The sequence below is a fragment of the Salvia splendens genome, chromosome 8, assembly GCF_004379255.2.
Source record: "Salvia splendens isolate huo1 chromosome 8, SspV2, whole genome shotgun sequence".
Taxonomy (NCBI): domain Eukaryota; kingdom Viridiplantae; phylum Streptophyta; class Magnoliopsida; order Lamiales; family Lamiaceae; genus Salvia; species Salvia splendens.
Window position 1 is genome coordinate 27887931 of NC_056039.1, and position 70088 is coordinate 27958018.

The window sequence follows — 70088 nt, forward strand, 5'->3', positions numbered from 1 at the left end:
TCGGGCTTATATTTCCTTTTCAGAATCCACTTGCACCCTAAAGCTTACAGCCTTCAGGCAAGTCTACTAACACCCAAGTGTTATTTCTCATGATGGATTCAATTTCACTATTGATAGCTTCTTGCCACCACGCTGCGTCTGGGCCAGACAGAGCTTCCGCCAATGACTTTGGTTCGTCATCCAACATAAAAGTTATGAAGTCGGGACCAAATGTTTTAGCAACTTTAACTCTTTTACCACGTCTTGGTTCAACATCCTCAAGACTTGACCTCGTCCTTTTTGAAGGATTAGAACTAGTGGATTCATCCATCATTCTTTCACTAGAACGATCCTCTTACCTCTTGCAAGGGTAGACATTCTCAAAGAATATAGCATTCCTTGACTCGATCGTTGTTCCTTCAGCCACGCCAGGCACAGCTGATCTATGGACTAGGAAACGATAGGCACTACTATTAAGTGCATGGCCAATAAAGATGCAATCGACTGTTTTAGGGCCTATTGCAACTTGTTTCGGAGGTGGTACTTCTACCTTCGCTAAACACCCCCACACTTTGAGGTATGAATACGAAGGTTTCTTCCCTTTCCACAACTCATAAGGAGTCACATCCCTATTTTTTAGTGGAATTTTGTTTAGGATATGATTCGCTGTTAACACAGCCTCCCCCCACATGTTCTGGGGTAATCCTGAATTAATCAACAAGGCATTCATCATCTCTTTTAGTGTTCGATTTTTGCGTTCAGCAACACCATTTGATTGAGGAGAATATGGAGCTGTGGTTTGGTAAATTATACCACTAGCATGGTATAATTCTGCAAACGACGCTACATACTGACCACCTCTGTCACTTCAAACACACTTAATTCGACAATTAAGTTGATTTTCAGCTTCATTTTTGAAGTATTTAAACGCTTCAATTGCCTCATCTTTACTTCTTAATAAGTAAGGTAACAATACCTTGTGCAATCATCTATAAACGTTATGAAATACTTTTTACCACCTCTTGTTTACACAAATTTAAAATCACATACGTCTGTATGGATCAACTCAAGAAGTTTTGTGCTCCGCTCCACCGAATGGAACGACAGCTTAGCCATTTTGGCTTCAACACACACTTCACATCTTTCTTGTGAGTTAAACTTATCAACTTTTAGTAAATTAAGATTTACTAATCTTTTTATAGCATTTAGATTTACATGTCCCATTCTATTATGCCATATATCAGAGCTCTCAAGCAAATAAGAGGATGCGTTATCTTCCTTATTGCTTATTCATTTTCCAAGGTGAATGACCATAACATTCAGCCCAAAAAGCCCATTCACTAGGTGACCTTCACCTATGAACTTTCCATACTTGGTTAATATAAACTTTTTACACTTAAATTCTAGTGAAAATCCATGATTTACTAGAAGTGAGCCTGACATCAAATTATTTCGGATATTATGGACATGCAGCACATCCTTAAGGGTAAGAACCTTTCCAGATCCTAATTTTAGGAACACATTCCCCACACCAACCACCCCAGAAGAGGCTTGGTTTCTTATGCGTACTTTTCTACCTCCAACAGATTTGTAAGTAGAAAAAACGCTTCTCTCGTAGCACACATGACATGTGGCACCCGTATCAACAAACCATTCATTTGGATTATTACCATGGTCCACGTCGGAGACCATTGTGACCATCTCGTGATCTTTGTTGTTTATAACAACACGTTCAAATAATTTGCACAATATTGTCTCCAACAATAAGTACACAATTATATTAAACCATAAGTGCATTGATATATTCAACAACCCATGCATCCCAATTACTATTACCAAGTCTAAATTGGTCTTGCTTGTCAAATGACAAACGATAAACACAATTCTCAAGAGATAGATCTCAAGGAATTAACTATTTTGTAGCTCATGGACATTGCGACTGTTCGTTTCTTCATACCAGCTTTGGAGCTCATGTTTCCTCCAACTTCGATTGGTATAATCCTGTCTTAAAAGAGTACACTAATTTGTCTTGCGCTTGTTAGAAATAATGGGAAGAAATTCTCAAGCCGTGTACAGGCGGTACTCTAACTATTACAATCGAAAGAAAACTTGCAACAAAAGAGGAATGCAAATTACAACGGAAATAAAGCAAACCAAATATATAAGTCGAGTCGAGGAAAGCCCTCTTTCCGCAAGACAAATTACGCCCCGGCTAGTGCTCACGGAATGGCGTATTGCCCCTAAAGATAAAACGACTTCCTCCTAGCGTGTAGAAGCACCTCAAACCCGCTAGGCACCGGCGAACTTGATGGAGTTCCGAGAATCGAGCTAGACAATGCTCCTAAGATGCACAGTATGATGTAGAGACCTTGAGAGAAAAGAGAGAATGTTTGTTGTTGGTGTATTTCATATCCCTCAAATCCACCTATTTATAGGATAGAGGATGGTACTTGAAAAGCTTGGCATTCAAGATACAACATAAAGAAATTAGAGGTTTACACAAGTTGAAAGACAATAGGTCTAGGCCATGTGAAAAGCCTCCAAAATCCCTCATGTTTTACACGTTTCCAACAGTACGAGAAGTGCTTGAGGGAGAAGGGCAGCGACGAGAGTTTGACGGATGTGCACGATAAAGCGCTTGCATCGCACATTTCATTGTACGACAATTTCAAGCAATACAACTCCTGGCTCATCTTGAAGGACAAGCAGAAGTTCCAAGGAGGGATTCTGCCCATATCGGTTGCGGCGAAGAGGACAAAGAACACCGCCGCCGGTGATTATACGAGCAGCGACAACGGCGCACCTCCGATGGACCTCAACCAGCCGATGTACGAGGATGAGAGTTCCGGCACACCGATGTCCTCCCGGCGTCCCATTGGCAGCAAGGCTGCCAAAAACAAGGGCAGGGCGAAGGCGATATCCTCACAGAACTCGGCCCCGACCCCGGCCCCGACTTCGGCTGCGGGAAATGCCTACACGGAGTTGGTATCGGCCGCCAACCGGAGGACGTTGTTGGACACGCACCACGCCCTCAGGCAGTGCGAGGACTCGGGCGAAGCCGAATACCTCAAGTGGATAATCGATGATCTGCGCCGCAAGTTGAGAATGATGTAGAGTATGCGCTATTTATCTGTAGTGCACTTGTTTTTTATCTCCACTCTTGTAACTTTTTTTTAATGAAGTAAATGTAGGATTTACCTTAATTGTGGTGCTTTATTTATTTATTTTGCTTGATACATTTGCAAACATAAAAATTAAATATAAAATTAAATTGTGGTGCTATAGGGCAGACTATAGCATTCCACTGCATGTGGAAGGGTAGGAGGATAAAATGCTGATATGGCAGAGGATAGGGTGTCCTATGGGGCGCCCTAGCGTGGATACTCTTAATATGGTTACGAGTTCGATGGATAATCTAAATCGTGAACTTTCCGAAACATGTTGTGCAAAATTTGTTAGTAGTATGAAAAATACTACACTGCACCACTTCCGTTTCATATTTTGCCATCAATTTAAAAATGAAGACTATATAAATCACAAAAAATTGAACTTGGGAGCAAATAGGTGAGGAGAAGATAAGAAAACATGATTTCATTCCAAGATTAAAAGGTGAAATACTTTAGTCGTGTTATCGTAAAAAAAAAGCATTTTGTGTTAGGAGCCAGAAATAATTAGTGTACTACTACTATATTTTTAAGTTACCATTTGTAGTGTTTTTAATGTACCATCCTGATTCCTGAGCGAATAATTATTTTCTTGTTCTCTCAAGCCCATTTTCGAAAAAGAGGATCATATATTAATATTACTGGCACACTAAGAAATAGGACCGTTACCCCGTGATTATAATTTTATAATACAGTAATTTGCAACGGCTACTTTTTCAATCTTCTCTTTTCTCTATCATTATTGTCTCTCTCTTTCTCGCCTGCAACATTGAGGATTTCCAGTTCATCCTCCTCCTCCTCCTCCACTTGCAGGTTTTGAGTGGGTAAAAATAGAGACAGAAAGAAAGATGGGCGACCAAGCCGCACCAGCTCCGCTGCCGCCCCACCGCCGCCCAAAAGTGAGGGAAGTGAGCTCCCGCTTCATGTCCCCTTTAGTCCAATCCAATTCAACCCCAGCCCCCACTCCCCACCCTTCCGATTTTCCGCGCCCCAAAACCCTACACCGCCGCCATCCCTCCAAAACCGACGAGAATTTCAACCCGGAGCCCAACCGCATCATCGCCTTAGACAAACCCTCACCGGCTATCTCAACCATTCACAGAAAACAGCACCACCAACGAATCAATTCAAAGGATCACCACCACTCGGTTTCCTCTAGACCGGACACGCCAATCGCCACCGCTACGGATAGAATTGTTCCGTCCAGATTCAGGCAAAGCGTCTCCCGCTCAAACTCGCTCAGCGGCAGCAGCGACGGATGCTCCGCCGTTACCGCCGCGGCGAGGCTTCTGCAGGAAGCCACATCCGATGTAGAGAAGAAGCTTTCCAGGATTTCGACAACATCCAGCGTCGACGATTCCGATTCCTGCACCACCACCACTTCGAATCAGGGGAGTTCCTCGTGCCCTACCTCGCCACTCTGCGTCGCGCCGGTAACCAAGCTCCGGAGCGCAACAGACGTGCGATCTTCCATGCCAGACGTGGATAAATGGCTCTCCGATAGGAATTTCGGAAATTCCGGCAAGGATTGTGCTCGATCGCTCAATTTTTCGTCATTCTCAAGGATCACCGGCGGTGGAGGCGTTTCACGGCCTCCGCATCCTTCGCCGTGTGTGAGGTCAGGGATGGATTCGAGGAAAGGGAGTAAGGCGTCCAATCATCAAGCTGAAGTGCATTCTCTCAAAATGATGACTAACCACTATCTTCAGTGGCGATTTGCGAATGCAAAGGCAGAGGCTTCCGTTCAAACTCAGAAGCATGAAACTGAGGTTTGTTTATTGCCTTTTGAAACATTGATATGCTGAAATACTTGAATGTTGCATCAGTTAATCCTCTTTTCTTTCTAATTCAGAGGAAATTCTTTGCACTTGGAGGCAAGATATCTGACTTAAGACATATTGTGAAGAAGAAACGCATTGAACTTGCAGTGCTGCGAGGATTGAACACTTTGAATACAGTATTTGAATCTCAAGTAAGTTCTTTCTTTAGAATGCTTACATTTTCCATAATTTCTTCTTCTATTGTGTTAGATTAGTGAGTCTGTTCTATGTCATATTATACTGCAACCTCAAATTATGCCTAATATGTTGGATTCCATACTTTGATTTGCATTGGTAAATTTGGGCTTCAAATTAATGAAATGTTTGTATTTTTGTTTAGATGCCATACCTGGAGGAGTGGTCTAGTCTGGAAGAGGATTACTCGAATTCTCTGTCAGGCGCAGCAAATGCGTTACTGAGTTCCTCAGTTAGACTTCCTGTCAGTGGTGATGTGAGGGTGAGATCTCGTCTACCTACTAACAACTATAATTCTCAACTCAATATAGTATTTGGCTTTTTTGCGCCTTGATGCGATAAACTCACTTCAGTCTTGCAAATAATCTTTTCCAGGCCGACGTCGGGGAGCTAGAGGAAGCTCTAACCTCAGCATCGAAGGTGGTTGAGTCCATTGGTTCTCATATTCAGAGATTTATCCACAAGGTGAGATACTTGACACATGTAAATGTTACATCTACTTCCTATTGCATGAACTTACTTAAAAATTGATACATGTTTGGTTTGATGCAGGCTGAAGGAATGGATATTTTGGTATCTGATGTAGCTAGGATGGTAGGGGGAGAGAAAGCTCTAACAGAGGAGTGTGGATTTCTGCTCTCCAAGATTTACTCTTCACAGGTAGATAGACTCTCCCTCTCCCCTGCATCATCATTTTCAAAGGTTCTTGATTTGAGTTTTACACATTACTTTTTGTATACAGGTGAATGAGTGCAGCCTGAGGGGAGCTCTAATGCAGTTGAATTACTGCAACAATCGCCAACCCTTCAAGTGTCAAGAATTAGTTTCTTCATAATTTGTTTTCTTCTTCCATTAATCACTCAATAATACATTCTGTATCTTTTCCAAAAAATGTACTTAGTAGTCTACTAGTTTATGTTTTGTATTCTTATACATACTCCTCGTGGTTCTGCATAAATGAACTCAAATCTTCATAAGATATATACTAGAAGAATGAAATTTTGCACCCTTGCAAAATCAAAATGTTACCTTAATTTGTGAGATTCACTAATTATTTAAGTTAAAAACTTTCTTTTACTTCATGGAGTATTTTGAACATCATGTGAATACGTCAACAAATGTATATTGGAATAAACTCCTTTAATTCCTATGACATTTTCCTAACTTTTAACAATCACATAGTTTCGTATGGAAAATTGAATGGGATAAGCAAGGAAAGAAAGAGATAAAATGAATTACTCCATTATACATCTGTCCCCTTTCAGTGCTGAAAAGGGTCACGTAAGTTGTAGTGTGGTTCCCACTGGTTTGGCATTACAGATCACTTTGATTTGACTGAAGGGAATTCACTGTTTAATCCCTTTTTTTCTTTCACTAATCTTGCTATGTCCTACTATACTTAATAGTAGTATATCTTTAATTTTCAAATAATAAAATAGATACCACTAAAATTGTGCTAAATTTATAAGTATTGGATAAACTAGGAGATAAGATACTAAGAAATTAATTATGGAAATATAATTTTAATATCGAAAGGAAAATATACCCAGGTTTGATTAATTATTGATTTTTATGGCTATTTCCTTGGGTCTGGATTCGCCCGTTGTTGCCAATGTTTAGGCGTTTTCTTGGGCTTGCCTCTATTGACATAGGATGACTGGCCATATTTAATCAATAAGAAATCAGTAAAATTCCTTTTGGTATATTTCTCCTTCCCTTATTAGGATGATAATTCTATAATTATGGCATCCCCCTCTTACGATCCTCAAGGCATGTGCCTTGAAAGATGGTATCAGAGCCATGTGATTTCTTGGTATCTTATTAACTAGGTTGTCCAATACTTATTTTATCCATGTCTTTTACGGCCGATAATATTGTGAAAAACAGAATTGAGGAAGAATATGAGGTTCCTCAAGACATTGAATTATTAAATAAGTGGACTATTCCTAGGATTAATCCTAGAACTGTTTATAGGTACGGGTTTTTTGATAATATCAAATTAACCCAGGTTGTCCAAACCACAGAGGAAACCATATCTCTAAATAAAGAGGATATGGAAATAAAACTTTTAAATAGTAAGAGTCTTGAAATTTATAAGAAAACTCATAAATTTTTACATATAGGTTTAGTTCAAATTGCTTTTAAACCTTTAACTTTAGAAGGTTTACCCGAAAGTTTTATAGCAGCCCTGAGAGATGCTAGAAATCTTGATTATAATTCTTCATTAATGGGTATTATACAGTCAAGTTTAGCTCATGGTCCTGTATACTTTAATGTTTATCCTAATTTACAACTTTCATTATCAGATATTAATATATATGAGGCTTTAACTTTAAATGTTAAAACTCATGGCTATAATTATACTTCAGGATCTGAGGTTATATGTATCTGTAGCAGGATATATTATAAACCCCTTCATACTTTAAACCCAAGATGTAGAATCAAGGATAAATCTATAAATGAAACTGTTTTAATAGAAACTAATTTTAAAAAATCTGAGATCACTACTAGAAGATCTATTAAATGGGAAGAAATTGAATTTCCTAAAAACTGGATTATAGAGAACGCTGTCCCACGAGTTCCTCGAACTCAAAACAGGCCTTTAAGTATTACTCAAACGCCTGATGGGCAAGTTCAAATCGAATTTGAAAATCACAGAAGATCTAGTGACAGCTTATGCTCTAGATCTGATAAAGAAAATTATTTCTATATAGCCCCCAATTATAAGGTTGAATATCCCGAGTCCTCTAGAGCCTCCACCTCCAGAATAAGGGAGACAGGAGTTAGGGAAGATAAAGTTGAAGGAATTAAAATAAAAGAAGATAATATTGCTAGAGGAATATATACTGTTGATCCAAACGCAACAGTATCAGAATTTAATTTCTCTGATTAAAATGGATAAAAGAAAAATTGATTTTAGTCAAGGATCCCCTGCCAGACTTAAAATACAGGAGGATTATAAGAAACCCATTTGGAAAGATTTTAGAGATTGGTTTAATACCAGCTTCTCTTCCCAAGAAAAGAAAGATTTTGCTGAAAAATTTTATAAAGAACTGGCTGAAATTAATCTAGAAATTTCGTTTGTTCCTTGGTTCATAAATACTTATGTAAAAAATTACATCTCTACTATTGAAAGAAATTATACTCTTTCCCAAACAGGAGAAATTATTAAATCTAGTTTTCCTCCTCATAGATCTTTTCAAATAGAAGAAGACAATGAAATTAGGTATTTTAAAGCTTTTCATAAATTGATTGATAACGAATCCTTTATTAATACCATGGGTTATATTAACGAGATAATTAAACAAAGAAATTTTACAAACCTTTATCTTATAAGGCTTGGAGAAAATATTAATTGTATAACAAGTAAGATTGAAAAAATAACTTCTGAATTAAAGAGTATTAAAGAACACTTTTATATTGAAAAAGAAGTCAAACAGGTTGTTTGTACTCCTAGTATACAACCTCCTCCTATCATAAAAGATTTTAAAATGAGAGCTAAGGATAACATTGAAGAAGTTATAATTAAACAATTCAATAAATTTAAAATCAATACTCTCAATAAAGGAATGGAGGAAACTGATAGTGATGGTCAAAATATAGAAGAAATTTATAAACTGGAAAAAGTTAAATTTGTTGATAGACCAACCCAAAGGATGTATTATTATAATAGACCAACCCCCCAGGATGTCCTTATTGAAGAACAGGAGTATACAATAAATAATTCTTATAATGGGAAAAATATTTATGAATGGAATATTGATGGTTATAACGATAGACACATTCAAAATATTATCCATAGAATGCTCATGTATAGTACTGTGGCAAAAACCTTGGTAATACTGATAGCCAAATTGCAAAAATGATAACAGCAGGCTTTACAGGTCAGTTAAAAGGTTGGTGGGATAATTATCTCACCACAGAAAATAGAAATATTATTCTTACCTCGGTAAAAACAGAAGACAATAATGTTATAGAAAATTCTGTTTATACTCTTGTCATAAATATTATGGAACACTTTACAGGAAGATGGTCTGATAATAGTGAGACTATTAGAACCCTACTTCAAAATTTAAGATGCAAAACTCTTACTAATTTTAGATGGTACAAAGATACTTTTTTAAGTAGGGTTATGGAACTCCCAGAAAGTAATAGTGCTCATTGGAAGTCTAAATTCATAGATGGGTTACCTTATCTCTTTGCCGAAAGAGTAAGAACCCAATTAAGACAAGGAAATATTAATATCAATTATGATAATTTTACTTATGGAAAATTAATAGGATTCTGTATCCAAGAAGGATTATCTCTTTGCAATGAGATAAAACTTGATAGGCAAATTAAGAAAAATAATCTTAATGAGAAGAGACAATTAGGGCAATTTTGTAACCAATTTGGAGTTGAAAATATCCCTGTTACAAAAGAAAAAACTAAAAAATATGATAAAAGAAAAGATTATAATGTCCCCACTAGAAAAACTCATAAAAGAAGAGAAAAAAGAGAAAAAAGGGAAACCTATAGAAAGAAAAAAAATATCCCTTTAATATGTGATTTTTGTAAAAAACCAGGTCACTATGCTAGTAATTGTTGGGTAAAAAATAAGAAAAATATAAGAAGAAAAATTAACAATCTTGAGATAGATAAAGATCTCAAAGATTCTATTATAGAAATTTTAGAACAAAAAGAAGAATTTAGTGATCATAATTCCGATGAGGATATGTCTTGTGAAGAAACGGAAAATAGTTCTGTTTCAGATTCCAGTAATGATTCTTGTAAATGTGATAATCTTTACGAAATCATAGCCCAGTTTTAGGATGAAGCAGAAAGTAGTAGTAATATAAATGTTATAACTAATAATGATATAACGGAACTTTTGAAAACAATAAAAGATGAGAAATTAAGACTTGAGATCTTTGATCAATTAAAAAATAAAGATTTAATTGAGAAAGATAACTATGATTCTGAACCTTATACTATGACCTATAATAATTCAGAGCCATATACTATGGCCGAAGTTAAAAGGTTAATGAATCAAAAATACTCTAATAAACCAGTGGTAAAAGATTTAAATTCAGAAATAGATAACCTTAAAAAAGAAATTAAAGAATTAAGAAATAACTTAAGGATCCAAGATTTACGTATCTCAACAATTGAAAAAGGAAAAGAAGTTTCTACTTCAAATAGCAACGACGAAGGGTTATTTCTTTCAAGACTTGAATTAATTACTTCTCAGAAATGGTTTATAAAAATTATCCTTCTTATTGATAATAACTATAAAAAAGAATTAATTGCTCTTGTTGATAGTGGAGCAGATCTTAATTGTATTCAGGAGGGTTTAATACCTACTAGATACTTCGAAAAAACCTCGCATAATTTATTCTCTGCTAATAATCAAAAAATGGAAATTAGTTATAAACTTCCTAAAGCCTTTATATGTAAAAATAAAGCTTGTATTCCTAATAGCTTTCTTTTAGTTAAGAATATTTCCAACCAAATTATATTAGGAACTCCTTTCCTTAGGAAAATCTTACCTATCAGAGTTGATAACAAAGGAATAATAGGAAATTTCGGTGATGTATCTTTAGAGTTTCCTTTCGTCACAGAACCTATTACCAGAGTCCTGAATAATATTAGAGAAAACATTATTAATAAACAAAACCAAATTAATTTTATAAAACAAGAAATTAATTCTATTAATATTGAAGCTCAATTGGAAAATCCGAAGCTTAAAGAAAAAATTAAATTAATAGAAAATAATTTTACTGAACAAATTTGTAATGAACATCCTAATGCTTTTTGGGATAGAAAAAAGCATATTGTTAACCTTGATTATGAAGACGGTTTTGATGAATCTAGAATCCCTACTAAAGCTAGACCAGGTCAAATGAATAAAGAGTATCTGGATCTTTGTAAAAAGGAAGTCAAAAGTCTTGAAGAAAAGGGTCTCATACAACCCTCTAAATCCCCTTGGTCCTGCACAGCTTTCTATGTTAATAAGCAAGCTGAGCAAGAAAGAGGAGTTCCAAGATTAGTTATTAACTATAAACCGCTTAATAAGGCCTTGAAATGGTTTAGATATCCGATGCCCAATAAAAAAGATTTATTAGACAAGCTTTTAAATGCTATTATATTTTCAAAATTTGATCTAAAATCTGGATATTGGCAGATTCAGATTAATAAAAGGGATGTTTATAAAACTGCTTTTAATGTTCCTTTTGGACAATTCGAGTGGAAGGTGATGCCTTTTGGTTTAAAAAACGCACCTTCAGAATTCCAAAAAATCATGAATGATATATTCAATCCTTACAGTGATTTTATCATTGTTTATATCGATGATATCTTAGTCTTTTCAAAAGACATCCAAACTCATTTTGAGCATCTTAGAATTTTTAAAAATCTTATTTCAAATAATGGCCTTGTTATATCCAAATCTAAGATGAAATTGTTCCAGATTTGTGTGAGATTTTTAGGTCATAATATAGAGAAAGGAAAGATAATTCCTATTAATAGAAGCATCGAGTTTGCGTCTAAATTTCCAGATGAAATAAGGGATAAAACTCAATTACAAAGATTCCTAGGGAGTATTAATTATATTTCTCCTTATTATAAAAATCTTGCTCAAGATACAGCTATTCTTTATGAAAGGCTCAAGAAGAATCCTAAGCCCTGGAATAATAGTCATACAGAAGCTATTAAAAAGATAAAAGAGAAGGTTAAAAATATCCCTTGCCTCTTAATTGCTAATCCTGATTGGGAAAAAGTTATAGAAACTGATGCCTCAAATATAGGATATGGAGGTATCCTTAAACAAATTGATCCCAAAAATAAACAAGAATATCTTGTTAGATATTACTCAGGAAAATGGAATAGTAGTCAAAAGAACTATGCTACGGTTGTTAAAGAAATCATGGCTATCCTTAAATGCGTTTTAAAATTTCAAGACGATTTATTTAATAAGAGTTTTTTAATAAAAACAGATTGCCAGGCAGCAAAATTTTTGTTTGATAAAGATTTTAAGCACGATGTTTCTAAGCAGATGTTTGCTAGATGGCAAGCGCAACTTGCTCCTTTTGATTTTGAAATTATTTATAAAAAAGGATCGGACAATAATTTACCCGATTTCCTAACCAGAGAATTTATTACTAATGGTTAATCCATACAGGATTTACTATAAACAGGAGATTCGGAATCTCCAAAATATGATTTTAAATTATAAGAATAGAATGGAAGAACTTGACAGAGAAAGGTATTATATTAGGAGATGGAGACCCTTCATTCCCCTCAGACCTATCTTGGAAGAAGCTCTTAATCTCAAAAGACTGATAAGAAATTGTGAAGACAAAATTAATATGATTATTCTCATTGGTTTAACCTAAAACGTTTCATTTTGTAGTTATGCTCCCCAGAGGAAGAGGCCAAAGGAGCCAATTCCCTTCCTTTTATAAAGGAAGAGGAGGTGGAATCCCCATTATACAGCATGGTAATAAGAAACTTTTTAAAGAAAATATCACAGGTATCGACCAACTGGAAGATAATCCAGAATTACTTCAGAAAGTTCAGGAATATCTGAACTCAAAAAAGGATAATGAGGAAACTACATCATCTTGGGCTAATAGAGTTCAAGGTTCAACATCCTATGCTGAGGTAATAACTTCATCAGAAGAAAAAGAAAAATATATTCCTTCTCCCTTCAAAGATATCATTATCTTCCTTGAAACTCATGACCTTAGATGGGAAAAAGAGCCTTGGAAGCTTATGCAGCGTTATATGGATACAGCCTCATATGCTGCTCCTTCTTATAAAAAAAGAATCTTTTATGAAGAATTCCTGACAAGTATGGGAGCTTGTGAGATCAGGCATTTCAAAACTTATAGGGAGGCTAAAGTTTATAATTTTAGCAGGATAATTATTAAGCAAATTATAACAGCTGAAGATTGGGGTTTTGGAACCCTAAGAGAAAGAGAAGGTCAGATTAAGAATAATAATGGTGGCAGGGAAGTTATAAACTTCAATTACTGGGATATTAAAGAAGCTTATTATAAAACCTTCTTTTACCAAAATCCTTATCATAAACATTCGTGGTGGATTAAAATCTGCCCAAAAGTCTATGAACAAGGACTGCCAACATGGATATATGACTGGTGGCAAACCTTTGGAACTTCTGAGAAAATACTTCCAGAAGAATTTAAATCCTTATTTTTTAAATGGAAACAAGTTTCTCCTGCACTAATAGAAGCAGAGAACCAAAATAGACTTTTTCATAATATGGAGACTCTTCATTTTTATGCAGAATTTGGTATCCCATGGATCTGGAAATGGGAACCAGAAATTGGTTTTGATCATAATAATGTTCCGTGCCTTAAGAGGAAGTTCTTCACTAGGTTTTGGCCTACAATGATGGAGAAGGATAAGTCAGGAGATATCCAAGGTCTCCAGACTCTTCAATTAATAAAAGAAAAAGTTTCTTTTTATAAAGAACAAAAGAGAGTTAATAAATCTCTGAAAAAAGACATTTCTCCTTTTGAAGAATTCTTGAGGAAGAATATCTCAAAAATGAATGAGAAGGAACTTATAGCAAATTATATGGCTAGTATTGGAAAAGACATTGATCATATGGATGAAGATGAAAATGAAGATGAAAACGAAGAAGGAGATACAGATATTAACTCTCCAGATTTCTCTCCAAATAATAATGAGCATAAAAATTTTAGGGATGCTCAGGATCCATTCGAAGAAGAAGAAGGCTTCTCAACAGAAGATAATTTTGCTAACTTCATCAAGATGATCGAGAAGACGCCAGATAAGGCAAATGAGAGCCAACAAAGTGGAAAGATGAAAGAATAAAGGGTGCATTCGCTTTCGCCAGCATTCACCTTCGTCAGCCCTTACGTCAGCTGAAAAATCATAAATTTCAAATCCGGATTTGAAATCCGACTTTGTTGTCTTTAAATAAGGTCTTGTTATAGGAAAAGATCAGAATCTCATGTGTTGAGATAAGAACTCTCTCTCTCTCTCTCTCTCTCTCTCTCTTGTAACCCTCCATCCTTACTCCTATTGTAAATTATCCCTCGGGAAAGGTTTTTCAATATATTTTGTAAGTTTCCTTTACTACTCTGTTTTTATAAGTATTTATTTATGATTGGCTAAGTTTATAAGTATTGGATAAACTAGGAGATAAGATACTAAGAAATTAATTATGGAAATATAATTTTAATATCGAAAGGAAAATATACCCAGGTTTGATTAATTATTGATTTTTATGGCTATTTCCTTGGGTCTGGATTCGCCCGTTGTTGCCAATGTTTAGGCGTTTTCTTGGGCTTGCCTCCATTGACATAGGATGACTGGCCATATTTAATCAATAAGAAATCAGTAAAATTCCTTTTGGTATATTTCTCCTTCCCTTATTAGGATGATAATTCTATAATTATGGCATCCCCCTCTTACGATCCTCAAGGCATGTGCCTTGAAAGATGGTAGTATATCTTTAATTTTCAAATAATAAAATAGATACCACTAAAATTGTGCTATTAAACTATGTTCACCATTTTGTCTTTACTTTAGTTTTTCATGCTCAGCATCAAATGATTGGGATCATGAGCAAATTATTGGAGAACTACTATTAACTTAATACACACATGGATGTGGCTTCGCCTTCATGTGGTGATGGAAACGATTCCTCTGGCCACTGGGAACAAATTATTTAAGACAATTAGGCTCGTGACTAACTTAGAGGCTGCTGCTTTATTGGATTAACTTTCAATTTTAGTAGAAATAGTAACCCCTTCGAATTTCATTCATCTGCATTTTTCATTTCTCATTTTGTGATTTACAAATTACTAAACGCCGGTAATGATTGAAAATAAATTGCGAACCTAAGGCCATCCACAACGTTGTTCCTATACCGTTCCTATCTCGTTCCTTAAACCACTATTTGAGGGCCCCACTGTACTTTTTTACTCCATTCTTTAACTAAGGAACGGAACCTGCAACCCTCCGTTTCTTATCCGTTCCTTAACCGTTCCTTAAATTACTATTCATTCAATTTCATTTTTTATTTTTATTTCCAATCCAATTCAATTAAAACAAACACACTTCATTAAAATTAAAATAACATTACAACATAAAATATAAATACAACTTAAAATTCAAAAAAATAAAAAAAAAGACATAATTAAAATCCTAAAAAATGACATAATTTAAAATACAATTTTATAAAGACATCCTTAAATGTTTTATGTTTCACTTTCGATGTGGGACAAAATCATTCAAGGATGTCTCTATAAAAGAGAAACAACCAAGGATGATTTTATCCCACATCGAAAGTGGAACATAAAACATTCAAGGTTGTCTCTATAAAAGAGAAATAATCAAGAATGAAGTTTGTCCCACATCGAAAGAGAAACATAAAACATTCAAGGATGTCTCTATAAAAGAGAAACAACCAAAAATGATTTTATCCCACATCGAAAGTGGAACATAAAACATTCAAGGTTGTATCTATAAAAGAGAAACAACCAAGAATGAGTTTGTCCCACATCGAAAGTGAAACATAAAAACATTCAAGGTTGTATCTATAAAAGAGAAACCACCAAGAATGATTTTATCCCACATCGAAAGTGGAACATAAAACATTCAAGGTTGTATCTATAAAAGAGAAACAACCAAGAATGAGTTTGTCCCACATCGAAAGTGAAAACATAAAACATTCAATGATGTCTCTATAAAAGAGAAACAACCAAGAATGATTTTATCCCACATCAAAAGTGGAACATAAAACATTCAAGGTTGTCTCTAAAAAAGAGAAACAACCAAGAATGAGTTGTCCCACATCGAAAGTGAAACATAAAAACATTCAAGGTTGTATCTATAAAAGAGAAACAACCAAGAATGAGTTTGTCCCACATCGAAAGTGAAACATAAAACATTCAAGGATGTCTCTATAAAAGAGAAACCATCAAGAATGATTTTGTCCCACATCGAAAGTGAAACATAAAACATTCAATGATGTCTCTATAAAAGAGAAACAACCAAGAATGAGTTTGTCCCACATCGAAAGTGGAACATAAAACATTCAAGGTTGTATCTATAAAAGAGAAACAACTAAGAATGAGTTTGTCCCACATCGAAAGTGGAACATAAAACATTCAAGGTTGTCTCTAAAAAAGAGAAACAACCAAGAATGGTTTCATAAATTCGCAAGTCCATCAAATATATATGGGATATTACGAATTTCTTGTATTCATTTATTTGTAAAAATTGTTTTTTAATTATAAAAACAATTTTTATAAATAAAAGTATTTTTTTTAAAATTTGATTTTTTAAAAAAAAAATCGAATTATTGCGTCATCGTGACGGCGCCCACTCGCGGGGTAGCGAGTGGGCGTCACGCACGTCGCGGAGAGAGCCACGTCGCCGAAGCGCGTGGCGGCACAGACCGTGCCGCGTCTCGTGCCGACGGCACCCGGGACGGCATGGGCACGGAACCGTGACGAAACGCAGCGCCGCAACGCGTTCCGCTACGGTTTCGTTCCGGAGGAACGAAACGCGGAACGCCCACGACCCGCGTTGCGGGTGCTCTAAGCAAAGAGTTGGTTGTAACGTTAAAATCCTGTTTTGCTGTCTGGGAACATACTTACTCGTAATTCGTATCATTATTTTGGAGATAAATTAAAATAATACTTATATCGAATCATTTATTAATGTGAGGAAAAGAATGGGCAATAGGTAAATGCTACGTTGACCGACGTTGACACCAACATTTCAATTTTAAGATTGACACCTGATAGCATCAGCCCTAATTTAATTTGGAAATTTTAAACGATGGATTCCGTAACAGATGTTTAAATAAAAGATAGATCCATTCCCAATCTAATCGCTAATAGATTCTTTTAAAATGCAAAAATCACATAGTAATATTATTGAGCTAGCTTCCAATTTTATTGCTAAGCGAGATTCCATCCGCAATGGGGCGGACGATGGCACGACCGATGGCGCGCATCGTCCGCGCCCGCCATCGTCCGCCCCATTGCGGGTGCGTGACATAGGCCGCGGACGATCGTCGCGCCCTATACTAAGGGCGCGGAGTACAGGGCGGACGATGCCCATCTTCCGCGCCATCGTCCGCCCCATTGCGGCCTACGCGGACGATGGCCGCGGACGATAGGCCATCGTCCGCGCCATCGTCCGGCCCACTGTGGGCTACACGGACGATCGACTCGGACGATGGCACGCGGTTTCGTTTTTTTATAAATAGAGTTCATTTGTAATTTCATTTCACGATTTCACTTTCGAAACTTATAATTACATTTACATAATTACTACGAAATGGATTCAAGTCTCAATAGTCCTATGTTTAGCGGAGAGGCGCGTTGGCCGGGTACAGAACCCGGCGAATATCGTTCGTTCGATATTGGGACTTGAATATTTAGACGTTTTTTATTTACTTGTTACTTGTTATTTGAAAACATTTAAATTAATTAAACAAAACAATAAAATGATGATGTGGCGCGCCTTAGGGCGTCTCACTACAGGTGGGGGAAGGAGGATAAAACTGATGACGTGGCGCGCCTTAGGGCGCCCCACTGCTGATGCCCTTAGACGAAAAAGGAAAGGAAAATTAACAATATTATGCAAATTGCAAACACTATGAACTGAAAAGAAATGCAATTCCAATAAGATATGAGTTGTTGGGAAATTGTGGGCCGTAGCTGTAACGTCGTTACTTTTTCAGAATAACAACAAACTGAACAAAGTCATCGTTCACACTACCGCTATCGCCATCGTCTCCGCCGTAGGTGAATTTTCCGATCTCCTAAACCTCATATCTTATGCTTGCAGCTGTGTCTTTCTTTTACCTCAAACCATCTCGCTTGCTCACATAGATTGGGTGCCTCTCTCTCTTTCACATTTTCTCTGTCATTCTCTAACACACCAACTAACGTTTTCATACTTAATACTGAACAAAGATAAAGTCCTTTTCTTCTCTTTTCCTTTTCTCCAGAGTTCCTTTTTTGAAATTTTGAGTTCGGAAGCTGCAAAATTTTGTGTGCTCACTGCTCACTAGGGTTCCTCCTTTCGCTTGGTTGTGACATTCTTCGCATTTATCCAAACTCGTAGCTTTTTACAGTGAATTTAGCTTCCAAGATCTGTTTGTTGGAATTCGACTTTTTGTTGGGTAATGCTTCAATTGATTAGCTGCATTTCTTTGATTCCATCTACCATTGACTGACGCATGTGATTCAGATATAATAGGAGCTCAGCACCGTATAGTAGGAAAATGGTGAAGGCATTCAACTTTTTGTAATTGTCCGTGAGTTTGTGTGTAGTGCAAGATTTGGACTCCGTTGTCTAAAACTTTTGCTGCTATTGAACTTAAATAGTTGCTGGATTCGGTTTTCTGATACAAGGATATTTGAGGAGATATTAATTTTTATGAAAATCAGCTCTCAAAACCTCTCTGAAAAGTTTTCCTCAACTGCGCAGATTTCACATGTAAAGTGAGAGAAGTAGGTTAGCTGCTTATGCCATGGGTGGAAAATGAATCTCTTCAATTGGGATTGGCTGCTTGAGTTGTTCTGCTCAAGATGATCGACCAATTTATTAATTTTGTCATTAGGCCACCCAGGTATGTGAAGCTCATTGACTTTGTTCCTCTATTTTTCTGAACTTTTATTTCCCTTTTAACAGCATAATCAAGATCTCTTTTGACCTATATGAAAGTATTGATATTATAGCTGGAATGTAGTAAGTATTATCTCTGCAACCCCAAATTTCTAAGCTCATGTACTTTCTATAGTTGAAGCACACTAATCGTATTACGTCTAGCCGAGCTTGAATGTGAAATAAATGTCTGCCTCACTGAAAGGGATATATTGCTTGGTTGAAGATGATATAATCGTTTTAACCGTCTCCTCATAATTGATTAGTAAAAGAGCTAGAAAAGGGAATGGTGGTATGTGTTTGTTCCGTTTAAGGTAATATAGAAAAAAAAAGAATTAACATGGAAAATGTGCAAGGCATGGGATTGATTCCGTAGACTAGAGTATCTATTTAATGCAGACTACTGATTGCATGTTCACTTGTATTAGATTTTAAGTACATCCCAGGATCAGTCTATTTTGGGCCTCTTGATAATGTTTAACTTCTGAACTGGGATTCTTTGAATGCATCACCAAATTCAGGATAACCATAATTAGAAATTCATTGCTACACATGCATACCTTTCTTTTATGTTTTATAAACAGTTTGGACTTTTTAATGGTATTTATAAATGGTCAATTTAATCTTTCTTCCACTCCTTTTTATGATTGTCGTTATGCTTTATATGACAGTATATCATGTCACTTGTATGTATCCCTGTTTTTTAATTTTGTTTTCTTACATTTTGATTTACCATTAAATGAGGAAGTTGCTACCATTATTATTTTAATTTACCATCTCCAATTGCTATTTGAACAGAGCTCATTACAACCCAGATCAATATCTATGGGAAAAGGATTTTACTCTGGCAGGAAGGAAGTACAATAGAGAAGATGTTGAGGCAAGTATGGGCATCAGTTACTAAAATCTTCTCTCCTACATTGAATTAATGAATGTCTGCTGTGCATTTCTTGACTTAAATTGTACTTAGTGTCTGAAAGTTTAGTTAACTTTGCAGCTTAGTAATGAAAGGGGTCATACCTTAAAATGTAGCCATTATGCTCCTTCACAAGTCCCAGATGGTTCGCCTCTCCCTTGTGTAATATATTGCCATGGAAACAGGTACAGTCTTCTTTTTAGAAACCTATTATGTTAGATGTTGCTTTACCCTATTTATGAACTAGTTTCTTTCCTCACTTATCTTCTGCGGATAACTATATTAATGTGTTTTGTTTTGAGGATAAAAAGTATGAGAAAATATTCATTGGTAGGGTATAATATGATCTACATTTGGATGATTGATTTTACTACACATAGCCCTGATTGTCTGCGGAATCAAATCTTCACTTATCAATATCTAGCTTCTTTTAAGGAATCAAAATGTTCAATAACATAACCGCTTTACTTATTAAGAATGACTAACTACAAACCAAAACATCAATAGAATAACTTCTGAATTATTTTCATCTCTAAAATTGTCTTTAATCCCAAGGAATTGTACGATTTGCCAATTCTTTTAATATTATAAATGTAGCCATGATTGATAATTGCAACAATTAAGTGCAATTTTGGCAATTCTTGCACTGGAAAAACAGCTTCTAATGCCAAATGTCATGGAAGATGCGTGCACTTGCACGGACACACATTTCAAATAGTTATTCCCAACTATTTAGTAGATCGGCCAAACCAAAAATTAAGTTATTCCCAAAATTTATGTGGATTAGGAGGATGCAGAGTGAGAGCTTTCAAATATGATGTGGTGAAAACTTATTAGTTTTTTTTCTTGTTGTTCAGCGGATGTCGGGCAGATGCAAATGAAGCAGCTGTAGTTCTCTTGCCTTCAAATATCACAGTGTTCACCCTTGATTTTTCAGGTTCTGGCTTGTCTGATGGAGATTACGTTAGTCTTGGGTGGCATGAGGTACCTTTACTTTATCATCTTTTTTCTTCTCTACTCCATGACTGAAGTAAAAGCCCCTGCCTCAATTTCAGAAAAATGATCTCAAGGTTGTGATATCGTATTTGCGGAGCAATGAGAAAGTGTCTCGCATTGGCCTTTGGGGAAGATCAATGGGTGCAGTTACAAGGTTGGTGGTTGACTATATCACTGCCCAGAAGTCAGATTTATTGGGCTAACAAATCCATCACACCCCTAACCTTTACATGTTTGTACTTGTTTGCACAACAAATTTTTTTTTGTGACAATCTCAAGTTTTTTCTCGATTCATTAGTTATTTAGATAATTGTTTTTCATAATGATGTAAATGTTCAGGATAGATCAATTGGGGGGTATTTTACTAGAATAAAGTAGCAGATCTCTGTGTAGCTCATTTTTTGCTTTCAATTCTTTTACTTGACTTCTGTTTATCATCTCAGGTTGATGTTGTTTTGAACTAGATAATTTTAGTAGGAATTTGCTTTTGTCAGATAACTTTGTCATGATTTTGTTCATGGTTCAGATATTTAATTCTTACCACTTACCAGATAACTAAGTCTTACTTATATAACCTTTCATCAAATGTACTTTAGCCTTCTATATGGAGCAGAAGACCCTTCTATAGCTGGAATGGTGCTGGACAGTGCCTTCTCTAATTTGTTCAATCTGATGCTGGAACTTGCAGATGTGTACAAAATCCGGCTTCCCAAATTCACAGTATGTACTGATTTTAAAATTGTTTGCAATTAGTTGCCTCACTGCCTATGTCTGTAATTTGTATGTATGTCAGGAAGGATGGTCTTTTGCTTTAAAAAATCTCTTTTTATTACCATGAGAATTTGGATGTTTCCAGTTCAAACTTCTCAATTGTGTATATTAACATGTGAAGTTTTTGTTGTAACAACAATCGACTCCTGTAATTCTTTGGTGTAAGAGTTAGCAACCATACTTGATTATATTTTGTTACTTTTGGACAACCAGGACTGTGTAACTGATCCCCTGTGTCAGAGGCAGTTTTAGGCGTCTAAAGTTGTGGAATTTTGTAAATTATGTGTAAGATTTTTAATGTTGATACCACCTGATTAGAATTACCTACTTGTCTCTCCCCATTTTAAATACAGGTCAAGATGGCTCTTCAGTACATGCGACGAGTAATACAGAAGAAAGCCAAATTTGATATCACACGACTTGATTGCATACAGGTCTTTACTTATCTTTAAGAGTAGTGAGATTGTCATTTTTTTGTCTTACCCTTGTTCCATACTCTCCGAGAAATCTTGCTCTTTGAGATCTGTACTCCAGCAGTATTTATTATGAGATGTGTGGAGCTATGATAAAGTTCTGCTGCTAATGCATTATATTATCGAAACTTCCAGGTAGCTCCCAAGACATTTATTCCTGCTATGTTTGGGCATGCGAAAGATGACAAATTTGTCCAATCTCAGCATTCTGATGCTATCTATAATTCGTATGCGGTACAGACATGGTCTCTAAATCTTTATCTTTTATATTTTACCATTCTATGTAGTAAGTTTTTGTTTTTTTACAGGGTGATAAAAATATTATCAAATTTGACGGTGACCACAACTCATCGCGGCCTCAATTTTATTATGATTCTGTGTCAATATTTTTCTATAATGTCCTCCATCCTCCTCATCCTCCATCTTCATATTCGACAAAGATTGAGAAATACTATGATCTGGGAGACGTTAAAGTTGGTACTGGTGTGGAAGAGGTAGCTCCTGCTGTATACATATTCTTAGGATTATTTCTTCACTTAGTACATGTCAATTTTATGCTAAAAGTTGCGAAATTAATGTTTGCTTCCATGCTTACTGTGGAACTTTCATCTAACTGTTTGGTTTATTTTTGTACCAAAATTTCAAAATGATATGGATTAGAGACGTGGTGTGTGTGTATTTGTGTGTGCAGACCTGTGTATATATGCATACTTCTGTGCTATCCCTTCTTAAAGACGTGGTGTGTGTTTGTATTGTTGTGTTTGTGTGTGCAGATCTGTGTATATGTACATAATTCTTTATTATCCTTTGCATTATGATGTTGCAGATTCATAATCATTATAAATTACCCCACAAATATGAACAGGAAAGGCCAGTGATTGCTGTAATCCTGTGATATTTAACTGGGAACTGATGAGATGACTAATTTGGATAAGGACCTAAAATATTTCAGTTGCATGAACATATTCTTTGTGACTGGTGAATCTCTTGCAGAATTCATTCTACCTTGTACTTAAGTACAATTCAGATTAGGAACAGCTTTTATGATCTGATACTTGGTAAACTAGTTTAACTCTGTAACAAATATTTCTTGTCAGTTATTCGTTACTTTGAATTACACGTCCTGAAGTAATGCATCTGTACTGTACAACTTGGTTATAAATGCGTTCTTGTATACTTTGCTTAAACGCAATTATGCACTGTGCTTTACTCTGATGCTGGTCTTCTGTATGTGGTGATCTAACTGTTTTCTTTTTCAGAATATTCTATATGAGATAATAGCTGGGCTTCGCAATGTAAGTGCTGATGCACCTAGTTCTTCTGCTGCACCTCGTAGCATTTCATCTACAAAATCTGTGGGGGAACTACTCTCTGACATAGCTCCCGTATGTAATGTAAAATCTCTCTCTCTCTCTCTCTCTCTCTCTCTCACACACACACACACACACACACACACGATTGGTCTGTCTTTGGAGTTTTAGGAGTGTAAATACACAACATACGTTTCTGTTCTGCTTCTGTAAAATGTTCTTGTCTCCAGACCTTTTAGATGCTACGCAAATTTTTTTACAATATAAACGGCTGCATTTTCAATTGTATATGATGATTATTACAGGATGCTTTGACTTCTGAGGAAGCTGATCTCAAGATTCTCAACGGCAGTGGCACATCACCTCCAGAGGTACTTGAACCTGCTTCAAGTGAAGCATCATTGCATTGAGCTACTTCTCAGAACTAAAGCTCTTGAATTTCAATTTTTTAGGACAAGCAAGCAGGCCAAAATGAAGAGTGTTGCTCCTACACGAGCTCAAACAGAGAAAGTTGGGGAAGATGCTCGTCTCTGGGCAGTGATGATCTACCTTCTATGGAGACAAGCATCAGTAACTCCGACCAGGTGTCTTTTCGTACCTCTCTGTCATTTTCTCACCTCTGCTAGTTTTTAGAGCTGTGTATTTGCAAAATCTTCTGTTAGTCTCTCCTTATTCGTTTTCTAGCTCCTCTGGAGATCCTTGAGGTCTGCAAAAGCCTATTGATCAAGAAATCATTATAATTACTGACCTTTGAAGCTTATCCGAGTTTGGATCCATTTCTTCATTTATGCTGACAACTTCAATTTACAGACAACTATAAAGGTCCTTGCCACGCCCCTTCGAAATCCAGGACAAAATACACTAGAGTCTCCAAAGGACGACACAAAGAAGAAGAAAAAGAACAAAGCTAGTTCGAGCACAAAAAAGTCGAAACGGGAGAAATTTGAAAAGCTGGAGGCTCTAAGCCAGCGCATTCGTCTTTGCATCTTGAAGAGAGTTAATCATAGGAGAAACTGCTCGACATGACTAACCCTCATTGTAGAATAGGATGTTGATTTGTTAGGCTTCCATACTTTGCTTTGTATTTTCCAAGAAAAAACCCAACTCTGATATGTTGCTGGGAGGCTACCCACTTTGCTTATTATTTCATGCAGCTCTCACCACCATTTTAACCACTCACTTTACATCTTATTTGTTCTGCTAAGTGGAGTTCTGGTTTCGTTATTTTCGTACTCAAAATGGAAAAATCGGTTAATAAGGGAAATGTGCAGAGCAGATTTTCAAAGTTATATTAAACATCTCTGGAAGAAGTAAATCAAGATCGTATATTTCTCATTTACCTCTTTAAAAAGGCAAATATAGTTTCATAAAGAGTAGTAAAATCCAAAGGAAAATAACTAGACCACATTTACCTTTTGCTTGAAGGAAAGGTAAAAATATCAATATTTAAAATTGAATTTATAATACCTTCCCAAATACTTTTTTCAATGGAGAATGAATTTCAGTAGATAAAAAGTAAATGTGATAGTTATTTTTCTCTCTCTCTCTCTATACCTCCTCCCTTGGAGTATGAAGATGCTCTTATTAGAAAGATTAAACTAAACAATCTCACCCACTTAGAGGCAAAGTTTCAAGTGTAGTCAAACCGACAGTTCTAAACCTAACTTTCTGCGTACAATCTAAATACTGCATTGGTTCTTAATGCATTTATATGTATATATTAGACACTAGAGATACATGATGATAACTAAGAAGCTGAGAATTATGCAACTCTACAAATTACATATCACCATAGAGCTTTTGCAATTGGTATTCATCGCTAGTGGGTAGTTCTGATGAATGGTCGAACTGCTCACTTGCTAAGAAAAGAGAATGTGGCTGTTGGTAAGGAGAGTTTAGGCTCGACTCCAGTATTGAATGGGAGGAAGCCATCTCTTGTTTAGTGAACAACGCATCATTGCTCCTGCATTTCCTTTTCACTGGCCTCCCGTTAGGGCTCTCAACTGGTGAACTAGCATGACAGCCAGAATCAGGGGTTAGAGGCTCATCATGATGAGAAGACAAGGATTCATCCAGAGAAAAACTCTTTGCAGAAGCATGTACGTTCACAGGCTTGTCCACAAAAGGTGATTCAGATGTTGGAGCAGGGGTTGCAGGGTCGGTTTTATTATCAGATTCTGGGCAAATGTCATCTGTCTCGGGAGCAGAAGGCCCTGAGCCAGGCGCTTCTGAAAGAACTCCACTTATGCGTTGCTGTTCTTCAATAATTTTTTTTAAGTACTTTCCTTGGGCTTCTATCCGTAATTGTAGCTGTCTTTGCACCTGTAAATACCATTACAGGTCTCAGCAAAGAACAACTTTTCATAACTAAATAAGCATGCGTTCCCAAAACACTTTGTAATAATGCTCCCAGCTTCTCATGGTTTCATGTGGTAAAATAAAATGGTGCAGCTTGAATTCATATGAACAACGACTGCTGTGCCTACATATCAGCATCTCTGAAATGAATTGCTGTCAGTTTGGTGCTGTAGTCGTCTAAATCCTTATATATCCATTTATGGGGTTTAGAAATGTGAGTTATCAAGGCATTTCTCATACAAACAAATTGGTAAAAAGAAAATTCAAACAATATATACCTCTAATTGTTCATGCAGTCGCTTTTGGACTTCCATTTGCAGTTTGAGCGCTTCAGTTATTTGCATTCCACTACTAACATCAAACAACAACCCCCTTGTTAAAGTGATTATTTTAATCATAATACAAAATTAGCACAGGGATAAGGGTAATAGAGTGTACAGTTGATCAACATATGAGAAAAAAATTAATTAATGAATAACTAGATGCCCTTTAATATTACTCCATAAAATAGCCTTGTAAATTAAGACACGGTTCAAGTGGAAACTGATAAAGATAAGAAAGGATTTTACTCACGATGAACCATCCAAGCCCGAAAGCATATCGCCCGATTCTTTCCTATCAGCTTTTTTCCCTTATTTCAAATAAAGAGTAAAACTCATCAATAATGGAGTACCAAACACTACCAAAATCTGAGGAAGTTTCGAGAACTAGACAATGGGCTAACAGCTAGCTATCATTCACAGCCACATTATTATAACCTACCATCGGAAGAAGAATCTGGTAGATACTTAGCCAGCCGGTATTTCTGTTTGAGAAAATTAATGTTAGTGAAGCTGAGAAGCAGTCAAATATATCAGACAGCGGTAGATACCTGCAAGTGGCTTTTTACATGGTAAATTGTTAGCCCTTGAACTCCCATAACCCTGAGAACACCTTTAGGAGTAGCTCCTGAATGAACCAGTATTAATAAAATTGAATATGTTTACTGTATCTGGACAAGAGGAAACAAGAATGGGGTACTTCATGCATACAACCCAGTACAGCATGTACCCCCAATTCAACATATTTATCGCCAACCAACCTATGTACTCAATAGTAGGACTGGGACACTAAGCATTGTCGAGTATATCTTTACATAAAAACCATGGAAAATAACTTTAAAGAAGCAATGCTACCCTTTCATGAATGGTAAGAGGTAAGGGAAACATTTTTCTATTTTTTCTATCCTTAACCTTTACCACATCTGATACAATCCCACATCGATTTCACACGAAAGTGTGGAATAGCATATAATAGGGAGTCAACCCTTTACCTTTGACCATGGTTTTGGGTTAAGTTAGGGCTTCCTATCTTATATGCTTATCAATTTGGTGCGGTGAACGTGGATCCGGATGTCCTACGGAAAGGGGCTACCCGTAGGTGTGACCAAAGGGGTGCCACCGAAAAATGTGGGCCCGAAGGAAAAAAGGGCAGCAAAAGGGATGGTGGGCCCGTGGCTTGGGGTTTGCCACCTAGCGTGTGCCGTCCGTGGACGTCCGGTTTAAAAGAGGGATGGATTGATACGATCCCACATCACTTTCACACGAAAGTGTAGAATAGCATATAATAGGGAGTCAACCCTTTACCTTTGACCATGGTTTTGGGTTAAGTTAGGGCTTCCTATCTTATATGCTTATCAACATCTTTCAAGTTGTTGAGTACATATTGCTTTTTCTAGACCTTCACCCCCCTTGATGTCGGGATCAATGTGAAACTAATGTTATCAAGTAACAAGAACTCACGATCTGGCCCACCAAGCTGTGCGACAGCATCAACAAACCGTTCATGAAGCTCATGGTTCCAACGGAGCCGCTGCTTAGAGGCTAAACTTTGATTGTTGCTCCCACTATTAGATCCACTGGTAGGATCCATTGTGGTATCAACACGGTCTAACGGCTGACTTCGAGCAATTGGATTGCTTTGCACCAAGCTTGAACTAGGAACACCCGGGGGCTGAAACATATTTCATTAACCTATGGCAGGAAACAGATGATGAAGTCAATATGGTGTAATTGAACAATAGGATCGTATAATAAAAATTCACGATCTGGCAAAAACAAACACTACAGAAAGAATCAAACATATAGTACGGAATTCTTGATTATCAATTTTTAGAAAGTAGTGACCTTTCACTTCTCTTTTTCCCCTCCATGTGTGCATAATGCCAAACTCGCAAATTATTTCAACCAAAACCAAATTCCATTCATAGGATTAAACCATGAAATATGTTATCACTTATCAGTCAGTTTAATCCACATACACAATTTTATTCTGAAAACAATTAAGAAGACATCGCAGTACAAGCTTCAAAAAAAATTCAAATTACCAATCTGAAATATGTTAACAGAGCTTATTTTTTTCATGAATAAGTAACTAGTAATAGGGATTTCAGAATGGCCAAATCTAAGTGGAATAACAGTCAAGCACTAGTTCGAAAGGGCATCATTTGACCTCGACAATATAAAGTACTCTGGACGAGTTATAAACAAGTGGATCACGAGAGGAAAGAAGTGAAGTAATCTACAACAGCCACAGAGAAAACACAGATGATATTTATATCAGGTACCTAGTTTCTATGACTTTTAATGAAGCAGGTTGGTGACCTGAAATATACCATCCACACAAAGTAATGGACCAGAAACCAGGAGAAAGAGATAAAACCACACAAAAAGAAAAAGTACATACTACATTAAACTGCAATATCTGATTCCATAAGTCCGAAAAATGTCTCCCAACGCATGAAATAGAGCTCATTTACAACATTAAAAACAGAAAAACAACCGTGGCGTTTTTCAACATAAGATCAAATCAACGAAAGGGTCCTAAATTCACAGGAAAGCCGTCGTTGAACAAGTGTTAAGAAAAAAATACTATCAGATCTCATTTCAGTTGCGTTGTTAAGTAAACTTGGCAGTTCGTTTCTCGCTACAAAACGAAATAATTATTAGAAATGGGTCACTCACCCCTTAAAAGGCCTTATAAGGGGGAGGGTTATCCATACTTTTAGGGTTATCCATACTTTTATAGGTGAGAAGGATCGTTACCAAGTCGATGTGGGACAAGATATTAAGAATTTTAACACGCCCCCTCACGTGTGGGCCGGAAGGCCCGAATGACACATCGGACTTTGGTTATCCATACTTTTATAGGTGAGCTAGGATCGTTACCAAGTCGATGTGGGACAAGATATTAAGAATTATAACACGTCCCCTCATGTGTGGGCCGGAATGACACTTCGGACTTCCATCACGTGGGTAGGCAAGAGAAGGGAGGGTTAGAATTTTAACACGCCCCCTCACGTGTGGGCCGGAGTGACACGTCGGACTTCCATCACGTGGGTAGGCAAGAGAAGGGAGGGTTATCCATACTTTTATAGGTGAGCTAGGATCGTTACCAAGTCGATGTGGGACAAGATATTAAGAATTTTAACACGCCCACTCACGTGTGGGCCGGAATGACACATCGGACTTCCATCACGTGGGGCCGGAATGACATCGGACTTTCATCACGTGGGTAGGCAAGAGAAGAGATAAAGAGATAAACTCCCCGCTCTGATACCATATTAGAAATGGCCCACTCACCCCTAAAAGGCGTTATAAGGGGGAGAGTTATCCATACTTTTATAAATGAGCTAGTATCGTTACCAAGTCGATGTGGGACAAGATATTAAGAATTTGAACAATAATAAACAGCTAATTACCGAATTATACCCTATATACGCCTAATCTTTGCTTTGTTCTAGCAGAGAACAGCAATGATTTGCAGTACGCCATCAGAAATCAACATTCTCAAAATCCAAATTCTCCATAGAAATCGAAAAGGAGTTGACCCGCGATAGCGTGTAAAATTAATCACAGAAAAGCAAAGCAAGTGCAGAATCCAAACAAGTAAACACAATACAAAAGCAGAGGTAAAATTAGTACCCAGATCTAGGAAATTGAAAGAAGCGATGCTCCAAATCTTTCAGGAACACGGAAGCATGCTATAATCAGAGCGCTAATTCGAAGCTGGGGAAGACCAACTAGTCGGAAAAAATATGAAATTGAGTGAACAATTATAGGTTATAAAATTAGGCAAAACTGCAACATGTGCAATGAATGTGGACTGGATTAAGGGGAGTGAGCTGAATTAAAAAGCTCTGAATCCACAAAAAGGAATCAGCAAATTTTTTTAATAACAGACTCTTACTATATTTTACGAAGGGGGGAAACGGTGTAGGTGATGAATATTAATGAAGTATCGAAACATTAAAGCTCTGTTTGGCAGAATATTATCCTTGGAAAGTAATTTCATTCACAATTTTATGGAGTAGTAATTTGGTATTTTGCTGGTTTTATATAAAAATAAAAGTAATATGACTTCTAACAAACTGGATAAATAATGCAACTTTCTATAATTCTATTTTATAATTTCAGGTTGCATGTAATATTTTTACTTATTTTATTTATACAAATTATAATAAGAACTATAAACATCATTATTATTGTAATTAACATTAAAAATTGTCAATTAAATCATAATTTTCATTGACTTCGATCCCATAGTAATGGAGTCATCTCTCTTCTTAGTAAAAATCAACGCATTTCTTCTTATTTACTTTACTCTTTCTTACTTTATTATCACATCATCTCTACATTTTTCATTTTCCACTTTATGATTTAATTAACTCATTTAATACAATTTTTTTTAAATCGCGTGCCGAAGAGAAACACATTCATGACTATATAACGGATGGGGATTTTATTAGCCACTTTTATGAGATTGACCAGAAGTCAACCAAAAGTTATGATTTAAATGACAATATTCTCTAAGAGCATTAGCAATGGGGCGTCCTATGCACCGCCACGTCATCTTTTTTATCCTCCTACCCTTCCACCTGCAGTGGGGCGTCCTATGGGACGCCCTAAAGGGCGCCCTATAGGTTTTACTATTGTTTAGTTAATTCATTTAAATGTTTTCAAAATATATAATACAAACTAATTAAAAAACGCAACGATTAAATAAAAACCGGCGAAGACTACATTGATTAAACAAAAGTTACACGATTCAAGTTGGTTAATCTACGAAATTCTCAACTTCTGAATGTTACAAATGAAGGTGGGGTAAGGGTATTTAAACAAATTTTTCGAATTTAGCATTAAAAAAAATAAAAAACGCGTGCCATCGGGCGCGCCATCGTCCACGTCGCCCACAATGGCGCCCGATGGCGCGGACGATGGCGCGCCCGATGGCCTATCAGGCGCGCTTCTACCGCGGATGAAGCATAGGGCTTGGGCTTAGGGCGTCGCATCGTCCGGGCACCCACAATGGTGCCCGATGGCGCGCCCGAGGACGATGGCACGCATCAGGCGCTCCTTCGAGCGGGCCATTGTGGATGCTCTAATTAATAATATTATTTTTGTTATTCTTATCATTCATTCCGTCCAAAAAAAATACACGTAGATCAATTTGTAAATTATATGAGTTTTAATGCGTAATTGGTAAAGCAAAAGAGAGATAAAACTGTAATAGAAGTAGTATTGTGAATTGTGAGGTTCATATTATTAGTTGTTTAAAATTGTTCTTATTTAGAATTATTATAATTTTGATGTACAACTCAGAATAATAAATTAGTTTATTTTTGTAAATATGTATCCAAATAACAAAATTAATCGATGCCTTCACAAGGACTGTACGTGTCTTTCACTACTCAATATGAATATTGTAATATATTGAAAGAGTAATTACTATTTTCTACAAGAGAATCTAGTGTCTGGATTTTGCAGGCAAATGTATTAGCAACTAATGGCGGATTTAGAAACTGGAATTCGGGGGTTTTATTATTTCCAATTTTGTGGCGTCTTTTCGTTGCTTTCTCCTTCGCCGTCATCCTCATAAACCCTACTAAAATAATTAACCAACGTGTTGTAAATATCATTGTCGTCGTAAATACATTTTCATGCTTGAATATGTTGTCTAAATAAGTAGCTTAGAAATCACAATTCGCCTTAAACAATATTCATCCTTTTTTTAACTTCATTTACAAAAATTTAAATTGTCAAATTTCATAATTTAATAATAAGTCTTTTAGACAAAAAACAATAAAATGGATAAATATTTCGTTATTGAAAATAGATATTTGACATTTAATTAAAATTAGATAAGAAAATACTACTCCTGATGGTCTAATAATTAATTAAAAAGTTATGAAATTATTTAGCACAACTTTTTATATTTTAAAATTATCTATTTTAATTACTTTTTATTAAAATAAGATAGATATGTATATATAGTTACCAATCCATTATTTTTGAAAAAAATACTTACAGTATTAAATTTTGTATGTATTAATTTAGTATTAGTAGCCATTACAGTTAATTAATTACTTTAATTAGTAGAAGTATTCATTTATTAGTGATCTCAAAAGTTAATTAAATGAGTTATCAAAATTGAAAATTAAAGTACACAATCAAAAGATATAAAAGTGATTCAAATAACCAAATGTGTGGGTCCCACAATGTGTCATTTTTTCCTTTTCGGTTTCATCCTCTTCTTTCCCTCTTCTAGCCTGAAACTCTATTTTCATTCTCTGCATTTCAGTTTTTTCAAATTCTTCCTCTCATTTATTCAAACTTCCTACTATATAAGAACAGTGACAACTCTCTTTCCGCTCCGGCGCACCGTGGGGTTGACGGAGACTTCAAAGGGCGGACTATACATAGTATTCAACTTTATAATTGATTTCTCTCTTTCCCTGTCACCTAATTTAATTTGCTCGCCTTTGCCTTTTTTTATCTTTTGAATTATTAAATTCACATCACATCCAAATTAATCATGACATATTTGCAACATTGAGCAACAACTGTTTCGATAAGTTAGTCTATGACTCTATTCTAGTAGTAGTATTTGCTTACACAACATTTACAAAGACACAATATACTGACATACAATACCATTGAGTACACGCTATGCCTATGGCTATGCCTATGGCTATGCAAGTAACTGTATTCTTTTTGAAATATAGAGAGACATGCTTTAATTTTCAAAGTGATTATTACTCTGGACATAGTACAAGATATTGAGTTGGCCCGAAACTATTCATAATTAATTTTGTTATAGAAGCATCTCCAATAGCGGCGAGAGGGCCGGCTAGCCGATTTCCGGCGCTCGCCGGTCTGCTCCCCGAATCATTGGAACCGGTGAGCGCCATTTCGGTGAAAAAATCGGCTAGCGCTCGCCGATGCGCTCGCCGCCATTGCAGGCTCAGGATCGGCGAGCGAATTTAATTTTTTTTAAATTTTCGAAACACTATATATACGCGATTTGCACGTCATTTTCATTCACACCACTTGTTGTAACGAGTACTCTCTCTATCTTAATTTCTGTACAAGATCAATAACGCGAAATGGAGAACAACAACGAAGGTACTCCAGTGACGAGCGAGTCTCAAACTCCCCCGGTACCGTTGGGAGGTGGATGGGATCCGATGCCCGAGTACTACAACATGTACCTGTGGCAGCAGATGATGCCCGGGATGGCACCTGGTGGGAGTATGCCGGGGGGTTTACCGGCTATGCCGGGAGGGGTACCGGCGACGCAGGGGACGCCAGGGGGGCATCTATCGCCCCAGTTTTGATTTTTCGACTGATTCTTCACACACATCGACCCCAACGGAGGCGCAGTTCACGCAATATGAGACTTTCTCCTTAGAGGAGTGTTTTTTTTTTTTTTTTTTTTTTTTTTTTTTTTTTTTTTAGGAGGATCGACGATGGTTCCCCATCTACCCTCCGATGTGACTCGGACCCCCGACCTAACAGTTGGAGGTGAAGCGTCTTACCCCGTAGGTGCGCTTCGTTGTCATTCTGGGCCTGTGGGCCCAAGGAGAAATTAATCCCCAAATCTGCACTTCCTAGGATTCGAACCTGCGACCTCCTAGGAAGTGAAAGCTCCCTGATATCAACTCCCAAGCCACTAGAGCAGCTTGGTTGGATACTTTCTCCTTAGAGGAGTTGGGGTTTGATCTTCTCGGTGTTCTGGAAACTCCCGTTCAAACGGGGGTAGTAGGGCGGGGTCGGGGCCCCGCAAAGAAGAAGGGCAAGGGAAAGGACAAGAGGGTCAGCCAGTCATCGCAGCCTGTTGAGGACGACCCCTCGGTGCGGAGGAAGTGGACGGACGCGGAGAACGTCGCGCTTTCCAAGGTGTAGGTGAGTGTCTTTGATGATCCTCTGACTTCGAACAATCAGAGGATCGTCAACATGTGGGCCAAAATTGGTGCAGCCTACATGAGATTTTGCCCGGAGGGGAGGCCGCGCACCGGGGAGGAGTGCCGGAAGGGGTGGGACCGAATCATGGCTGGGGTCTCCCAATTTTCGGGCTTGTACGCCATCGCCCTCCACATGCAGAGCAGTGGCCAAACGGAGGATGACTGCAGGAGGATAGCGGAGAAAGCCTTCCCCCAGCCCGGGTTGTATAAGGAGTTCACCTACTGGAATTGCTACGAGGTGATTCTCCGAGAAGTTCCGGGCAGGTGTCGACGCTGGCTGGACGAAGAAGCAACGACTGAACTATACCGGTGATTACAGCGGCAGCAGCGGCGGTTCCCACGACCTCCCCGAGGATGCGGAGGAGCTCCCGTCCCCGCCATCGTTCGCTCGTCGAACTCGCCCGGTTGGTCAAAGGCGGACGCAACGGGAGGCGAGGGGGGGCGTCGGGGTGTCCCAAGAGGTAAAGTTGGCATCCCCCCTTAGCCAGTCGACAGAGGATCTCAAATTCTTCGCGCGTCAACAAACGCGCGCTCAGATGGCCAAGACGTTAGCCGAATGTCGGACGGCGACGGACCCCGAGGAGAAGAGTTTTCTTCACGCAATGCTCGTGAGCATTGCGTGACGATTTGAAGACCGAGGGGGCACCAGGGGGTTCCGACGGATACGGAGGCGGCGGCGACGATGACGGTGGCGAGGGGGGCAACGGAGACGAGGAGTGAGACGGAGGTCGTGTTTTTTTTAAACAATGTAATTTTTTTAAAATTAATGTATTTTTTTATTGTCCTTTTTTTAAATTTAAATAATATTATTGATTTTTTCCGTATTTGTGTCGTACATTTAATTCTGTATTTTGTGTGATTGTCAATTATTTGTTTTATATAATTAGGGGTGATGTGGCTAGGCTATAGCTGGGCTATTTGCTTGTCCTGATAATGTGGCAGGAGGATTTTTAGTGCTGATGATGTGGCAGGAGGAGTTTGTGGTTGGGCTATTGCTGGGCGAAAGCCACCGGAGATGTCCTAAAGCAAGATCAAATTAATTGGACATGCATGGTTTTATTCAAGCATATAGTAGTGATTTAAAAATGAAAATTATTTTTGGTTTTAGTATATAAGTTTGGAAATGAAAGTAAAGTGAGATTATTTTAACCATTTTTCGTGTATTAACTAATGGTAGAATGTGGTGTTGCCAGGGGCGGATCGAGGGGTGGCCGACCTCCTTGGACCACCAGGAGGACCTAACTTTCGATATAATCTGCTAGAAAAAGTATGGGCGGGGCCTCCTCTAAATGTGCATATATATTTTTGAAGATGACGAAGGGAAGATAGGTACGAATACGATCTGGTTGTTGAAAATGATGTAGGAAAAAAATTACTTAGGGAAAATAAGAAGGGAAGAGACTTGTAGAAATATTTATTTCTCAATGAAAGTAGCCAAACAATCATCAGGTTGATCACTAATTCTATTTCGCAACTTATTCTTACAAACGTCATTCCAGAAAATACTCTCTCTACACTTGCAGTAGCAACCGAAAGAATCAAAATCAACTTGATAAGCAAAAAGACAAAGGGGTAAGCCACATCCCTCTTTGTTTCAACAAGTTTCATTGAAAAAGAACTAAGATCTTGCAAATTTTAAAAGTCATTATCTCTTCTCGTATCCTCCATGAATATATCAAGTTGACAATCAAGAGACCTCAAATCAATGCTTGAAAAATTGGAAGGATAAAAAGTTGCAAGTTTGAATATACTTTCTTTGTCAAAAGAAGAGAAGCCAATCTCTAGGATTGAAGCAAGTTTATATTCTGATTTATTTTCTTAAATGATTCTTCCTTCAATATTCATAGCTATATTTTAGAATTTTTTGTAAAATACATTACTAATAAAATTATATATAATAATAGTAGTAGTAAAAATGAAAAAAATTTAGGATACCACCGTCCCCTTGTTTTGAATTCCCTCAGCCACTGGGATGGAGGGAGTATTATGAGAATATATTGACCTGCATAAGCTATTATGTTTTGTAGACTAGAGACTACAGAGGTGTCCTTGTTAGTGACAAAGAGAATCATTCATGAATTTCAATGTTGTGGAATCAAGATCAATGATTTGATATTTCATGATTAACATAAGTTTGTTTTCCTAATATAATAATAATTCATGAGCTTCACAAGATTGTCAACTCAATTCGAGTAATAAGGTGAAAAAGAACAAAATACTAGGAATAAATGTTACTACAGAAAAAAAGAGTCAACCTACCATATTCAACAATACTAATACATATACATTTGAATTCAACCACATTATATTATCATGAAAAAACAAGAGTCAACCTACCATATTCAACAATACTAATACATTTGAACTCAACCACATTATATTATCATGATTTAGGACATCAACTTATGCAAATGCAAGACCTAAAAAATAAGATTAAATCAAATGAGTGAAGCATGTGTGTGTAGAATTACAATGAATACAAGAAACAAGCATCTAACTAAAGCCTATAACCATGCAAATGTTTAGCCCATCTTCTAGCCATGAAAGGATCATGAAAATCCCAGTTCTCAGCACTGCTCATCCTTCCACCTATTCCCACACCATCTCCATCACCACTCCCATCTCCTTTCTCCGTCCCGCCCACGATGGCCTCGCCTTGTCTCACGCACTCACCATCGCCTCCTCCCTCCATATAGCTGTATTCGATGCGCACAGGTCCATAATCCGGCAGATACACCGCTATGTTCCTCTCCTCGCCCCCTCTCAATTCCTCGATCCTAACAATCCCGGTGCCCTGTTCAATCCTCATTTGCACGTCCGTCACAGCCCCTCCCAACGTCCTCGCTAGGAACTCCTCAAACTGGCGCATGATAAACCCGTTCGACGCCCCAAAACCGAACCCTACGTGGAACCGGTGGACCGTGACACCAACCTCCATGTCAAACTGATGGTAGGATCTCGAAGGGCTGTCTGTTAGATGCAAGATGCAAGATTGTGTGTTCTTGTGAAGGCGGTCCTCGAGTATCTTCACCCCTTTCTTAAGCCCCTCCATAGGATCCGCTTGCCCCATGTAGAATAGCCTATCAATGACCTGCAAAGCGGTCCTCTTCCCGTAGGAGGTCATGCGCTTGAGGGGGAAGACGCGTGCAGCAGCAGAGGAGTAGGTCACGATAGCTAGCCGGTCAACTGGCCGGAGCGAGAAAACCACCAGCGCCATCGCCTGCTTCATCAGCCTCAGGTGCGGCCCGTTGGGGCTTGCAACGAGGACCAGGTCCGTTGCTGGCTGGTGCGCTAGCTTGACACGGAGATAAGCCCAGTTGCCCGGGGAGGAGCACAGCAGCGGCGTCTCTCCATTTGACGAAAGATGTGGCGATTCGGCCATTGAGGACGAGGTGGAGGACATGGCGCTGAAGGCGGGATGTGTAAGAGAGAGATGGAGGCGCGGTTGGGTGGTGGTAGTGTGGTCAGGGTCGATGGGGTCGTCGTCATCATAGCGAGCAGAGCGCAAGAAGGATCGCCTGTGGACACGGGAATTGGCGATGGAGTCATCGAGGATCTGCAGGATGGGGTCGGCCTTGTTGGAGTGGAGGGAGCAGCGAGCGTTCAAGTTGCGAGGAAGATGAGTCCAATTAGCACGGCAGATGGGGCAGGTGACGCTGCCATGGTGCACATTGGAGGAAATGCAGGCGAAGTGGAAAGCGTGGGAGCACTGGGCCGTGAAGATCGCCTGGCCCGGGCTGCTCCCCAAGCTGTAGTTTAAGGGGTCAAGACATATCGCGCACAAAGTCTGCAAGAGTGATCAACACAAAAGGATTGAGGATTATTCAACTTGGAATACAACCAATAATACCACATTGATTGAAAATGAATTTGTATTCTGATAAATTTTGTGTGTGACACTTAAATTTGTTGCCATTTTGTGATGGATGCATCAAATTAAAGCTCATTAATCTTGTAGGCATCATAACAAGACACACATTTAGATTTAGTCTTGCTCAAGGGAAGGGATCTCAAAATCAAACAGGTTTTGAAATTAAAAAAATAAAGGAAGCACCTTATTAGAAGAGGGGCTGGTAATTGAACTGGCATTGGCGTGGTTGGCAGCATCAGGGGTAAATTTATTGGAAGAAATGTTCCTTTCCGGCGAAATCTGGTGGCAGAAATTAAGATTAAAACAAAAACACAATCAATTGGATGAAAGCAGAAATGTATAATGCAGAGAGAGGAGAGTTACAGTGGTGGTAGAGGAGGTGTGGCAGAAGCAGAAACATCCACATGTCTGTAGAAATAATTTCTTGGCGGCTCTCCTGAATTTCCGGGAAGCGCCACCGGCTTCTCCGCCCATTTCCACCGCCTCAAAAATGTTGTATGGGTAATTGAGAATAACGTTTGAAGGAGATGATTATCACGCAAGTAGAGTGCAGAAGGTGGAGTGTACACCAAAATACCCTGCCATCTCCAATTTTCTCACTTCATCAGTTTAATGCTGTGCAGGTGCGGCCCAGAGAGAGAGAGATGATTGAGGTAGAGAGGGCACTCTAATTCATCCACTTTTTTGGACTGCTACTGCTAATAAATACAATCCCACTAACCAAATTCCCATTCCACTTAGATTGCTTTTACCATTTTTCTTTATTTTTCAAACAGTACGGCTCCTAATAAAATAAAGACAAAATAGCTTTAAAAATCATGAATTTTTCAAAAAATGTGGTATCTCACACTAACTTTAAAAGTAAAAATTTTATGATTTTTAAGGCTACTCTACCTAAACTAAATTTTTTCATACCAAATGCAAATACAATTGTCGAATTCATAAAAATATTGACTATTTTGGCCATGCCTTCATTGAAGAAATCTAGTAGCAGTATTAAAGCACTTCACAATTCTATTTCTTTTTCTAATTCTCGCTTCTACTTTACGCTTTCTTGACTGTAATTATTTATTTTAATAAAATATGTGTATTATAAACAAGGAATAATATAATTTAAATGTTTCATTTAATACTTAAATTTTTTATATTGGTTTTCTTTTTATTTCAATTCTTCATTCTAATTTTATGTTTATATTTTGTCTTTTTGAATCATTCATTTCAATATATTTTTACTGATTAATTTTTATTTACAGTGTATTATATAATCTCAATAATAATTTATATAATTAGTTGTGAAAATCTTAATTTTTTCAATGAACAGATTGAATTTCGCTTTTTCCAATTTACTATGATTATAGTAAAAAAAAATAACTAGCATCTAAATAATAGTAGTAATAAAGTTCAATTATTAATCACTAGATTTGGTGATCCAATAGCTTAAATATTGCCAATTAGAATTTGGAAATTATTTAAAATCGGAAAGAATAATAATGCCATTCTCTACAAAGTTTGTTCACGTATGAAAATAATTCTAAATGGTAATTTAAATGCCCGTGGATATGCACCTTTAATAAACTTGATTTATTATTAAAGAACAAAAGAAGATGGGCTGAAAATTGGTAAATGAGTAAATCTATACCAATATAAGGGAGACTTGTTTGGAAAATTTATTGTAACTGGGCCCACATTTGAGCGGGAAACATCATAAAATTTTGCCAGCATCTTGGCTTAATTTTTATTAACTTATTGTAAAAGTCAGTTTACTTAATGTGAATCTTATATATGATTAGTTTTGTATGGATCGATAATCCTCTGTAGGATTGTAGCCTATTTCTATTAGGCTTCCCTAGACTTGATATAAGATACCTGGAGCGGATCTGCTCATTCACATAATACATCATTTCATACTACACTAATAAAATAATGACATGTGGATATTTATTAAATTAACAAAATAAAAGACTAAAAGATTAATTATCATCCTACATATCCTCATACACCAACTTACTCAAACCAAATCTGGTATTTCTTTTGTATTTCTATATTGATCTGTTTTGATAGTTTCGATGACAGAGAAGGATAACACAGTGTAAGACTATTGAACTGCCGGCGGCGGAGGGTGGCACAGCTAGGAGTCCAGAGGATCGGTCGAATCAAGAACCGCCGTGCTTGTCTGATTCTATTGCTCCAAGATGACGGCTTGAATGGAGATGCGGAGGACCAAGAATTTAGCGAGGTATGGTTTGAAATTCGATTGGGTGTTTTGCGTAAAGGGTCCAATTCGATCCTTGCTTTGATTGTGTTCTTCAAACCATACCTCGCTAAATTCCTGGTCCTCCGCATCTCCATTCAAGCCGCCATCTTGGAGCAATAGAATCAGACAAGCACGGCGGTTCTTGATTCGACCGATCCTCTGGACTCCTAGCTGTGCCACCCTCCGCCGCCGGCAGTTCAATAGTCTTACACTGTGTTATCCTTCTCTGTCATCGAAACTATCAAAACAGATCAATATAGAAATACAAAAGAAATACCAGATCTGGTTTGAGTAAGTTGGTGTATGAGGATATGTAGGATGATAATTAATCTTTTAGTCTTTTATTTTGTTAATTTAATAAATATCCACATGTCATTATTTTATTAGTGTAGTATGAAATGGTGTATTATGTGAATGAGCAGATCCGCTCCGTGAAATACCACTATTCAATTACAATAATCTATTTTTTTCTTTCTTCAACAGCTGATGATTCACTCTTTAGTTTCCAATAATTTTTGTTTGTGAAAAAGAAAATTGGAATCAGTTAAATGGATATTTAAAACCTTATAATTTTATGAATAAAAAAATATGTCTGAAATTCGTTTTCTAAATGACAATAGAAACTGTAAAATATTAATTACCTTAATGAAGTTATGAAATAATACTGTTTGTCTTCCAAGATTTACTTCCCTTTCCAATTTGTCCCTGAAATTTTTTTAAAAAAAGTGTCAAGCTGTTAACACCCTAAATTCAGATACAAAAATTTGCAGACAGTAGACAATATAGTGATCCCTAAGATTAACATCTAAAGAACAGTTTTTATTGTTTTGGATGTACATTAGCCATTATTTAGAGCAATGATATACACATTAACTAAACTGATTTGAAAAAAAAGTAGATTTTGGAGTTTTTTTTATTGAATTTCTTATTTTTTATATTTTCAGATTCTCACTATTTGGAAAAAAATTTGTTAACTAAAAAAAAGTAGATTTTGGAGTTTTTTTTATTGAATTTCTTATTTTTTATATTTTCAGATTCTCACTATTTGGAAAAAAATTTGTTAACTAAGTTTTGGAAAATATGGATATATATGATAGAAATCTTAGTAAATAAATTGATTAATCTGCATCCATTTACCATAGATAGTGTATTTAGTACCTTGATAAATTTATTTCTACAGATCTGTTGTTTTGTTGTTGATGCAGTACAGTAGGCTTTAGGGAGGCCACGCCTGCTATGACATTTATGCTTCTTGGATGATGAATGCGCCATGAGGAGTGAGAAGCACCTATTTATCTTCTTCTTCTCTCTCCTTTCTCTGCAGACTGAAGAGCAGTAGAGACATCTGTTATTAGTTAGGGTTTAGAGCATCCCCATCCGTGCTCTTGCCAACGAGCACGGATGTGGGCTCGGACCCACTTTTACTCCCTGCTCTTAGGCAAGAGCACAACACCCACATCCGTGCTCTTCCGCAAGGACAAGCTCAAGGGTCCCACCATTCTATTATTCAATTTAAATAAAAACATTTCCATAAAATTAAAATGCATTAAAAAATATGAATGAGAGATGAATGGGAGATGATTTGATGTGAAAAATTGATGATAAATGTGTGTATTTATAGATGATTTCGGGAATAAAAAATAAAAAATTCCAGAAAAACGGTAAAAAACGGCCATATTTTTGGGAATATGAAAAAATATATATTTTTTTATTTTTGGTATTATTTTCGATTTAAAAAAAATGAATTTCCAACGGAAATGCCGTTGGCCAATCAGAACACGCCACGTCAGCTGCTCGCTGGCACGGACGTGCTCGATGCATCGAGCAGCGCCGCGCCAGCGGCAAGAGCGCAGCGGCGAGCAGGCGATGCCGCGCCGTTGGCATGGATGGACGGACGGGTGTCCACTCACCGCTGCAGATGCTCTTAGATATGATACATGACTTATTAAGTTCTATATAAATAAGGGATAACTGCCTTAAAAGCCACCAACTTTGCCCGAATTCTGGTTTTTCCCACGACCTATAAAATTGGCGTATAAAGTCACAAACTTTGCATTTAGTCGCCGATTTCCCATGATGGTTTTTTCGGCCAATGAGTGAGCTGACGTGTCGTTTTTAATTGACGTGGCGCTGACATGGTCAACAATTATTGACTGTGCAACGAAAATTACACAATAAAATTACAAAATAAAATTAAATTTTACGCTAAAAAATTCACCCCCAAATTAACCTAACCTAAATTCACCCCCAAATTCACAAAATCTTCTCTGAGGAAATATTGTCTGAGGAAATCGACCAGCGACGACGAGGCGAAATCTTCTATGAGGAAATCGACCAGCGACGACGGGGCGAGCTGTGCGTGGGTCCCCGCTTTGGTCGACGAGCAAGACCACGATGAGTCCATAGGCTTACCTGCAACGACGACGAGGTGTGCGTAAGGTTTTTTCAACCCTCCCCAAGAGAAGCAGCGGCTCCGGCTGCTCGAGGTCCATCACGAACCTCAAAGACGTGATCCACGGCAGCAAGAGGCATCCCGAGCCGTCTCCCTCCGCTTGCAGACCTCGCTCCATCGTCAGCAGCGAGTTCCTCAACCCGATAACCCATCATGTCATCTTCTCCACTTCCAAACACGAACTTAAATTCTTCGGTTTCTCTCAAGACACCCGTAAAAATAGAATCACATCGCAAACACGAAACGACAAAGCTGTTGGCACTGTAGCCTACCACAAATGCGGCCAACAATTCCTATGTTTGATTTGGGGAATTTAAATTCTGCTGACGAAGCTGAATTCCTATGTTTGATTTGGCACCTGACGAAGCTGCTGGCAATGCAGCCTGCCACAAGTGGGAGTCTCTCGAATTTAAATTCTCCGGCGATGAGCTGCTTCTCTTTGATTTTGGGAATGCCTATGTTTGATTTGGGGAATTTAAACCTAATTGTAGATTTTAGGATGAAACGACGTCGTTTTAGGTGTTAGAAACGACATCGTTTCATCCCTTTTCTGATGACATCCACGTCAACTTTCAGGTATGCCACATGGGACACTTACTTACCGGGTCAATTTGAGAGATACCAGCAACCCGGCAAAGTTGGTGACTTTATACGCCAATTTTATAGGTCGTGGAAAAAACTGAAATTCGGGCAAAGTTGGTGACTTTTAAGGCAGTTATCCCTATAAATAACACAATAATAGGTTAAAAAATTAGAGAATGAATTGGGCCTTAACTTATGCTATATTAATGGAAACTTATAATATTTAATGGGCCGAATTTATGACATGTTATTTTAATATATGATTTCTATTTAAGTGTTATTAACTCATATATTTGTGCATATATATTTTATATACGATTTGGACATATTTTACTACTTAATGTTTATATTAGTTTGTAAATATCTATATTATTAATTGTTAGAATAGTTCTATTAGATATTTCAGTGTTCTTTTTATTATTTGATTTTGTTCTATTATTTATTTCTGATTATTATCTGAAAGGTCACTCATGATGATGTTTTTTTATGGGGAACATGCATTGTTTGTTATCCATGCTGAAGAAGGGATCCCTATAAATACCCCTCTCCTACCACTTCCATAATCAGTTACTTCATTTCTCTTCTCAGAATCAGATAACAATCATCCACAGAAAAAATTTCAGTTTAGTTCTTCCCTAATTCATATTCTCCATGATCTCTATCTTCTATTTCGTCTTTATCTTTTCTATTGTGAATGCTCACTCTCTTTTTTCATTTATTTTGTTTCAGTTTTTTCATTTTGTTGTTGTGTTCAACACTATGCACCATTAATGTAGTATTCTTACCTTCAATTTGTCATTCCTTCCGTTTGTGTTACTCTTGAGACTTTGCACTGCTCTGCAGAGGAGTTATTTTTTTCTTTTTCTCCCTGCATTTAAAATTCAGAATGGAGATTCATTAGTTTTTCTATATTTTCTGCATTTGATTTTATGTTAAATGTATACACTCACCTCTTATTCAAGTTTTCCATGCAATATGCGTTCTTTGGTTTCCATGCTTCTTGAAATTGTTTAAGATGATTCATGCAAAAAAATGTTGTTGCCTTCATTGACTGGAATAATAAAACTGCTATGCAGAGGAGTTATTTTTATCTTTTTCTCCCTACAATTAAAATTTAGAATGGAGATTCATTAGTTTTTCTGTTTCCTGCACTTGATTTTATGTAGAATGTATATATCCACCTCTCATTCCAGTTTTCCATGCAATATGTGTTCTTTGGTTTCATACTTCTTGAAAGTGTTTAAGATGATTCCTACAAAAAAAATATTGCTGTATTCATTCATTGAAATGATAAAACTGTAATACTAAATAAGTTACAACATTCAATCTGCCATTGCTTCCGATTGTGTTATTCTTGAGACTTTGCACTGCTCTGCAAAAGAGTTGTTTTTCTTTTTCTCCCTGCATTTAAAATTCAGAATGTAGATTCATTAGTTTTTCAGTGTTTTCTGCATTTGATTTTATGTAGAATGTACATACTCACTTCTTATTCTAGTTTTTCATGCAATATGTGTTCTTTTTGGTTTCCATGCTTCTTGAAATTGTTTAAGATCATTCCTGCATAAAAATGTTGCTGAATTCATTCGATGAATGATAAAACTGTAATACTAAACAAGTTACAACATTAATTAACTACTATGTCCATTAAATCTTGATTGAAAATGATGGAAGTGATTGATAATTATATTACTATATTCAGAAGTAAAATCTACTATATCCAGTAAATCTCTATTTTATCTATCTATTTTCCGTTTTTGAGATAGTTTGATTCAAATATTTTTCCTCTATGAAGAAATTAAAGAAATCTACAAAGCTTAAATGGTGTTTAAGTGTGCAACAGATTACATTTTGCGGTACAGGTGATCATTAATTTTCGTATATTAATTTAAAAAATTAAGGTCACTTATCTTATTAGGTTTTGACGTTTTTTGCTTGATTATTGCTTTCATTGTTGGTGGACTTCTATTCATAAGGATGTTTTTTTATCTGTTTCTGTAATAGTAAATGAAGTTGGTTAGTATAGAATAAAAATTTTCTAACTGTGTTTGAAACACATTCTAAATACTCAAATTTGCACAGTTTACATCAAGAATAATACATCCAAATACATTTAGAAAAGTGTTTATAAGAAATATCTCTATAAACCGTAAGGCTTTTTACAGTAAGTTTGTGAAGCCATTTTATCTTTTAGGTCTGTAGATCCATTGAATTTTTTGCGAATTTGGAGTGAATTAAAATTTCCAATCTTCGACCAGAACATTTCGCCCTAATTTTTGTAGGTTTTTCGACCTCCTTTGTGATCTGTTGTAGGCTCACAGCCAAATTTTGAGAAACCGTTTGTTTATCCTCTTTACCTTGAATCGTCGATAGCAATCCATTTTTGCTCCATACATGTAAATTAATTAGTGAAATAATTAAAAACTTGATAAATAGTGACGATTTGTGATATTTTTTCAAATTTATGAACTGTTTCGATTTTACCTAAAATTGCTTCCTTCTTCGGTTGGTCGAAAATATGATTACACCGTCGTGTGAAACGCTTCCGTTGTCGCTGGAGTGTGTAAGTTTTGTGCGCTGGCCCTGATTTTGCAATGGCAGAACCGATTAGAAGATAACGCGTCACCAATTTTGGTGGGTGTGGTCGTAGTCGCAGTCTATGGCGACTTTTTCTCCGATTTGGTGGTGGAATCGGCGACCGGGGAGCAGATCTAGGGTTTTCGTCGCTTAAGCGGCGTGTGAAAATGCAGAAGAAAGTATATATATATTTTCTTAAAATATGTTATTAGATCATAAAGTTGTTTAATTAATCTGATAATTTATAATTAGTTAATGTTAAGTGCAATATTTTGGATAAAATCGGTTGGTTTTGTAATATGTTTGATGTTAGGCTTTTCAAATGTGAGAGGCAATTTTGATTGGGCCATTTCAGAGAATTTAAGATATTGGACTTTCATGTTATTTTTTGTGTGGGTTTCTTTAGTAATTTAATTGAATTCTGTGGGATATTGTGGAACTATTATTAGGGCTGATAATTCTTTGTAATATTATTAATTATTATAATGTTATTTATACATATTTAATTATCACATTTTTTTTATCATAAACACCAATGTTATTCTCTTTTTTTAATTTATTCCTTCTTATTCAAGATCATTATTCAAAAATCGTTTGGCCCGTGCATAGCACGGTTGTTAACACTAGTTGGTAGTATAAATTTGTAGAGGGAGCGCAAATTCTTTTTCAATTTCTTTTTTTTCTTTTTCTTGTTCTTTGGTAGGTGGTGTGTGGGGTCCTCCAATTTTTGGCCTGTCCCTCGAAAGAGCAAAATCCTGGCTTATTTTTCATTCAAAAAGCAAGAAGCACTCCAATGAAATAATCGAGGTATATAAAAGCTTGTGAAGTTTGACTAGTCAAACCAATTTAATTTAGAAGTTGTCTAAATATGACATTGTTTTAAGCAATGTTTTAAAAACCGGACCGAACCGGCCGGTTCAATCGTGAACCGGCCGGTTCAATCGTGAACCGGTAGGCAGTCCGGTCCGATTGACCCCTAGAAACCGCCAACATGTTAAATCGCTGCTGACCGGCGAAATCGGCCAGTCAAACCGGTTCAACCGTGAACCGGAAACTGGTTTTTTACTTTACAAAATAAAATTTCAAAATTTATTGTTTGCAAGACTTGAATCCATGATCATTTTACCAGACCATTTTGAAATAATATGAACATTAATTATTCTTATACACTAAAAATGATATTTTTATCCACATAAAATAATAATTTATTTTAATTTTATATTCTTTTAAGAAATTGTTAATTATAATATATATTTTAATTATGCTTTAATAATCACTAGATTTTTAAAATATATGAGTTTGTAATTACACATAAATTTAATATGTTTTATATGTAAATATAATTTATTATTACTTAATATTAATATTTTTCTTATACTATATATTTAATTTATATACACTAACAATTAATATTAATATTTTTACATAAAATAACTAATTATTCATGTTTAATTATTGCTTAATATAATATTATTTCATTCAATACATTTTTTTAGTTACATCTATTTATATATACAATATTAAATTTTTTTATCTACAATAACTAAGGAATCATATATTTAATTTTTTTTACCAACAAAAATATTTATGAAATTTAGTCATTTACTAGTAAATTTTAATATTTATATTACAACTAAAATATAAGGTTAATATTTTTGATATATTATTAATTAGGGAGATGATCAAAGTATAACTAATATTAAGTGTATAACTAGAGAACAAATCTCAACCATTAGATCAAAATGATCTAGTTCATTATATGAGCGATTTAGTTCACTATAAGAGTGATTTAATTCATTACAGGAAGGAGTGAACCAAAACACCATTATAATGAAGTATTTACTTCGTGAATGATTTAGTTCACTGTAAAAGTGTTTTGGTTCACTCCTTCTTGTAGTGAACTAAATCACTCTTATAGTGAACTAAATTGCTCTTATAGTGAACTACATTCGTGTTATCTAGTTATGCATTTAAGCAGTGGTTTTCCTAGATCACTACTCTAATTATATGTAAATTTAATATATTTTGTATATTGTATACTTAATTATATATATTTGCAACAGTAACACGGTTCGACCAGTGATTGAACCGGTTGGACCGGTTGAACCATGAACCAGTAGCTTCGCCGGTTCGCCGACCGGTCCAATTTTTAAAACATTGGTTTTAAGAGTGATGCTAGTGCAATCGTATAATGATTGTTAACTGGGCATTGCATTTTTAGTTTCATCATTTTACAAATGAACTTAATTATAAAATTCAAACTTTGAATTCTGAAATTTAAATAGTGTATTTGATTATTTGATATTCACAAATCCTTTATTGATAAGTGTGATATTAGTATAGAATAACAGACATATTAATTATTTTTTGAGAGAGACATATTTATGCTTTCACGAAAATGTTAGTCTTTCATTCTACCTATGTTGATATCATATGCTTTTTTTGTATCTTCTTGTACTTCTTCTCCTTTCTTTTCTATTTCTATTTCTATTTCTATTATATTTCATACAAATAGCCATAATAACTATGCATGTGTATAACTAAAAATTACTACTCCGAAACTTCCTAAACTTCGAAATATTCAGGAACAGAGCAAATATTCTTGGGCCCTCAAAATTTGTCATGAGTGGTAAGTCGAAAATGAGTGGTGGAAAAGAGGGAAGTAGATTTGTGGAAGCCCAAGCCCAAGCCCAAGCCCAAGCCCAAGCCCAAAGGTCAATGAAGACAAGAAGGTGACCAACTACCTAATCTATCTCTACCTCTTGTTTTAGGGATTGTATTGTATTGCTCAACAAGGATTGTCAAATGTAGTTATTGCCAAAGTTCATAAATAAATACATTTAGGCCATCCACAATAGGCGCCCAGCGACCGCCCAGCCGAGCGCCGGCGCTGGGCGGTTCGCTGGGCGATCTATTGCAGCCGCCCAGCGGGCGATTGGAGAGAGAAACCGCGCAGCGCTAGGCGGTCGCGTGGCGCTGGGCGGTGCGCTGGGCGGTCCGTTCGGCGCTATTGCAGCGCCCGGATCGCCCAGCGCACCGCCTAGCGCGAAAAAATATTTTTTTTTTTCGAAACACTATATATACGCGCTTTGTTCGTCATTTTCATTCGCACCACTTGTTTTAACGAGTACTCTCTCTATCTTAATTTCTGTTCAAGATCAACAACGCAAAATGAGTAATGCTGGTGGTAGTAGTGGTGGTAGCGGAGGGGATGCTGAGGAGTACGAACGTCGAATGGCCGAGGCGTTGGACGCCTATACGACCAACGCGATAAACCAATGGATGGAAAGGGTCTTGCAGCCGGCGATACCTCGACCTCCCCCAGTGGTCCACCGCCGCAGTGTGATTGATCGGGATCACGTAGCTGCACATCAACGCCTATACGAAGACTACTTCGCACAGGAGCCTCGGTTCAACGCCAACATTTTCAGGCGTCGTTTTAGGATGACCAGGAACCTGTTTATGCGTATTGTCAACGCTTTGGAGTCTCGATATCTGTATTTCCACTTCAGACACGATGCGTCTGGCAGACCCGGCCACACACCTATTCAAAAGTGCACTGCGACAATCCGGCAGTTGGCCTACGGAGGCGCGGCAGACATGTGGGACGAGTATCTCCACATCGGTGAGACGACTGCCTTGCAATGTCTGAAGAATTTCTGTCTGGGAGTGATAGAAGTATTCGGTGATCAGTATCTGCGAAAGCCTACCACCGAAGACTGCCAAGATCTGTTGCGGATGCACGGGAGTCAGCATGGGTTCCCGGGTATGTTAGGCAGCATAGATTGTATGCATTGGGACTGGAAGAACTGTCCCGCAGCCTGGAAGGGGTTCTACACGTCCGGCTACAAGGGAAAGAATCCCACGATGATCCTGGAGGCCGTAGCTGATTACCGGCTTTGGATTTGGCACGCGTATTTTGGGATAGCTGGTTCGAACAACGACCTCAACGTCCTCAACTCGTCGCCACTTTTCAACGAGCAGTGTCAGGGCGTCGGTCCGGCCATCAATTTTGTCGCCAACGGCAACCAACATGATATGGGCTACTACTTGGCGGATGGGATATACCCTAGGTGGCCCGTCTTTGTGAAGACGATCCGATGCCCAGGAGATGCGAAGAAGGCCTACTTTGCGGCACGGCAGGAGTCGGCGCGCAAGGACGTGTAGCGCGCATTTGGTGTGCTCCAGTCTCGATGGGCGGCAATTAAGGGTCCAACGCGTTTGTGGGATGTCCAATGCATTGCTGATATCATGTACGCATGTATTATCATGCACAACATGATTGTCGAAGATGAAGGTGTCGAACTGACCAATTGGGTCAACGACGATAATGAAGCCGGTCCAAGCCACGGCGTGGCCGCCCCCAACGTACGGAGTGGGGTACCTCACGATGAAGCCGGCCTCTTACAAGCACACGCCGACATGCGCCAAACGGCGGCTCATATTCGACTCCAAAAGGATTTAATTGAAGAGTTATGGGCACGGAGGATTGACCGCCGTTAGTTTTTTTTAATTATGTAATTTTTTTAATTAATGTACTTTTTATATTTTATTAATATTAGTGAATTTTCTCGTTTTTGTGGCGTAAATTTAATTCCGTATATTGTGAGATTATTAATTATTTCATTTTGTATATATTTGTTAATAGTGATGTGGATAGTATTATTAATGTTTCCCGTATATGTCTCGTAAATTAAATTCCGTATATTGTGTGATTGTTAATTATGTCATTTTATATAATTGTTATTAGTGATGTGGCTATTGATGTGGCTGGGCTATTTATGATGTGGCTAGGCTATGGCTGGGCTATTTATGATGTGGCAGGAGGATTTTTAGTGCTGATGATGTGGCAGTGGCTAGGCTATGACTGGGCTATTGCTGGGCTATTCCTATTGTGGATGACCTCATAATTTTTAGTCCGAAATAAAATTATATTTATATTTTATTTTATCCCATAACTTAAAAAATTGATAGTAAAATCTACTATAAAATTTAATATTTTTTATATCTTTCATGGTTTTATAATGATGAAATATTTTGGTTTTTATCGTAATATGTTTACCACATCAAGTGAATAATGAGTTTGGGTTATTTTTTTAGTTTGTTGGGAAAAATGATATAATCCGTATGCTAGATCATACAATTTCATCCAAATAGACTAGTAAAAAAACTGAGAAAAATGTTAAAAAATATCTTATGAATAGAGATAAATGTACATTGTATATGTACGTGATGTATCTAGATTTTAATTTCAATTGAATTAAATTTCAAATTAAATTTTTTGTTATAATGTCTATAGTAATAACAAATAATGTGAAAATTTTATGACGAAATTTTTCATGATTTCGAGCTTGATTCACAATATATATACAATCTTCATTATTTTTTACAATATTTTCCCAAATTGTTGCAAAAGAATTACTAGTAAGTAATTTATTTTTATTAAATGAATGGATTACAATTTAATTACTTTTTGGTAAAATATTTTAAAATTTTAATTATGTATTTAAAAAATATATTTACATTTATCACTATGCATATCTAAAAATCTAAGTATATATGTAGGTAAATTTATGTACATTTATTATTGCTCTATTCTTAATTATATGTCTCATTTTGTTCTTACCCCCTTATTTTGAAATTAAAATAAAGATGAAACTTTTACAAGGTTCACAGTCTGGAAGAAAAATACTGCATAAAAAAGTAAAGAAAAATATGAAGTATTAGAGAAAAAAAATGCTTGACATATGAACTAGAGTGTCAAAATGAAATTTGAAATGTATATAGGCCATGTCATGATGGAGTCAAACACGAGATCTTTGGTCTCAGAGTCTCAGTTATTATCACTTTACCATCAGCCAAGTCACCTTTATTTTTGAGCAAAGAATAAACCTAAAATGAAGGAAACTAAAAAAGCTTAGAAACAGCATAACACATATATGCAAATTTAAGCATGTTCTGGTTCCTGATGCCGATGCGCAATCCCTTCGCGCAGTCGCTCACTCTGCGCTGGATATCAAGCGATCGCGAATCCAAATCGTAATACGATTCCGAATTCAAATCGTTGAGCATCCCCTCCAGGATCGCAACCGCCTTGTCGTAGTCAGCGAGGCATTTCTTCAGCTCACCGGCGCCCGATTTCACCTCGCCGGCGAGGTAGCCTCTTGTGTCGGACGCGTTCCGATACGCCAGCCGGAAAATGACGTCGATGAGCTCGTAGCGGTCGGTGCTGGGAGCGCGGGGATCGGAGTAGACGGCCGCGCGGCAGAAGGCGAAGTCCGTGGTGTTTCTGCAGACTGCCATGGCTAAATCCGGTTTCTCAGCGGCGGCGGATGGGAGGAGGCAGCCAATGGCGGATCCAGAAAATGATAATCGTGGGGTCGGAACTAGTGACGAAGCCAGGATTTCTACGTTGGGGGGCCCAAATCGCCATTAATAGTTGTAGGGTATTCAAGTCATTTTAACAGATGTGGGATATTTTCTCGTCGGTGCACAATGATTATCGTTAAAAGTGACGCCGATATCGGTAGATCACACTAAAATTCAATGTAATGACAAGAAATTGAATCAATGTAAAATGAAATTGCACAATAAGAGGGTGTATAATAATAATAGAAAATAGATAACAAGATAAAGAGCATGCTTTTTTGCAGGGGCGGACACACATAGCAGAAGGGTGGGGCTTAAGCCCTCACCCAAAATTTAATTTTTTTGTTTTTTCTACTTCTAACATCTTTTATATTTTTGAAAAATCATCCATAGCCCTTACAAAATAAGTGTCTCCAATATTTAATAAGAAATACTATTAAATATATAAATACCACTTAGTTAGTACTTTTTAATCTAGTATTATTAAAAAAGTAAATAATGAAATCAATAATCAAAATTAATTATTATGGTTATTTAAATCAGGGTACAAATAAATTTATGAATAAGAGCAAAAAACCAGCGAATATACCCATTATTGATTAGTACTACAAAGTTGAAAAAAGAAAATAATAATGGCCGCTTTATAGAGAAAATAAAATATTATTAATGTTAAGGCTGAAACTTATAAAAAGTTTTATATTTTCGTTCAACTTCAATTATTATGAAGATTTGATTTAATGTTGGAACTTTTATTAAAATTATAAGGTAAAAATGAATTGGGCTTCAAAATTAATCTACTGCGTATAATAAGTGATAGCGGCCCAATTAATAGAAAACTAGTACAAGGAACTAAACCCTTCTTCTCTGCCAAGTAGGTGCCGCAGAGCTAAATATTGAGGGCGGGGCAGAGGGCCAGAGGTGCAGAAACTGTGGGGTCGGCGACCGATTGAGGGCATTTCCCGGCAATTATTCGGAGCAGGCGGTGGGGTCGGCCGACCCCACTCGACCCCACCTAGATCCGCCGGTGGAGGCAGCAGAGGGCAGCGATGATGAGGGAAATGATGCGAGAAGCGGCGGCCATTTTGGATATGGATCGAAATGGAGTAGTTGGTTGGGAAACGGTGTTTGAACTGATTCATATTGTTGTGTGATTAGGGAGGGTACATGCAGTTGATGCGGAATGTACAAGCACGCGCAATTACTGCATATAGGCTTTTTATTATTCTATACGTCAATAAGTTGTCAACATCCTATTTTATTATACTTCTATATCAATATTTGCTCAAAAAGGTCAAAACCAAGTGAATGATGCCGTTCTTGATTTTTTGTTTGTTTATTCAACCCTCCCTCCTCTCCGTCCACTATTAGGAGTCCTATTTTTTGACGGTACGAGTTTTAAGAAATGTTAATAAAAATGAGTGGAAAAAAGTTAGTGGAATAGTGAGTCTCACTTGTATATATTAATTTTAAATGAAATGTGAGTGGAGTGACTTAGTGGAAGGTGTGACTCTATTACCATTTATGGTAAAAATGAACCGGGACTCCTATTCACTGACGGACTAAAATGGAAATCGGGACTCCTATTCGTGGACGGAGAGTGTACTTTCTACAATATCTTTTTTTCTTTGAGGGAATTAAACTAATGATCTCTAAACCGTTTTGCAGTAGTCCTTAGATTAATGTGTAATCACATTCATAGTACTTTTTTATATTATTTATTATAATTTTACACCAAAAATGACAAGGCATATAGGACATTTTTGAACTTTCATAAAAATGGAATATCCAAATATTGAATATGATATTTTCTCTATCTCTCTCATTATATGGTATGATATTTTCTTATAGTTGAGGGTTTGTAATGACATTTTTTCACTTTACTTTTCTAATTACTTATATCGAATCATCTTTCTCTTAAACTTTAAGAGAATAAAAAAATTAAAATACTATAAAACTCTTAAATATAAAAATTAAAATGATAGAAATAACTTGTAGCTAAATTTAATTTTAAATAATCAAATTAAAATGAAAATTATATTACATTTTAAATTTTAATTCAAAAATTGTACAGGTATTACATTCTTAATTTTAATTTTGATTGTAATTCAATTTTGATTATTAATAAAATCACTCAATTTTCTATCATATTTATTTAATATTCACAAAACACTAATTTTGTTTTACTCGTCACATTAGCCACCCAATCTCCCCGAAGAACAAAAATTTGAGCTGCGGAAACAATATTCCCCAATAATTGCTACATTTCACGGCGGCGATTACTCCAAAAGAAATCGTAAATGGACGCTGCGACCATGACGGCGTTCTGCACGACGTCGTTTCAGCTCAAATTCGCACTCGCCGGCCGGAAACCTAACCTGGCGTTTCTGCAGACTCGCCTTCCACCGATCGATCGCGTCGCGTCGGTGGTTGTGCGGAGTAGCGGCTTGGAACAGCGTAGTCCAGGCAATTCTGCGGGTGATGATTTCTCTGGCTGGGCGAATGGTGATGATTTCTCTGGCTGGGCGAATGGTGATCCCAAGCCGACGCTTGTAGGTAAGACTTTTGCTGCTTTCTTCTAAAGCCTGGATGATATCGACTAAATTATTGCTGTATGCGTTCATTTTTATTTCTGTGGACAGTTTCTGAAATATTTTGATTAGTATCGACTGAATTATGGTTGTAAAAGTTCATTTTTATTTATTTGGACAGTTTCTTTAACTAATGAGTAATGTTAAAGGCCTATCAGGATGATCAAAATGACAATGTTAGCCAACCCCCTTTTTGACTCTACAGGTTCTGAACATTTTTTCACTTCAGCAGGCATACCTGCTCCATCTTTTGTCCCTGCAGCTCTGCTTTCCCTTCCAGGGAAGGTCTTGGTTCCGGCTTTTGTTGATCAACATCATAGTCAAGCATTTTCTGCTTTGCAAGACTTGAAGGTTTGTTAGACATTGCTTTAGGTACTGAATTCTGCATACATTCCAAAATGTTAATATTTTTTGTTCAAATAGGTCATTGAAGATGGTGTTCAACCTGGAGACCTATGTACACAGCGGGAGTATGCTCGTTGGCTACTAAAAGCTAGCAATGCTCTTTCCAGGTTCAAGTTGTTCTAATTGAACCTATCTTAGGAATGCATCTCATAATATTTCATGTTAATCTCATGTATTTGAATTACGTTAGGAACACAACATCCGAAGTCTTACCTGCTATATACATCAAAAATGTTACTGAACTTTCCTTTGATGACATTACACCTGAAGACCCTGATTTCCCATACATTCAAGGTGATATATAACTTTGGGTGACAATCCAGAGCTCTAATCATCCAACTATTTGTTTTTGAATATTTATATATGAACTAGTTTACATGTTTTCAGGCTTGGCAGAGGCTAGAATTATTGCCAGCAAGCTTTCAAGACATGACATGCAATCATACGGCGATGAAGACAGGAATCCTTCATATTTCTTTCCTGATAGGTGTATATTCCTTCCATGACTTCAGTTCTTTAATTGAGTAGTTATAAGATGGACAAATTAGACACATATTGACAAACTTTAACTGATTAGTTATAAGATGGACCAATTAGATACATATTGACAAAGAAGACTGCATCCATTTTATCTTGGACATCATACGTTCATGGATGAGAATATTAATACTTATTTTCTCTATATTTTCTGATTTTCTCGTATTAAATTTTTTATAAGTTGAAAGTTTAGAATTATTTGTTTCCCTAAGCATTCTTGTGTTGGGTGATATGTCCTTCCACCTTGTTCTCGGTTATGCTTTCTATTGGATATGATATATAGACCATTTGGCTAATTTATTCATCCTGTTATATTTTTTTATCCTTTTCTAATTTTCAACTTCTTTAATATTTTAACAGCCTCTTATCCCCGTCAAGATCTCGTGAGTTCTTGAGAAAACACAGCTACCAACAGTTGACAAAAAGGTTGTCTCATAATTGTAAAATACTCCTTCCGTCCCACAAGAATATGCACTTTTTCCTTTTTAGTCCATCTCACAAGAATATGCACTTTCTAATTTTGGTTCTAACTTTGCTTTCTTTTGTTATATTTGGAGTTAAGATTGTGCAGCAGTTAACTAGATTCATGGATATTGACAATGTAAACACAGATGCATGGCCTGCAGTGGTAGCTGACGTAGCAGCTGGTGATAAGGGCATTATAGCTCTTGCATTTGGTGAGTTTAAGTGAGCAATTTATGTTTCTGAGGCATACACTTCTCTTTTTATAATTTGTATTACATGACAGGAAACACAAGACGTTTCACCTGTGACAAAAGCACAGGCTGCCATTGCACTTACTGGGGATGCTTCAGCCAATTGGAATAACATACTGAAACTTTTGAAGGGAATTGTAGAAAAAGCTTGTATGATGATAAGGTAATCATATACTAGTTTTGGTTGGAAATTAGATAGATGTTTCACCAATCAAGTTACTGGATCCACACGTAAATAAGACTTTCTACTCATTCTCTCACAATATCTCTCGTGCCATTTTCTAATGTTGCAGTAATATTTCTTCACAATATGAATTTATGTTTTTTTTTACTTTATCTGGAAGGAAACAATTGAGCTTGTTTGAAATTTCACTTTTTCTTTATGATGAAATTGTAATTTCTTCTCCATTATTATGTACTAATATAAACTGTGTATTTTGTATTTTAATGATTATATTTTTACTATGAATGTGATACTAATATAAGAAGATAAAATTTTTAGATTTTAGTATATATTTGAACTAAAATTTGTAAATATAAAATTTAGCGTTTAATTTATACTAAGTCTTAACTAAGTATTTGTTTTCTCTTTACTATATATAAAAATTTTATAATTTGATATTCAAATTAATTAAAACAATAAAAAGTAAAATAGGAAACCAACTTACAAGCACAGCCGTTTTGTCTAAATTAAGTAAAAATGGAGTAAATTAATATTGTCGAGATATATAGTTTGATACATTGGGCTAAAAGTGAATATATGAGAGAATCAGTAATTATTTTTTATTATTTTTCTTAATGGGTGTCCACTTCTCAATTTTCAATTAGTACTCGTTTGATAAAAAAGATGGGATATGAGAAGATATGGAAAACAAGATAAGAAATACGGGCTCCATGTCAAGATATGCAAAGAAATATTTTTTTTCGTTGCTGCTAGAAAAGAAATTATCTAAATTTGTATAGTATATTAAATAACATGTCTTAACTTGACAAATTGGCGGGTTACATAAACATGGTTAAAGTTATAATTTTGGTAAGATTTGGGAGGGTTGGCGGGTTACATAAACATGGTTAAAGTTATAATTTTGGTAAGATTTGGGAGGGTCCTGGGCTTTGAGTTAAACTTAATTATGATATCAAACAATTAGAAATGTTGTAATACCCCGAAAAAATAAAGGAGGAAAAAAAAATCAAATAAATCTAATTAAATCTTTTCCTAGTTGATTTGGTCAAATATATTTCTCTAAACCATATCATCAAACGATTTCCCCATATCTATACTCCCTAAATCTCTCCAACCACCAAATCCATCAATATGTATCAGTTTCACCTATATATATCCCATCAATTCCACACGTCAAACCATTCTCTCAAAATTAGAAGGAACAAAACGTGAGGGTAAGAGAGAGACAGAAGTTCCAGCAGCCAGGGAGGGTGATTTTTGTCAATGCCATCTGCTTGATCAATTTTCATTCTACACCAAAGGTATACCATTCTCTCATTCATCACCAATTGCATTCAACCATTGCATCTTTTAGTTTACACAAACGAATTTCCGAAATCTGCAACCAATCCAATTCAAATAAACGAACTTTAATTTCACGAAATCAATTAAGAACTTAACTGCGGGGCGGTTCGGGCAGGCAGGCGTGGCGGCGGCAGGCTGTCCCGGCGAAACATCAGCGCCTGCCCAGCGGCGACGACCGGATCTGCAGCAGCGGTGACCCCATTGGAGCCGACGGGATTTTTGTGGAGGGGTACGCCGAGTTTTAATTTGGAGAGTGTTCTGTTTTGGGGATTTCTTTTGTTCTCGTCGAGAGAGAAAGATGGAGGTTTGGGAGGCGAGAAAGTGAGGGAAAGGAGTATAGCATGTGTTGAAATTGGGACTATTTAATCCTCGTCCCTTTTGTTTTATTATGTTAATATTCTAGTGTTGATTATAGTTAGTGGGTGTGTACACGTGGAATGGAAGTAAATACATATATTTAATAGTATCAGTTTTAATAATATACTCTACAGTAATTATTTTCACTACTTATGTAAATAGTTGCTTTGAACTAAACTGTGAGAGAGATAGCCGACTACTTTATGTTAAAATGGGTGTTCTTTTAATTTCCTTGGAATTTGAGTATTTAAATAGATATTGGGCCGAGTTTTTTTAAAATACGAGAATCTAGGAAACTTTCTAAGAGGAGATGAAGAATAATACGAACACACACGTAGGATGCATGCATTCTAATTAGATGTTTTCTTGAGTTTGATGAGTTTATCATTTTATTTCACAAGGGTTTTCTTTCGCAAGCGAGTAAGGCGAAGTGAGAGTTTTCAAGTTAAGAATATTAAGAGAACGGGATGGGCTTTCTTTTTAAATTTTCTAAGTATACTTTTTTATGTGAAAATGATATGAATATTTGTCATGCCGTGTTTTGTTTTATTCTATGGAACCTATCTGATGTGGCTTTTGCCATCAATGGATAATCGAATTCGGGTCTGTCTAGGGAGTGAGTCCCTATTCAGGCTAGTGTACACCTATGGAGATCGTGAGCCGTCTTTTGGGTCGGCCGGTCTAGTGACTTCGGATGTGGCCACATTCCTTGTCATCAATGGATCAGATATGGGAGATAGCTATGGGAAAATGGTTGATCAACCGAATTTTACAATGGAAAAGATTTTAGTGTCTTGGGCGATTTCTAAAGTTAAAACCCCAAGGTCACTCAATGGTGGCATGATAAATACTTTTATAAAATGTTTTCGGCATGAGTCCACTGAGTGCATCAAGTACTCAGCCCTGCATTTCTTTTTAAAAATTTGCAGGTTGAGCGTGACGGGTGCGGTGGGTGTTGAGCAAGACAGTTGAAGAAATTTAAGTGTGTAGAATGTGTCATGTCTTCACACGTGGCATATTCCTTCTCTCAAATGCTTCCGCTAAGTAGTTGTCCTTCTTTTATAGTTGAGATAATATTCATTTTGAGTTGTTGATTGTTGAGACACTCTGATTTTATTCGAGTTATTCCCATTTGTTTAGAGCAATGGTCGATTTGTGTTGTTTTCCCCTTTCTTCCCCGCTTCTTTAATCCTCCCCTAGTCGCGATCAACCGTGTTTTCTATCCTTAGAAAATGCGGGCGTGACATGTCTTAACTTGACAAATTGGCGGGTTACATAAACATGGTTAAAGTTATAATTTTGGTAAGATTTGGGAGGGTTGGCGGGTTACATAAACATGGTTAAAGTTATAATTTTGGTAAGATTTGGGAGGGTCCTGGGCTTTGAGTTAAACTTAATTATGATATTAAACAATTAGAAATGTCTCTATATAATTCTCTATCTTGGTATTACTAACTTATCAAATAAGCCCTTAGTATATTAAGAAATGGATTAGGAATTAGAATTCAAAGAAAACTATTTTATTTTTATATAAGCAAATAAACATAAATCTAAATAGCGTGTCATGGTGGATTCTAAAACGAGATCTTTGTGATCTCGGTCATTACCACTTTACATTGGCCAAGAACACTAATCTTAGCCGACATCATCAATAACCACCCACTCCACTTAATGGCATGAAAGCTATGGCTAGAACATTTATTTCCACAATTTCCTAACACTTTTAGACTAAATTAATTATTATCTTTGGATCAGTTTGGTGTTGCATATCGAACTATCCTAATTCCTTTTAGTTAATAAGATTTGAGGTGTGGTTAATTAGATTGCAATCGTGTGGGAATAGGAGTTTTGAATCGTTTCAATAATACCAAAAAATAAAGTGTAAACAGTAGGTGAGTTGAACCAACACAACCGACGATAATAGTTTAATTATTAATGATGCAGGTGACAGAAAGGTGGATGTTTATGCTGTCACATCTCACACATAATTAAGAAATACTACTTTCATCTCCGATAAGAGCATCCTGTTAGGTAAACACTTCCAATAACCCCACCATTTTTTTTATCCACAGCCACTTCGTATTTGTCCGCGCTCACAAAAAAAATATCTGCAGCAATAGTGAATACTTTTTTTTAGCAACTTTTCACTTTAATTTTTATATTTTAATTCAATTATAATTAAAATTTTCAGACTACATAAAGTAGTCTGCCATTATCCGTTAGTGCGCTCCGCTATGGTCTCGTTGGATGGTCCAACAATGAGTAATCGGACGAGGGAGCGCGACCTCCGCCAATTCCGCCGCCCGCGCCGCATCCTCCTCGCCGGCTTCCCTCTGCACCTCTTGAATAAGAGAATTCCACGCGTCATTCCACAAATCGTCCATTTTTAATACCAATGGAATCCACAAATTTTAGTGAGAGAAACTATGAATAAAGAATTGAAATGGTGTGAAAATAATGAGGGAAATGGAGTGTATTTATAGGTAAATTAAATAAATTTTTAAAAAAGCGAAAAAAAAAATTGTCCGCCCCCTACCGGCGCGCCGCTCACCGCCGCGCTATAGGCCGGCACGCCTGTCGGCCCGGCGCACCTCGCCCGGCTAGTCGCTGATCGCCCTTCCACCCCAAAAAAAGCATCCGCACCGGGGCGGACGCTTCTCCCGCAAAAATGGATGCTCTAACCAGCCTGTCCACAGATGCAAGCCTTGTACTTGTGTATCATATTCAATTTATTACAAATAAATTGACAAACCAAATTAGAGGAGCATATATTCCTTGTCTCCCACTCCCAATAAATTCAACACCAGTCATATCAACACAATTCATATCAAATCTAGGGAGTTATCTCAGCTAAAACTCAAGAAAAACTAATAACTAAACACTAGAATTGAAAGATAGTCAACCAACCAAAATGGCAACATATAGGCACCATCAACAAACTCAAGCAAAAAATTAATATAAATTGGGATTTGGAAGAGGGCAGGGAGGGGAAGACTGCTCAATCATTTACAATACAAGTTTTATTTGAAGCACATCTGCAACAATCAAGACTTTAACAATGAATGGTGGAGATTCATATATATATCTAACGCCACTAACAAGATATGTTACTAACATCTCCGGCTTGGATTCGAAATGTTTCAAGTGACTGACCTGCAGCCTCGAGGACAGCAAACTTAAGGAGTGATATTGCACTCCCGCAAATACACTTGATCATAGTCCACGTATTTGGCCCAATAGTTTCTGAACTTTGGTATGCCTATCTCGAGCCATGGCTTCAGGTTGCCATTATAATGTATAACTGCTGCCCGCTCGATATCCTTCTGCACTACATTTGGGTTATAACCAAGTCCCAGAACATGCCAGGATTTCTCAAGAGCAAAAGTGCGATTCCAGAAGGTTATCAAACCGGGTGGCAAAGTCCCCAGCTTCCAAAGCAGCCTGTCGTGATTCTGAACAGCAAAAAGATAATGTAGCTTAGAATGAAAATAAAAAAAAGGATAAAATACAAGCTCAGTGAAGAAAAACAGGTATAATGCTAAAATGCTGATGATTGTCATGCAAATACATTTTCAAACTTTAACTAACCGACCACATTGCCACACTGTATACTTCAATTAGGAAAGCCCACTTATCAATTCAGAACAGAGATGATATCGAGCAAAGGTGTCACTAGCCAAACTACCAGATGTCTTACCAGGTTCTGCCATTTGTGATATACTTCTGTAATATTTTGCTTCCTCCATTCTTTCAGATCAAAGATATTCATCCCAAATGCCCAACCACAAGCGCGAGGACTAAATGTTTTTGAAATAAGTGGGTTTGAAAAATTGAGGTAACGATCAAACCGGTGGAAGCTCTGTCCACAGGTCTCAACAACACCAATTACTTTGTCCCTCAGATTTAGAGACCATATGCCAGTAAGATCCCTCTGCACCACAATGTCATCATCTAAGAATAAAACCTTGTCCAGCTTTGGGAAGATCTCTGGAAGATAAAAACGAAGATGGTTCATCATTGACAGGTACTTCGGATTTCTAAATTTAATGTTCGAATCAGATTCAGCATGTCGATTCTTGAAGTAATAATCAATCATGGTGGGAGAACCCAGCTGTCTAAGGACTGGACTGTAACTTGAATTCAACCATGTGAAGTCCTCAATATTCTGAACCTGAATGGTTGCACGGCCAGGAGGATTTGCCAAAAACCACATTTTCATTGCAGCAAAATTGAGTCTATCAGTCACAATATGGAAGACATGTTTTGATGGATCCTGGTCAAGACAGAAAATTTATCATTAGATTTTGAAGGATCAGTTGAACCATTTTCAACTACATTACAGATGAACAAGATTACTATTCTCTTCTTATTACTAGCATTACAAAAAGTAAAGCTTGTATTTTAAAGCTCTTTTTACCTTTGTGTGAGTTACCGATGAGTTTACAACCACTGCAGTGGCCAATACATTATCTGAAAACAATGCATAGTGGTATAGCTTGGGATCTTCAAGTTTTTCTTCATTCGGGAATCTACGTTGGGATGTGTTCAACATAAAATACTCTGTTGAAAGACGGAGAGGAAGACAATGAAGCCCCTTGGGCACTGTCTTGGCAGTTAAATGCGTCAAAAACAAATTTTGTTTCTTATGGACTCGAAGCTGCTCCTCAGCAGAATGCAGCATGGCACGAAGTTTCTTTACTGAGGAAGCACAATCTTCTTCCAATTGTTTTCCTTTTGAAAGTGTTTGATCCATCGCTCTCAACCTCTCTAAAGCACTAAACTCAACCAAAAACCAAAACAAGGAAAAATTAGAGGCTGCAAAAACTGAAAGCAAGGAATTTAACATGCTTCAGGCACAGGGCTTTGAGGCTTCCCAAAACTATCAAATCTGATATACATACAACAGTATAACTTACTTCTTTGGCAGCTCAGAATCCTTGGTGGCATCTCCAAGTACTTTCAGAACCTCCTTCATACGCAAGCGCAGGTCCCTTACAAATTGAGGATTGGTTCGAGTCACAGAGAGAGAAAGATAAAGCTTGGCTTGAATAAGTTGGTCCTTAAGATAACGTATACGAGCATCTGGAAATATCACCCGTTCATTCTGTTTCTCACTTCCAGTTTCTCTTGGATTATCTTTGACAACAGCCTGGGACATATGTTATAGATGTTTTAGTTTCTTAGAGAAACAATAGCATAGAAAGAAGTAAAATATAAAAACTTCATAAGTCAATTTGACCCGCTACCAGATGACAAAATATGCATACATATGCTTTTTCTACATCTCTAAACAAACTACCAATTGTTTAATGGTTATAAGAGAACAATCAAACACATGAGATTCAACCGACTGAAAGCCACAGCAAGATGATTCCAATAACTCCTACAATGTGACTAATCACTTGACGAAATAACTACCAGCTTGCCCAAAAGCCATAAATTGTGAAAATCCCTTCAAACAGGATGAGATAATTACAGAAGGTTAAAACCAAAAGCACACTAAAAGTATACGCCACTACTATTTCAACCAAAAAACCCCCAGCAGTAGATAACAATCTTACAGTTCTTTCTGGTGGCCTTTCCGATTTACCCTTGGAACGCCGGGAACCAATTTCTCTCTTTGCTTTATTCTGCTCAGCCTCATTTACTTTCTCAATCAATTCAGTCTCCCTTGTGTTTTCTTCCTTCTTCTCCAATGCAACCTCGTGCTCCTGATCAGTCACCTGCCTTATAGTATTCCCTCCACTGCCCAGATTGGATATACTTGAAATTGCATCCTCTGCAGATTATATGATTGATACCATAAGAATAATAAAACCATAATCCATCATTCAGTTCAGCAGGAAATTTGCAAGCCCGAATATGAGTTAAATACCAACCTTCAGCGAGTTGTCTATTGATATGAGCATTTTCTCCGGATGAAGCATTCGAGCCTTCTGAACTAGAATCGCCTAAATTCTCTGAATAAACTACACCCAGAGGTTCTTTCAACGCAGCAGCCGACTCCTAGCAGTTAGAGAGTTAATTACAGCAGATCAGGACAACAAAGATCTAAAATCACCATACAAACAATACACATCAAAGAAGTAAAGGAAAGAAATTCATGAATCCATTACCTGTGGTAGCACATTTAATGGTCTGACTTCACCAGCAAATGTCTAAAAAACAATAAATCCGAGAAATCAATACCCCTCTTCCGTGAAAACAAAAGGGCTAACAATACAACAAAATCCACAAGTGATTGATATACTTACAAAGGTTGAAACATCTTCTATAAATTCATTCCTGGCTGAAAATAGCAAAAAAAAAATATAAAAAATCAACACAAATTAATCAATAATGCAATAAATAAAAGAGATGCAGCATACCTATAATCTACTTAAAGAATATAACAAAAAGGGCTTAAATTGAAACTGTAATTGAAAGAAAGAGGGAGAATTACAAGAAGAGGAAGCGAGATACGCTCCAAGAGTGTTTGTGTACAGAACAATTGGAGCGAGAACGGTCACCGACAGCAAAAAAATCACAGACTTTCGCAGCTTTATCTTCATGATTAACCAAGGCTTCGAGTTCCAAGAAGGAATCTCGCGGTGAAACACATTAATACAACAACCCGGAAAAAAGAAATCAGGATTTTTCAAAAAAATTAGACCACAAATGGGATTCAAGTGGGCAATTTCAGGCTGAAAAATGTAAAATAAGGAAAACCCACTGAAAGATTAGTTTTGCAATGCGGATGAAAGAGAAAACCCAGAAATTTGTGTGTGGAATTGGGGCGGTTCTTGTGTTTGAAAAGCAGTATATATGTGGGAAGAATGTTCTTCACAGTAGCGGAAGAAACAGGCAACAAAGAAGCACTAAACTTGCATCGATGAATCAAATAAAGAATGAATCGACGAGTCCCCACAGTTGCAGAAGAAGAAGAAGGAGGAGGAGGAGGAGGAGGAGGAGGAGAGAATGGAAAAATGTGAATGGGTTTTGATAATGTCGATCTGAGTTGCGCTCCGTTGTAATGAATTTGTGTGGCGATGTTTCATAGTTTATTTTACTCTTCGCATTTATGCATTTGCTTTAGCTTAATTGTTTTTATCCGTAAATAATAAATTACTACTACTAATAAATGCCACCATCATCAATTGAATTTACGCTCATATTTTGGGGGTCAATTGTTTTGTTAATAGGAGTAGTTAAATTGTTTGAACTTAAATTAGTGTTGAATTTTAAAAATATATCAAAACGAAGAAACACGACAATCATTTCCATAATTCCATGTGATATTTTTTACCATGTTATACAAGTACAATAAGTCGGATCACTTTTACATAAAGTCTTTGAGCCTATATTTCATCATGTGACTAGTTGTATAAAATAAATTCACAATTAGCTTGAGTAGTTGAGTAGATATGAACAATTTTTCGAAATAAATTTTCTACTATTGGTTTAGTCATCAACTCTGACTTTCGTTATTTGATTTCTACAATATATAATTTGAATGACCGAAATCTGCGTTTCTTTACCTTAGTAAAGTTAAAGAATTATGAACTAAAACAATTAAAAATTGAACTGGCCAAGCTCAATGCAAGTTGAATCGCATCTTCCATCTTTTGTTTTGTTTAGTCTTTATCCTTTTATTTTGCGTGTATAATATCATTATTTATCTTATATCGACAGCTTATTTGAAATGAAATGTATCACTAATTAATTTAAAAATCATGACAAAAGTTCATTGCCAAATCTCATATAGATCAAATTATGGATAAGTAGTTATTCTAAATTTCTAGTAATTCCAATTTTTTTACCTTGTTTGCAATTTATTACCATTATTAGTTACACAATAATTTTTTTATCAATGAATATAAATCAGAAATTAGTAAATAAATTGCTTTTTTATCTCGTAGACGGCAGTTACAAAAGTACGTGAATATCAAATATACGGTACAATTAATGAAGACAGTATATATGTATGTCATTAATCACCCCATAAAATGACTTTGTAATTGTTGATTTATTGAGTAATTAGAGGTCAACGTTCTAATGAAATTTGACATAGTTTGAAATAGAAGTTTACAGTTAATAGCTCGAAATAGTATTTGTGGGTCAAGTTTAATGTTTTCGACTTCTAGTCTTTAAGATGACCACCAAATTGACCCCTTTTATCTTTCATAAATTGCCATTATTACTTGTTTCTCTAATTAATACTATCAAGGAAGAACGTATGAGTGAGTATGCAGTGATACTAACGTGTATTCTCAAGAAATCAATTAGGGCGACTAAAAGCAAAGGTTTTGGGTTGGAGCCAATCATGGCGTCACATTTAAATTTGTGTCTATTTATTTATCAAAAGAAGTCTAGGAATTGAACTCTAAAACATATTGCGGTGTTGTTTTTACAAATCCAGAAGCTTCAATATCCTGTAGTATAGGAGTACTACTTTTTTTATTTAATACTGTATTATTAAAAAATCAATAAAAAAATCCATAATTCGTGGATCTCAACTTCTAACGGTAGGAAACTACAGGATGAATTGTTTATAAAGACTGTTGTTAGTTTAATTCTAAAAACTAACTGCCCCTTCAAAAATTTTATAACTAACCGGATATTTTGCACTTGCTTTTTGTAGAGATTTGCCTCATGTATTTTCTCTCTGTCTCTCTCCTCACATCTCCCCTCCACGTATTTCTCTGTTGATTCCTCCCTTCAAAAATTCCATAATACTATTAAAGATCAATATCCCTTTCATTTATTTATCCTACAGACCATCGAAACTGAACAAAAAAGCTTGAAATTGCGTATAATTATTTATTTCGCAAATTCAAAATTCAAATAATTAAGAATTGGGTATATTAGTTTGATAGAAAATTGGGGGTGAATATGTATTTTGTCATATATGAATAGTGGAAAATGACATAATTTACCGCGAATGATTAAAATACCTAAACACAAGAGTATCCACTCGTATCTCATTAGTAAGCTGGTCTACAACCTATATATTATCTCAAATATGCATTGATTAGTTTCTAATACTAATCATTTTTTGTAAACGGCTAGTTTAAATGACATCTGGGATATGGGCCCATGAACCATATCAGCGTCCTAGGCAGCAATACCATATTTTTGCAACTTCTTTGCAATCTATACAAATCATGTAAGATTTCAACATCCAAAGATCAATTTTCTTAATATTTATGAGTGAACTTCAAAAACAGTTCCTAAATTATGAATTTATCTCGCCCATAGTCTCTGCACTTTAAAATTATCCTCAGACAATCCTGGATTAAGGGTTTATTTCAAAAATGGTCATTTTGCCCTTTTTTGAGGCGAAAATACCCTTTTGAGGGTTTGGGCATTTCGGTTATTTAACTATTTATGCTTTCTGAGTGTGTCAGCTCATTAATATCGTCTCTCTCGCCTATCACATTCTCTTTCTCTCATCGCATTTTTCTGTCAGCCGGCTCATCTACAAAGATTGCTAATATCGTTTCTTGCTCTTGCCTCATCAGCCTTGTATGTGCTGCTACTTTGCCAAGATTCTAGCTTGCTAGCAACACTCAAATCTGTGTTGTATAATTGCTGTAACTATGAAGAGAGGCCATGGACCTTGCTCCCTTTTATAAGTTTATTGTTATTCAAATTCAGAATGCTGTTACCATGACTGACAAGGTATATATTTCATACTACAAAACTGGATGTCTCTCTTTATTAAGTTAATTGTATTATTCATGTACTAGTATTTCACAAGCACTAATTTGACTCAGATGTGCATCACACTACGGAACAACCCCATTTTTCAGTAACTAATTTAACAACAATTTCAGCTGAATTTTCTATTAGAACTACGATTCTTGCAAAGCTGCATACAGATTGCAAAGAGAAAAGGGTGATGCTATCTAATTTACATGGCTGAAACAAGTGAAAAACTAGCCCCGAGTTACAAGCGATTTGGAGGTGAGTCCAGCTCCAAGCTCGAACCGAGATAAATACATGTGAACATTTCTAACAGATACACGACCCTAGTTTTGCCAGCAGAGATTCCTCCTACCTTTCTGTCACGCCCGCATTTTCTAAGGATAGAAAACACGGTTGATCGCGACTAGGGGAGGATTAAAGAAGCGGGGAAGAAAGGGGAAAACAACACAACTTGACCATAGCTCGAAACAAATTAGAATAGCTCGAATAAAAAATCAGAGTATCTCAACAATCAACAACTCGAAACAAATATTATCTTAACAATACTTGGCAAAAGAAACAATATTCAGCGGAAGCATCTCGAGAGTAGAATAATGCTATGTATGAAGACACAACATATTCCGAGCATTTGATAGACATTCTCCACTTTTATGCTCAACACCCACCGCGCTCGTCACCGCTCAACCTGCACATAGGGAAAATACATGCAGGGCTAAGTACTTGATGTACTCAGTGAACAAATGCCAAAACAATTTTATAAAAAGCAGTTATATCATGCCACCATTGAGTGACCTCGGGGTTTTAACTTGAAATGGCCCGAGTCACTAAAAATATCTCAAACACAACTTTCGACACATCCTCAAATCACTTTTCCTCATCATTTCAAACCACAACCATTTCTCCTTGAATTAATTAAGAAAATGTCATATCTGTTCTTTAGGGTGCCGTGTAAGGGGCCACTTTCCACAAGCACGAAAACCGGCCAACCCGTTCGATGACTCACGATCCTCATCGTGTACACTAGTCCGAGTAGGGACGCACCCTTGCTAGGACCCGAATTCGATTAAACTCATAGTAGGGACTCACTCCCCACTAAATAATCATCATCTCAACAACCTCAACCTCAACAACAACATCAACATCAATCTCATCAACATCAACAACATAATGTGAAACGAGAATGTGGCCGCAAACTCGATCACTAGACCGGCCGACCCAAAAGACGGCTCACGATCCCCATTGGTGTACACTAGCCTGAGTAGGGACTCACTCCCTAGTCAGACTCGAATTCGATTTCAATAGGTCTAGTAGGGACAACTCCCTTGCTAAACAAACAGATATGCATTTCTCAAAACAAAAACATGGCATGATATTCCCTTTGCAAACTTTATTTTCCTCAAAAACGTATTTGAGGCATAATTCATTTTTCTACATAGGTCGAGCATCATCTCACATCACATCAACAAGTCGAGCAATTCACAACCACTCAAAAAGCTATACAGCTCAACACAAGACAATCACTTTCACTTTAAGCACATAAATCACATAATCATGTAATAATCGCAATCACATGCATTTCGTCACATAAAATGCTGCTCAAACCAATATATTAAATCGAAAGCTCTTGAAAATACTTTAGTTCGAAAGCCCACCTCGTTTGCTTAAAAGCTTTAACTTGTGTTTCATTCCATCCTCGAAAAGCATGCGTGAAGTCCCCATTGATTTAAAGTGCTCGGCCCAATCTTCCATTCAATTAATTTGTTTCAACACAAATCAATTCCAACTCCTTATCAAAATAGTACCCAAATATTTTAATTAATGCATTAGGCCCAAAAATTAAAAAAAGGAAGAAATGAGTAACCAAAAAAATTGGAAAAGTTCCCACTCACAAATACACACATATACTCCATTCTTCCACTTTCACACCTCTTCCCCAAATTGCAATTGATGTACGAAATAGAATCCTTAATTTGCTTCTTTCTCTCTTTCGCTGGTTGTCGCCGGCAAAAACACAGCCCCACTGCCGCCAACGCCGCGACGCAGCAGGAGCTGCTGCTGCTCGCTAATTCACCCTTCCTCCGTCCAGCCTTCCCGATTCACTCCACGCCACAGGCCACTGCTCGCCGAGAAGATATGACGCTGCCGCCATGGTGCTGTCGGCGTAGTCGCCGGGTCAGCCGCTGCTGCTGTACAACCCCGTGCTGTCCGTCGTCCTTCTTCCGCGAAGTCACCGCCCCCGAACAGCC

The 70088-nt window shown here is 36.8% G+C and overlaps 7 protein-coding genes and 1 long non-coding RNA gene across 18 annotated transcripts in view; 3 read left to right on the forward strand and 5 right to left on the reverse strand.

The window, feature by feature from the left end:
- Nucleotides 1-3823: 3823 nt before the first annotated feature.
- LOC121743664 (protein ENDOSPERM DEFECTIVE 1-like) lies at nt 3824-6091 on the forward strand. The gene is made up of 6 exons (XM_042136993.1): nt 3824-4912; nt 4996-5115; nt 5304-5420; nt 5534-5623; nt 5711-5818; nt 5901-6091. Exons 1-6 carry the CDS (start codon nt 3992-3994, stop codon nt 5991-5993), a joined length of 1449 nt encoding a protein of 482 aa, XP_041992927.1. The 5' UTR covers nt 3824-3991; the 3' UTR covers nt 5994-6091.
- An 11722-nt stretch (nt 6092-17813) lies between these two features.
- On the forward strand, nt 17814-24458 carry LOC121743416. Of its 6 annotated transcripts, none has more exons than XM_042136719.1 (14): nt 17814-17952; nt 18641-18782; nt 19616-19697; nt 19815-19918; nt 20591-20717; nt 20789-20883; nt 21326-21449; nt 21854-21934; nt 22109-22207; nt 22282-22467; nt 23233-23367; nt 23589-23654; nt 23736-23867; nt 24094-24458. In XM_042136719.1, the coding sequence occupies exons 2-14, from the start codon at nt 18742-18744 to the stop codon at nt 24307-24309; spliced, it is 1488 nt and encodes a 495-aa protein (XP_041992653.1). In that variant the 5' UTR covers nt 17814-17952; nt 18641-18741; the 3' UTR covers nt 24310-24458. The 6 variants fall into 6 exon arrangements, with proteins under 6 accessions (XP_041992653.1, XP_041992654.1, XP_041992655.1 ...); XM_042136720.1 differs by having other exon boundaries at nt 17824-17948; XM_042136721.1 differs by lacking the exon at nt 17814-17952 and adding an exon at nt 17970-18332 and having other exon boundaries at nt 23233-23358.
- Nucleotides 24459-24845: 387 nt separating this feature from the next.
- On the reverse strand, nt 24846-29953 carry LOC121742900 (myb family transcription factor PHL7-like). 2 transcript variants are annotated; one of them, XM_042136024.1, is made up of 7 exons: nt 29604-29953; nt 27423-27653; nt 26513-26589; nt 26404-26446; nt 26215-26272; nt 25920-25992; nt 24846-25605 (listed from the first exon to the last, which is right to left on the reverse strand). In XM_042136024.1, the coding sequence occupies exons 2-7, from the start codon at nt 27640-27642 to the stop codon at nt 25063-25065; spliced, it is 1014 nt and encodes a 337-aa protein (XP_041991958.1). In that variant the 5' UTR covers nt 27643-27653; nt 29604-29953; the 3' UTR covers nt 24846-25062. The 2 variants fall into 2 exon arrangements, with proteins under 2 accessions (XP_041991958.1, XP_041991959.1); XM_042136025.1 differs by having other exon boundaries at nt 25920-25989; nt 29604-29952.
- Nucleotides 29954-36167: 6214 nt separating this feature from the next.
- Nucleotides 36168-38451, reverse strand: LOC121743203 (probable E3 ubiquitin-protein ligase EDA40). Its single transcript, XM_042136436.1, has 3 exons — nt 38157-38451; nt 37977-38072; nt 36168-37709 (listed from the first exon to the last, which is right to left on the reverse strand). Exons 1-3 carry the CDS (start codon nt 38265-38267, stop codon nt 36420-36422), a joined length of 1497 nt encoding a protein of 498 aa, XP_041992370.1. The 5' UTR covers nt 38268-38451; the 3' UTR covers nt 36168-36419.
- Nucleotides 38452-51562: 13111 nt separating this feature from the next.
- Nucleotides 51563-52246, reverse strand: LOC121744328. The gene has a single exon (XM_042137832.1). The coding sequence runs from the start codon at nt 51956-51958 to the stop codon at nt 51563-51565; it is 396 nt and encodes a 131-aa protein (XP_041993766.1). The 5' UTR covers nt 51959-52246.
- Nucleotides 52247-54140: 1894 nt separating this feature from the next.
- On the forward strand, nt 54141-58277 carry LOC121743665. 5 transcript variants are annotated; one of them, XR_006038314.1, is made up of 8 exons: nt 54144-54577; nt 54818-54963; nt 55036-55124; nt 55208-55311; nt 55405-55504; nt 55915-56231; nt 56303-57755; nt 57914-58277. XR_006038314.1 is itself a non-coding variant. In XM_042136996.1 (8 exons), exons 1-7 carry the CDS (start codon nt 54322-54324, stop codon nt 56188-56190), a joined length of 786 nt encoding a protein of 261 aa, XP_041992930.1. In that variant the 5' UTR covers nt 54145-54321; the 3' UTR covers nt 56191-56231; nt 56303-56533. The 5 variants fall into 5 exon arrangements, 3 of the variants coding, with proteins under 3 accessions (XP_041992929.1, XP_041992928.1, XP_041992930.1); XR_006038315.1 differs by lacking the exon at nt 57914-58277 and having other exon boundaries at nt 54145-54577; nt 55915-55980; nt 56117-56231; nt 56303-56385; XM_042136996.1 differs by lacking the exon at nt 57914-58277 and having other exon boundaries at nt 54145-54577; nt 55915-55980; nt 56166-56231; nt 56303-56533.
- Nucleotides 58278-61092: 2815 nt separating this feature from the next.
- On the reverse strand, nt 61093-65192 carry LOC121745015 (probable galacturonosyltransferase 4). Its single transcript, XM_042138762.1, has 9 exons — nt 64598-65192; nt 64410-64444; nt 64272-64313; nt 64035-64161; nt 63717-63934; nt 63072-63304; nt 62573-62930; nt 61853-62428; nt 61093-61607 (listed from the first exon to the last, which is right to left on the reverse strand). Exons 1-9 carry the CDS (start codon nt 64704-64706, stop codon nt 61332-61334), a joined length of 1974 nt encoding a protein of 657 aa, XP_041994696.1. The 5' UTR covers nt 64707-65192; the 3' UTR covers nt 61093-61331.
- A 3273-nt stretch (nt 65193-68465) lies between these two features.
- The window catches only part of LOC121744047, a 2163-nt gene continuing 540 nt past the window's right edge, over nt 68466-70088 (reverse strand). Inside the window, exons 1-3 of the long non-coding RNA XR_006038465.1 lie at nt 69732-70088; nt 69495-69628; nt 68466-68527 (exon numbers count right to left, since the gene is read on the reverse strand). The exon at nt 69732-70088 is cut by the window's right edge and continues 540 nt beyond it. This is a non-coding gene — a long non-coding RNA (uncharacterized LOC121744047). The remainder of the gene's footprint in view (nt 68528-69494; nt 69629-69731) is intronic.

Excerpts from the sequence above, each read along its gene's own strand:
- LOC121743416 (XM_042136719.1), top strand. The coding sequence starts at position 18,742 with ATGATCGACCAATTTATTAATTTTGTCATTAGGCCACCCAG. Across the intron at positions 21,450-21,853 it reads TCCGGCTTCCCAAATTCACA|GTCAAGATGGCTCTTCAGTA; the intron begins GTATGTACTGAT and ends TTTTAAATACAG. Across the intron at positions 23,368-23,588 it reads ACATAGCTCCCGTATGTAAT|GATGCTTTGACTTCTGAGGA; the intron begins GTAAAATCTCTC and ends TGATTATTACAG.
- LOC121743664 (XM_042136993.1), top strand. The coding sequence starts at position 3,992 with ATGGGCGACCAAGCCGCACCAGCTCCGCTGCCGCCCCACCGCCGCCCA. Across the intron at positions 5,421-5,533 it reads CTGTCAGTGGTGATGTGAGG|GCCGACGTCGGGGAGCTAGA; the intron begins GTGAGATCTCGT and ends AATCTTTTCCAG. Across the intron at positions 5,624-5,710 it reads TTCAGAGATTTATCCACAAG|GCTGAAGGAATGGATATTTT; the intron begins GTGAGATACTTG and ends GGTTTGATGCAG.
- LOC121744328 (XM_042137832.1), bottom strand. The coding sequence starts at position 51,958 with ATGGCAGTCTGCAGAAACACCACGGACTTCGCCTTCTGCCGCGCGGCC.
- LOC121742900 (XM_042136024.1), bottom strand. The coding sequence starts at position 27,642 with ATGTTTCAGCCCCCGGGTGTTCCTAGTTCAAGCTTGGTGCAAAGCAAT. Across the intron at positions 26,590-27,422 it reads ACAGCTTGGTGGGCCAGATC|GAGCTACTCCTAAAGGTGTT; the intron begins GTGAGTTCTTGT and ends TGGTTCATTCAG. Across the intron at positions 26,273-26,403 it reads ACCAGATTCTTCTTCCGATG|GGAAAAAAGCTGATAGGAAA; the intron begins GTAGGTTATAAT and ends ATTTGAAATAAG.
- LOC121745015 (XM_042138762.1), bottom strand. The coding sequence starts at position 64,706 with ATGAAGATAAAGCTGCGAAAGTCTGTGATTTTTTTGCTGTCGGTGACC. Across the intron at positions 63,935-64,034 it reads CAATAGACAACTCGCTGAAG|AGGATGCAATTTCAAGTATA; the intron begins GTTGGTATTTAA and ends TATAATCTGCAG. Across the intron at positions 62,429-62,572 it reads CATCGGTAACTCACACAAAG|GATCCATCAAAACATGTCTT; the intron begins GTAAAAAGAGCT and ends TGTCTTGACCAG.
- LOC121743203 (XM_042136436.1), bottom strand. The coding sequence starts at position 38,267 with ATGGGCGGAGAAGCCGGTGGCGCTTCCCGGAAATTCAGGAGAGCCGCC. Across the intron at positions 38,073-38,156 it reads ACACCTCCTCTACCACCACT|ATTTCGCCGGAAAGGAACAT; the intron begins GTAACTCTCCTC and ends TTCTGCCACCAG. Across the intron at positions 37,710-37,976 it reads CCAGCCCCTCTTCTAATAAG|ACTTTGTGCGCGATATGTCT; the intron begins GTGCTTCCTTTA and ends TCACTCTTGCAG.
- LOC121743665 (XM_042136994.1), top strand. The coding sequence starts at position 54,322 with ATGGACGCTGCGACCATGACGGCGTTCTGCACGACGTCGTTTCAGCTC. Across the intron at positions 54,578-54,841 it reads TCCCAAGCCGACGCTTGTAG|CAGGCATACCTGCTCCATCT; the intron begins GTAAGACTTTTG and ends TTTTCACTTCAG. Across the intron at positions 55,505-55,914 it reads TCATATTTCTTTCCTGATAG|CCTCTTATCCCCGTCAAGAT; the intron begins GTGTATATTCCT and ends ATATTTTAACAG.